General features: G+C 41.8%; 1 protein-coding gene across 1 annotated transcript; it reads right to left on the minus strand.

Annotated features, from left to right (window-relative positions):
* Nucleotides 1-8,967: 8,967 nt before the first annotated feature.
* Nucleotides 8,968-42,175, minus strand: KDR (kinase insert domain receptor). Its single transcript, XM_032686548.1, has 30 exons — nucleotides 41,996-42,175; nucleotides 40,676-40,766; nucleotides 39,974-40,170; nucleotides 38,700-38,824; nucleotides 38,224-38,392; nucleotides 36,853-36,992; nucleotides 36,490-36,658; nucleotides 34,922-35,033; nucleotides 34,666-34,829; nucleotides 33,696-33,852; nucleotides 32,493-32,613; nucleotides 31,790-31,898; nucleotides 30,705-31,049; nucleotides 29,752-29,898; nucleotides 29,464-29,595; nucleotides 27,709-27,815; nucleotides 27,152-27,287; nucleotides 26,786-26,890; nucleotides 25,461-25,574; nucleotides 24,309-24,397; nucleotides 22,457-22,613; nucleotides 20,898-20,998; nucleotides 19,236-19,358; nucleotides 18,987-19,098; nucleotides 18,500-18,599; nucleotides 18,278-18,383; nucleotides 17,062-17,213; nucleotides 13,483-13,579; nucleotides 13,298-13,386; nucleotides 8,968-12,433 (listed from the first exon to the last, which is right to left on the minus strand). Exons 1-30 carry the CDS (start codon nucleotides 42,045-42,047, stop codon nucleotides 12,214-12,216), a joined length of 4,038 nt encoding a protein of 1,345 aa, XP_032542439.1. The 5' UTR covers nucleotides 42,048-42,175; the 3' UTR covers nucleotides 8,968-12,213.
* Between the last annotated feature and the right edge of the window lie 29,914 nt (nucleotides 42,176-72,089).

Raw genomic sequence — 72,089 nt, forward strand, 5'->3', positions numbered from 1 at the left:
GAATGGTATCAGTTAGCATGGACTTACGAATGGTAAGTCATGCCTGATCCACTTGACTGTCTTCTGTGATAAAACAACTGGCTTTGCAGGTGAGGGGAGAGCAGTGCATTTGCCTTGAACTTTCAGTGAGGCTTTTGAGGCTGCTGCTCACAATGTTCTTGTATCCCTAGTTAGGACTTTGCAATCTGAATGGGTGGATAACTAGATAGCTGAAAAGCTGGTTGGACAATCAGGCTATGAGGGTTAATGGGTCATCTTCCACCTAGAAGCTGGTAACAAGTGGAGTACCACAGGTGTCTGTCCTGGAAACTCTTGTGTTTAACATCAATGACTCGAAGAGGGTGGTAAAATGCACTTTCTTCTATTCTCAGAGCTGGCCCTGCTTCAGCAGAAGCCTGGAGCAAAGACCTTCTGCAGTCCCTTCCAAACTGAATTACCCCATGATCCTGTATGAAGGCACTGAACACAGTCCATGCTGTTCTTTCAGAGGGTATTAACATTTGAAATGCAGCGTGCATCAGCGTTCTTTGCACTTCATCACATTGTCTGCTGCAGGCAATTTCCCTTTCTGTTTTTCCATGATGTGGGTTTGTTCATCACAGAAGACCATGATGGGTCAAATGGCTTTGTTGCTTACAGTTCACATGCTAAAGCTGTGGTTTGGGGTTTTTTTCTGTTTTTATTCATGAAATGAATTTCAGTGCTCAGCTCTCACTTCATGTATTCTAGCTGCTGATATGGTTTCAAATTAGTACAAGGTTTTTCACTTAAAGAGTTAAAAAAAAGAGGAGAAATATTACAGCGCTAAGGAGTCAAATACTGTAGCGGAAAAGGGGCTGTGTGTCCTGAAATAGTTTGGAGAGGATCACTGCTGTTACAGAGTTTCCGTGTGAACCTCTGACTTTTATAAATACCAGAGACTCTTTCCTTTGAGATTCCAAGTTTACCTTCCTCATCTGCCTTGTTGCTTCCTTTAGCTGCATTGGGAGGGGACTGCTGTTTTGTAGGGAGAAGCCTGGGTTATTATTGTCTAATTGGCCTTGGTTTTTTCCACCGATACTGTCCCATGGGCTTCAGAAACTGTGAGACCAGTAAAAGATGATTTTTCTTTGCACAGTTTTTGAGATCTTGCAGAGACAGCAACTTGCAAAATATTGGCTGGATTAAAATCAAAGGTGCAATACTCCTGGGTTTAATGAGGACAGTTTCACATAGTTCCTTTTGCAGGATTATGGTCTTCATAGGGAGGAGGTCTATATGAGGGCAAAAATCCAGTGAACTTCAGAGAAAACTCTCAAGTTTTCCCTGGACTCTCTGAAGAAAAAAAAAAAAGTATTCAATGGTTGTAGCATGATATTTATGGCATTTAACATTTTCCCTAACATCACCCTGGTGTTTCTTGCAGATCCTGGGCACGAAATCATTCTAATGTAATCACACTGTCTGCCTGTCCTCCCTTTCTGCCCCCTGCAGTAACTTTTTAGTTAACTAACCATTTGAGTCCACTAGATTTCCATTTTTTTGTTTTGTATATTGTCCAGTTCTGGGAAAAGACTTCAAATGGAGTTTGTGACTTATTAGGCATTAAGCAATCTGACCACAAGAGCAGGAGCCATGGCAAGTTCAGCTTTGCTGATTCCAGGCTCAGAGGGCAGACCTGTCTGCTTTCTTCTTCTACTTCAACCTCAGGTAATGTTAGCATATGCTTCCTCTAATGAGTTTTATTTTAAAATGCCCTTGTCTGCAGAGGGCTGAGTTGAGAGAAATTCAGCTGTAACTTGAGTTTTCCCTACTGCTTTGCTATCAGAACAGTAAAAATTTGTTCCCAGGGGCTGATTAGCTCCTGCTTTGACAATGCCAATCACAGCCTTACTTGCATCTCTGTCTATCCCCAGCAAAAATTAAGAAAAGCTAGACCAGGTTTATACATTCTTGCTCTGAAGATGGTGGGGAGGACTGAAATGTTAAGGTGTCAGTGTGTATGTGAAGCAAGGGAATAAGGAAGAAAAAAACCTATCTGAATAGTTAACACCTAAAGTCTAATCTGAAACTTTTAAGGTAGAATATTTCAAAAGGGGGAGTAAAGTAAGTTTTTTCTGAAATTTCCTGGGGCCCTAGGACTTACAGCAATATTTGTGGATGTTTACAAGCTCATATCATACCTCTCATGGGAGAAGACTTATAGTGAGACAGTGGCTTGTTGGAAAAGGATACAGATAGTGAGGTGTAAGCTGAAGCAGGGAGCTGGATTTCCCAGAGGACAGCTTTAACAGGCTGTCTATTCTGTTTCTTCAGTCTTACTGGAAAGGTTTGGAAGAAGCCAGACAGGTTAAGTGCTGTTATGATCCTGTGAAAGTCTCTTACCTGTATGCATCACATATGGTTTGTACAACCCTTGTATTCAGATCCCTCACCTATATGCTTTGCACAGATTGACAGAGCTGTAGCAGCACTCTCAGGTATTTGGTGCTCGTGTGCACCAAATACCAAGCTTCAAATCTGATGGGGCTTTTCTGCCCAGGCTCATATTCAGGACACTTATTTATTTGTCTGCAGAGAACTGTGGATGTAGAAGTCCCACCAGCTGCAGGAATGAGCTCACTGTATCTAGCTATCTTTTATCAGAATATCTGACTATCTCTTAAAGGTTGATACCACGAGGCAACATACAAAGACACCAAAGTAAACAGCATTTTTAGCAGTTATGTGACATTTCCACGCTTTAGTCTCCAGGAAGTTTTTCCTTGTAAAATTGCTAACTACACAGGCACCCCAGTGGTGTCGATGAGCTTTCCCTCTCTGTGCATTGCTGAGCACAGTCTGATGTTGTGGTCAGTGAACTTTGAGCTAGAAGCATGGAGTCATAAGAAAAATGTGATTTAGTTTTTCCTTTATGAATTAGTGCTTTACATTCACCCTATGTTTTTTTCCACCTTTAAAAAAAAGAGTAAACTGGTTGCCTTCTTCACCAAGATTGTGTGGAAATACAGGATATATATATTTAGCACCAGTCAATTTGTCAAGAATGAGTAGGAAACCCATCAGTTCCTGAGGCTGTAGTAGATTTCCTCTGCAGAACTTGTCAGCAGCCTGATGGAGCTGAGGATATTCTGCTTGTGTACTTGAAATGTCAGGAATGCATTGTTTATTTGCAGTGAAAAGGCCAAAAATCAGGGCCTAAAATCTCTCACCCAGAGGCTACATGACTCTTCAACAACTGCTGGATGAGCTATAAGGTGTGCAGCTGGTACACAGTGGCACTGAAGCATCACTGAAATCAAACTGTAGGCTGCAGCCATTCATGCAAGGTATGGTGTCTGATCCACTGCCCTTTCACCCTCTCTTTGGTGAAACACTCGTTTTCTGAGGGCTCAGGACTACTTAGAGCAATGTACCAGAATTCATTTTACCAATCTATATAGTGCTCAGTACAGAACACTCTAGGTGTACGTTGAAAAACACACATTTATGTGCAGCCTGAAAACTGTAACTCTTATAGAGAATTAACGAGTCAACACAATAACTATAAGAGCTTACAAGTTCACTTTTAAAAACATCAGGAGGGTCATATCACAGTATACCAAAGCACCCTTCCAGGAGCTTTAGCAGTCAATAGTGGAAGCCAAACGAACACTACAAGAGCAGGATAAGCACATAGAAATCTTCTCACAAACACCTTGTCTTAGTTTCCCACAATTTGGAGCTCAGAGATTTCCTGAACTTGCGATGGTGTCTTATATTTTTAATATGTCTGAATGCTTTCTTCTTCCATTAATTTGCTCAACAGTTTTCTGAACCGATGTAAATATTAACAATCTGTAGAAAAGAATTTCCCAGGTTTACTGAACATGGACGAAAACTATATTAATGTATTTGCAGCTCACTCTCACTAGTTCTTATGCTGGAAGAGATAGAAAACAGTTTTTCCCTACAACTCTTCTTTTTCTGAGAGACACAAATTATGTGAGTAGCTAGCAAAGTATTAGCTATTCTCTGTATTATCTTATTATCTGTAACATAGCCAAAAGAAATGGAAAGAGCTCTTTTGATGAGGAGTTTTACACATCTGAAAGAATACCTCCAAGTTTGCTTGAAATCCTTTCAGCTAGTGAAGAAGAAACCAATATATAGTGAACAGGAAAAGATGCCTTACCATTTCAAGAAATGCTCCCAGGATGGGAGCAGTGGGTGACTCTCCCACATTTGCAGCTCACAGCCACACAGACACACTGTGCTACCTCAGGAAAGGGCTGCAATGGTTTTAGTTTCACAAGCAGTGTTAGCAGGAGGAAGGAATGAAGCTGTGCCTCTCCACCACTGCCAGAACCCACAGCTTTCCCTCTTACAGCTGCCATGTAGCTGTGGTGCTGCATCCTGGGAGTTGTTTGAGTTCAAAGTAACCTGAGAAAACCAACCAACCAACCAAATAACCCCGGTTCAGTTTGTTTTCAGTTAGCTTTGTCCTTTGCTAGCACAAAAACCCCACACAACCTGGGGTAAGGATTAAGCCTGAGAGTCCTAAGCCAAGGTAGGGCAGTTTCTTCTGGTGACATTTCCACCTAGTGTCAGAGTAAGTGTCAGAGAAATGCTGGGCTGAGCTTCACTGAAAGTATGTATACTGCAAATACAGCCCATGAAATGAAAGCTGCCTTGATGTACCTTGCATTTTTTACCATGATATTTAAGCTCTGATTGACTGTCATATGCCCAAACCTATCTAAGGAAATGCTCTTAGAAAAGAAAAAGCATCATATAATGAAAAATGAAAAGCACTTCATCGATTCAGATGAGGAATCTGTCACAGAAACTTATGCGGCAAACTGTTCTTCACCTTAGATCAGTGAATTTTTGCAGTAAGAGACAATTATGTTTATGGCATAGTGGTTTGAATATACATATTTATAGGAATATTTTAATTTGCTTGAAAGCCAGGTAGTGGTCAGGAATTTTAATGAAGTTTCAGAGTTCCAATGGGGGGGGAGGGGAAAGATTTTTAAACATACAGCAATGATTTTCTTCAATTTACTTGTAAAACTCTCAATTGAATGCAAAGATTTAAGACTGAGGACAGATTTTGCAACCTTTTCTTCAGTGTCTAAGACACCTATCTCATCATGCAAAGCCCAATTTCAGCAGAATTAAAAAGACTCTCCTTAACTGATTTCAAAGCTGGCCCTGTAACAGGCTCAACAAACAGTATAGCTATTAAGGGACTCTACATAACACAATATTGATTTCTCTAATAGCCTTATAATTATACTGAGATGCAAATTGCTAATAAAACTTAATAATTCTCCTGAAAAATTAGGAACATTAGCCCAAGAGTAGGCTTGAAATGGCTGAAGCCATTGTTCTGATATCATTACATATATTAATAATTGTATCGCTTTAGCTGCATGTTCCCTGCTGTTTTAGTACTTAACGAAACTGTAATGCTAAATAGTTGTTGCCAGTTTAAGAACTTTATCAGGCAATATAAAGATGTCTTTCTGATTGTAATATAAAACTACACATAAGTGCACCAAAAAAATTCTGCTGGTGAAGTTATCTCCTAAAAGCTCTGTTTATGGGTATTACCCAGAGTTTAAAGAGAGTTTTTATACCCCCGAGTCTTAACTCAGCAAGTAACTGATAAGATAGGCCCTGCGTTCCCTCTGTTCCGCTGGTTCATGGTGGTAAATAGTGCTCCTGTTTGTGCCGTGTTTCAGCCATACAACCTCTGCCTTCTGCTTCTTATCCTTCCCAGCAGCCAGCCAGGAGCCAGAGCAAGTAGCCTGGGAACAGGACAACGCTGCATACAGGAGACAAGCCCAGCCCAACCCCTGGAAACTTTTCACCGGCCAAAAATAGCAACACTAAGAAGATGCCGGCAAAGTCGGATCTTGACATTGACTGATGTTCGCCAATGCTGTGGTACATCCGTCACGCAAATTGGTTGACAAAACATGGTCCTCTGCTGACTGTCCCACACACTCCTTCCTCCCAAAGGAAGCCGGGTATCTTGTGGAGACCTGCTTGGGAACCACGCCAGACATGTCACCTCAGCAAGGGGCCCTGTTTACAGGTTTGGGGAGATGCAAACAGATTTTACTATGGGCTAGGAATACTCTGACTTGAAAGGAAGCAACTGGGGGTATAGCTGTCCATAAAGTCCTAAGTAACATGGAGATGGAGAAAATGAGTAGGGAAAACTTGGTCAGTGTACTGGAAAATAACTTGGGTCATCAAGTCAAAATCTGCACGCAAAAAGTCCTTGCTGCGCGATGTTGCAGATGTTAAGGGTTATACATGAGTTCAAAAAGTAAGAGGAAAAGCCATCAATGGATATTAAACATAAGGGTCCATTGCTGGTTCAGATGCCTTGCCCAATTGATCAGCTCTTAAACCATAACCTGAACATGGTGAACAGAGTAATAAATGGAGCACTCTGCAAGTCTGAAAGTGAAACCCCAGAAAACTTTAGTTATTATCCTTCCTAGGAATAAAGGAGCCCTATTTCTGCATTAAATATGCAATATAAAGCAGCCTCTACGTAACTAGCAGTAAGCAGCGCTGGTCTTCTCATCCCACGGTGCAACTCGAAGGTCTCTAATGAGCAAAATCCCTTTGCTCTTCCTTGGTTCCTGATGCTAAAGTAAAACTCTTCAGTATAAGGACCTATGTATATTTGAAAAGGACAAACATAATCATTAAAACTTTCTTTTAGCCTTTTGCTCCTCTCTGCTCCAGGCAACACAGCATTGCTAAGCCCAGGCAAAGTGCCAGTCCCAAAAGCAAAGCCACCACTGCCTGCTGGTTCCCGTCAGCTGCAGAGTTAACCATGGTCCATAGACCTGGGGTCTGCAACCTTCAGCTTCAGCCAAGTCTGGGAAGAGATTGTAGGAATGACATTCTGGGACCAAAGAGATGAAACATGACAAATAGTCTTTGTTGCTGCAGTGCATGACACAGGTATAACCATGGGTTAGTGGGGTCCACTCAGAAGTGCAAGAAATTCCAGTAATCAGATACGACATACATCCCTATGGTTACTCCCAAATGTGGAGATGCTGCAGTCGAAAGTGTGACTTCAGCACATATAGAGATTATCCTGATGCTGCATTTCTGCTGGTGAGCTCAGTGCCAGCAGCATGGACTTTGCTGTGTGCCCCACTATCAATGGGCAATGCTGTGCCAAGCAGAGGTCCAGGTTGCCAAACCCTCACTGGTACTGCTGCTTAGCTTGGCGGGATGAAAACTACATTATGCCTATCTACAATGTGTTGCAATCATGCCTCTGACTGTAGTGTAAAAACAGACCAAGAGAAATAAAAGCAGTTACATTTCCACTTGCTTTTGTGAAACCGTGGCTAATAACAACACTTAGCATGACTATATTGAAAGAGGGAGCGGCATGGAGCCCAGGGAAACAGCTCTGCAGGGTGCTGAACAGCTTCAGCTCTCCCTGAAAGAGAGAATTAAATTTAATTGCATATATTCCACCTTTTAAGAAAGTCTTTTATTTGACCAGGACTTAGGAAACCCCATGGCACTGCCATTTTACCTGGCACCCCAGGCTGTGTGGGTGGGTCCGGAAATCAAATTCATTCACTTCCGCCACCCTCATCCCAAAACTTCCAGAGCAGCAATCATTCACCATAACACATTATCCTAACAAGCTGCAAGGCAGAGATACTTCACATTTTAACCAACCGATGGCAGTCAGTGAATAACATCGGGGTAAGCAGAACACCCTTCATCATGAATCTGATATGTTTACCAGCTAATTAAAGCTGTGTAGGGATTAGGCTTTACAATGTATAGTTTTATGGCAACAAAACCTGAGCTTCCTAAGATTACATTGACCAGCTCCTTATCTCTGATGCTGAGATGTTTATCAGCACCATATGTTACAAGCTCCTGCTATGTTTCCCAATGACCTTCTAGGACTTAATCAGCCCAAATGTCAGGGGTTGAGAAGATGAGGACATATATTACAACAGAGAATGCAACACTCAGCCAGACAGAATAAAAATCCAGGGCTGAAGTCCAAAGAAAAGGTCTTTGTTGGTTAACTTCTGTCCCTAATAAATTTGTCGATTAGAAAGAACAAACATTAACTTTGTTTTTCTTGCCCTTGCTCTTGTTTTGTGAGGTCCCATACTGCGAGGTAACACAGGGTGTGTACTCAAGTATCAGTGATGAGGGGAAATCTCAGATGATTCATGGTTTGGGAATGTTTTGCATAAAAATGGTGAATTTCAGCTTTATATCTGGAGCATGTTTTGCACCCCTAGAACCATCAAAAAGAGATGCCATTAGGAGGAAATTTTTGTCCCCAATGTCAACAGCTCTACGATTGTAGTCGTTTTAGTCACATACTGCTTTTAGAATTAACAAGCCCACTGTCCCAAAAATCCCAACATGATCTTTGGGGACTACCACATCAGAAGACATGGAGTATCATCATAATACTTTTATTTTTGTGTGAAATGTGCTTGCTTGCAATTCGAGATGCATTAAAAAGAAAAACTTAGGCAAGGACTGGATTTGCCAAGACATTTCCATGCAAAGAATGAGATACCTTTTAAGTATCTTTTGCAGGGAGAAGAACCTACCTACCATACTTGAACGCCCCTACATTCTTCAGGTGGGCTGTGTTTACATCGATAAGAGCTGGCATGAGTCATCTTCAAGCCCTGAAACTGCCTATTTCTGGCATGGCTCTGCTTGTTTCCATGTCCAAACACACCAGCAATCACCATTCATTCTGTCAGTTCTTCTGAACAAGAGGAGTCAATCCCATCACTGCTTCTCCCCAGTCCTACACAGCTACTCGGAGTGATATGTTTGGATCCATAATCTCACAAGTGTCCCTTCTATTTATAGCTCATTAGGCTCAGAGCCAGGCTGGATTTCACAGGTAAGGATGCTGATCCAAATGTTGGCACTTGACTGCATGGCTGGAGAATGGAGATAAAGCTAGGACTGGTTTGCAAGGCATTTGCAAATCTGTGCACTATACGTCTGTTGTTTCCTTAAAAATATCCTTTTTGGAATTTAAAGCATCTAAAAGACAGATGTGTCATGACTAGGGTTTAGCTGAACATGCTATATTCAGAATACAACAAAAAGTCCAGGTGTTTTAAAGGATGTAATGACCGTGATCTAAGAAAAGAATTGTGTTACTGGATGCCAAATATATGAACACACTTATAGAACCTTTGCTAGCTCCTGACACTGAATATATGGTGTGGGTTGTTTTTAGTTTTTTTTTTTAAAGAAGCTAATTTCCTTTCCTAAAGCAGGTTTACGTTAGTTCCCACATTTTCCAGGCATATTTAAAATTATTTGGACCCACAAGAGAGTTTCACTGGCTGACAAGGATTATAAGTGAGAACTCACTATCTGAAATGGCTATCTTGCAACTTCGTCGGCTTGCATTACAGTGGACAGTTGTTCTGGAAGTACTGTAAACACACAGAGAAGCATGACTCCACGTATGTGGCATGTATCCTGTATTACACCAAGCTGGAGAGGAACTAAAACTAGAAAATGAGATGTTTAAATTGAACATCCCAAACCTTGGGGAGTCCAGGTTTAGGGCAGATAGATATCAATGACAGATCTCCATCTCCACCTCACTGTCAGGATTCTCTAATAGGTGGCTCATCAAGGTTCTGCCAGTGTCAGTATTTTATGTCCATTGTATAATAATAATACATAGAGGAACAGTTTCATTAAAGGTATTGAAGACTACTGCAGAGGGGGGATGTTAAAGAATGTAGCATTGTCTGTTGAGCATACTCTACTGGCTAGACCTTTGCCTGGGAAGCAAGAAAAATGTCAAATATATACATGAAAACACAAGTCCTTCCTAGAAGCCCTTACAGAAGTCCTAGGAAGCCTCTCCCGCTTTTTTCTACCTGACCTCCCAGCTCCTGATTACCTGGCTGTAAAATGCTTTAGATTTAGAAGAAGGAATGGAGAAACATCGGAAGCTTGATATCCCACAGCCTTGTATTTGGGGGATGCATGTTGTGTGTAGAAGGTATTAATTGCATATTCAGCCTGAGAAGAGTTTAGCAGTGAGATCTCTCACTTCCTAGATAACTGTTCTCACTATGCAGTAGCCTACAAAGACCTCATTTCAAACTGCAATAAAGAGAAGCTGAATTAAAGTCTGCAGTTGGTGGCTTAACTTCACTTGCACTTTAACATAAGATAATTCTTTGAGTCCTGATACCCCGACAGCGAACAACCTTGCACTGAGAACAAAGACCTACACAGTGCAGAAGAGAAAGTCAAAAAGTGGGCAACAGAGGGAAAGGGTGAGAGCTTTACGTACAGATTTTAAATAAAGGAGGATTCACTGCACAAGAGCAGGGACAATATTTAAGCTGTGAGAAGTGAGCTAGAAGAAATACAAGTGGGAAAAGATGAATAAGGCTTTAAGGGAAACTGCCACTACCCGGGCAAAATCCACAATACAATTAGATCAAGCATTTCCTAACTGAACACAATAAACTCTTTCGGAGGAGATTCATCCTGTACAAGCAATCTATTCCTCTGATCATTTCTCTAAAGGTATTCTCAATTGCTAAAAGTCACAGAAGTTTCTTTACTACACATATCCACTGAAATATTCATAGACCTGGACGATGGTATAAAAAACTAGATTCATTAAATGACACTTGAAATAAGTAGTCCTTTGTAATATTCCCTGTCAATAGAAAGTATATAAGAAAAGCAAACAGATCTACTGCAGCCCCCAACTCTAAATTTCCAGTCCCTTTTAATAAAGTGAAAATTTTAGGTATTTTGTGACCTTTGCAATGCTACAGAACACTGATACAAAGTGTGAATAGTACAATATCCATTATATAATATATATTTATATTTTAATATATTACATTTATTTCTACATAAAGAGGCTATAAATACTGTATATGCCTTATATTTATAGTTCCCAGCATTTGACATTTTAGTAAGTACAAACAAAAAAATACTTATAAAAATACAAAAAAACTTCAGTAGAAATAGCTTTACATTTTAAAATCCTGTAGTCTGCATTGTGTCTATCAATAAAGTTCTGGGACTACAAGAGCACAGGTAAGAAGTTGTCCAACAATTAGGCACAATTTCACCACTCATAGAAGATCAGAGCTGCCATGAAACCAGTCATGAATTCCCAAGGCTACATAAACCGATATCTCTGCCATTGCAAACAGAGTTTGCAAAGAGAATGAGTCAGACCTAAATCTGAGGGAGGGGGGATGAGACAAGAAGGTAGGGTGCCCTTAGGATCCCCTACCAGAATGACAGAGCTTCCTGTGGTCCTAAGGTAGATTACATTTGCTTTTCTACCTGTTGCAGAGGCTGCCCAACTGGTGATTTGGGGGGAGGAGAGTATTTTCTGCAGCAATTTCAGGCTAGCTCAGAAGCAGGTAGGCATCTGGTATGTGACAAGGGCGCCGGGGATGATGGGGGGCAGGCCCATCCTCAGAGATGAGGCATGGCCCTGCCACACATGGCCCTGTGTTCCATCACTTGGCTCAATGCTCTGCCTTGTCCCTACTAACCAACTTCACCATGCAAGTCTTGCAAGCAAATGCAGCTCATGAGGTCTTGTACAGCAACCCTTTTTCCTCTGCCAAGGACAGAGACCATCATCCTGACCTATATTTAGCCGAGCCTATGTTTAGTCTCAGGCCGTCAGTGAGTGCCAGAACCTTGAGCTAGATGTTCCTTTTTTTGTTTGTGAAGGTACAAGCAAGGAATAACTCTGAGAAACAAGAAGCCAGTGCCGCACTGTTTCCTTCCTGGAGTCCAGCCACGAAAGAGAAAAACAAACAAAAAAACCCCAACCAAAACTAAAAGCAGGGCTGTGCCATTATTTCGTACAAGTAGAAACAGTTAAGTTGAATGCTGTGATGCTGCCTGCATTAGGCAGATGCTTGACATATCACCAGGGTCTGCCTCTGCCACAGGGTTGGCACAGCACACACATTGTGGCTGGGGCTTTGCACCCTCAGCCATCAGCATCTCTTTAGAAAAGAACCCCCAGCCCGGCACGGCACAGTTTTGCTGCCAGCTGCTTCTGCATCCTCTTCAGGAAAAATGAATGTCTTTTCTTAGTCCCATGGATGCCGTCTTTCTATACATCAAACCTGAATGCTACCAGCCAGGCAGTGAAGGCACGTCCCAGGGGGATCTGGAGCTGCCAGGTTGACCCTAGAGCGGCGGGGGGGTGAGAGGCGCAGGGCCATCGTAGGCGAGGCCATGAGCGCGGCAGAGTGGGGGCGAGGCCTCCCGCACACACAAGAGTTCAGTCTCCTCGCTGGAGTACACAGTGGTGTCCATGTCATCCGAGTGGTATCCTGACTGGTATCCGCTTGTCTGGTTGGAGGCTTCGGACATAACGGATTCATTACTCTTGCTGGGCACCAGGGTGCTGCAAAAAGACAAGCAGAAACAGGACTGAGAGCTGTGGAGACTGTCTTCTGAAGGGTAGGTGGGAGATTCCAGATGGCAGCTGCTTTCCACCACGGCAACAACCAAAGCAAAATGCTGTACTTAGCAAGCCTGGCTTCAAGCCTTTTTAAGAATGCATTTGATTGTAAGGAGAGACCTTTTCATATGTCCTAATTTCACTAACACATGAAAAAGATGTTTAATTTTATGATGATACAAGGAGTTAGATTGCGACGACAGATGAAATGGAGAGAAAACTTTTAGAGGCTTTATTTTAGACAGTGGTGCAATTGTAACTGCAATATATCTTTGTCCACAGTGAAGTTATCCTGGGAAAAAAAAATTCCTGAGAAGCTCTCCAAGAGCATACGTGAGGTTTCAGCTTCATGAACACCATTGTGCTTCCTGTGAACTGCACAATGCAACCCCTGTACAATCCTCTGAAAACACACCCAAGTACATCCTGCAAACTCAAGAGTCAGCTATTGAAAAAAAAAAAAAAGTAAGAAAGCAAAAGCAAGCAAAAAAAAAGAGCTCTTTATCAGTTCAGACAGGCCCTCATAAATATGGCTCAGTTGTGTGCACGAATTCCGTACCTCCAAGGGGTGGTTGATGCTATTGCAGCAAGTCCTTTCTGGGTGCTGACTGATGCTCCCAACAGCTACATTACCTCTCCTCTCCTGGTACCAAATGTAGATGACCAGGCATACAGTGCACAGTTTTGCTTTCTTTGTTTTGAAAAGTACATTAAGAAAAGATTTGGTCTTCTAAACAAACCAATCAGTCTTCTAACATACTGGAGGTAAAAGATCATATTCAATCCTATGTGTAGCCTGAGCCTTACCTAAAGGGTATTTTCACTTGTTTATCATTCTCTTCCAAAGTCTTCAGCTCTTCAGATGCAAGAACCATCCCGCTATCTGTCTGGTTTTCCTGCAAAGATATTAGAAATGCATTAAACAGAAAAGGACTAAACACATGAAAAAAGATATCAATAGAAGGAAAATATGTACAAACAGATAAACTCACCTCCTGAACAACTTTTACAGTAGTTACCAATGGGACATCTTCAAATGTTTTCACACTCACAGGGCGGCTTTTTCTCTTGCTACCTTGTCGGTACTGACTACAAAGAAAACAAAACAAAAAAGTTTTGTGTCCACTATCCATGACTTGGCTGCAAACAGCACAATGATATCAGAATCCTTTTATCTCTCTTCAGAAAAGTTAATCCTTTTGTCAAAACATATTATGCAAACCTTCAAATATCCATTTATTGAAAAGGATGAACAGTCTAGAAAATGGCATGTTTCTGACCTTTTGCTCCTGACAATCTTGATCTCTGAGCAAATTCTAAGAAATGGCTTTGAGAAAACAGCTTCTTTCCTCAGTTACACTGGAGGGCTTCACTTCCTGCAAGGTTTGCTTAGAAGTACAATAAACAGAGGAGCCTGGAGCACAGACATGTGTCTTTTCCTTTGGACTGCACTTCTAAGACCCCTGGCTGGACCTAGGACAACAACAGCAGACTCAGCAGACTGCTGCCCTTAAACTGTGGGGATCAGAACAGGGAGTGCTACATCTCTCTTGAAAGCTCTTCTCCTAAAGAAGCCCTCTGGTCAGGATGACATCCATAAAAATTACTGGACAAAAAAAATAAAATTGACTTTAATGGAGGTACTAATACAGCAAACAAAATGGCTACCCTCAGCTTTCTGCCTAAGTGAATATGGAATAAAATGGATGTTGTCTCTGTTAAACAGGACAGTTAAACAGGACAGTTAAACAGGACAAATTTATGTTCTTAACAGCTAATGAAGGAAAAGCCATAGAGTTAGAAGAGAACCCTGCATCCACTTGAAGGGCAAAGCTGAAGGAACTTAAGAGCATCATTCACCATATTTCCCAGCTTTGAGTCTAGCTATGCTGAGTCCTGCCTATCTCCAACAGACATTCATTTAAACTAGTGGGGATTTTACAAGTTCCATTTGGAGCCTGCTCAGGTGCTCAATCACACTTCAGAATGTTTTTCAAATATTAAATCCAAGTACTTGCTGCAAATAAAATTTATCCTAATGCTGGTGACACAGAAAGATTAATTAGCACCCTCTTTGGTGCAAATTTTCATATTCTGAAAACTGTTACTATGTTCCCTCTCCATTTTCTCTTCCTAAACTTAACAAAACCAGTTATTTCAAACTCTCTGCTCTGGCCATGTCTTCTGCTCCTGTTACTCAGCAGTAGTATCTAATCTACTTTCCATCCAATGCTACCAAGACCAAACACATCTAATGGACAATCTACCTTCTTGGACAGCCTGACCTTGAATGATTCCACAACTTGCCTTCTAAGTTTATAAGCTATCTGTGTGCTTGCATTTAAATGTCCACACAGGCACAGAATGGCATAGCCAGAAATACAGTTACCAGGGTGGTGAGGACTGAGAATCCCAGCCTCTTGATCTGAATAACCTCCCAGGTATGGGAGTCCTGCCTCTGCTCAGCCCAGACAAAAGTCAGCCCACAAGACTACAATGAATGAGATCTCCCTGCTTAAGCCAAACACTGTGCAAACAAGACCAGAAACAGTGTGCAGACAGAAAGAGGCCACGCGTGGAGTCTGACTTCTGTCCGGTGGCAGTAAGAGCTTGGCTGATGTCCTGACAGTATTTCCCGACATGCGTTTCCATTTTGTAATAGATTGTCCCATTAAAAAAAGGCCAAAAATGTCCTACATGAAATCAAAATCCACCTTCTCTGCTATCCTCCAGACCAATTATTCTTATTAAAAATGAAACAGATTGGTTTGACTTGATTTGTTCTTCACAAATCCATGCTGGCCATTTTTAGTTAATTCATTTTCCTGTAGGCATTTACCATTATTTATATGATCGCTTATTCCAGGATTGTTGCTAGAATTCAAATCAAACAATTTAAGAACTACACATTTTCTGTTCTTGGTAAAAGCAGGCATTATCTTTACACTTTACACTAAATCTTCTATACCTCACCTACTTTTTAATCACAATATTTCAAGGTTTAGAAATTGCATATCTATTTTCTAAGCCAAATACGGCAGATGTTAGGAGGTCCTGCTGATTTTAATTTACATCAGCAACCTAAATATTCTTTTATATTCTCCATGTTTCCCCTGTGCTTGCTTTCCTCCTTAGCTTTGATTTAAAGACTGTATTAAATCAGCCTTTCCTCATAGTTTGTACTTCTGTGAAGATTGAAAAAGACATTTCTGAACAGATCAATCTGTTTCACCATCTGTATACTAAGATCCATGCCTATAAAATCATTTTCAGCTATCAGAATGGAAGAATAAAGCCCCTAGACATGTTTCAACCTTTCCACTTTGCCTCTCCTAGCATGGTTTCCCCTAGTGCTTTCACAACCCTGTCACACTGCAAGACAAGAGAAAAGAGATTCAATCTCCTTAAAAGGTTGGCAGAGGGATTTTATTTCTGTTCATAACAGGAAATGGAGACCAGGAAAAGCCATATAGGAAGTATTAGAAGTGGAAAATAAGTGTGATATTTTCAGTGTTAAATCATGGTTTCTTGTCTTCTAAATATTTATAGTTTGAACTGTCCCATTACTAAAACACAGGGTTGAGAGTTCAGCTGTAGGACCACAAGTTCAACTGAAGTGTGAAATGCAAGTGTGCCCTACCTAGTCTTTTCTGGGACCACATAAAAATGTCACCCTGCAGTGACATTTCGTTGGGAAAAAATCTTTGGGAACCTTGGTGGGTATAATACAAGCACTGAGAGAGAGGGCTCCACTTCACGTAAACCACATGAAACCTGCCAACAGAGTCCATCTCTGCCCTGATGGTTGTATCCATCTCTTTCTGTTCTCCTTCTTCTGAGATTGTATTAAGCGACCCAGGGCTCCCAGTATCTAAATGGCTGAATTTGATCTTAGGTAGCACTGGATGAGAAAATACTTTTCTTCTTTACATCCCATGCCTGAGGCCCTTAAAGGGTCCAACATAAGCCCCTTCAGTGCATTAGTACAAACTCCTTACTGGGGAATCACTTCTGCCATGATACCCAACAGCATCCACCACTATTGCTCCATTGTGGATGCCTCAGCAGCCCACCAGAAGCAAGCAGTGGACAAAACCCAGTGACAATACTATTTATGTTATGTTCTCCTTGGCTATCATTTCATGACCTATTTTCCAACATTTCACTTTAGGAGGAGAAATGCCAGAGAGGTTATTAATGATAGATCTATCACCATTAATATTCTAGGAAGCTGCAACACAAGAGTGTGAACACAACTGAATTGGACCAGTAAAACCTTTTATGTGTTCTGATTCTTAAAAAACAAACAACAAATATTCTTGTGTTTTTTGCTTTTTCTTTTTTAAATGAGAATACAATATCTTAAAAGGGTAGTGACATTAAAAATAAATAAAAAAGCCACTAGCATTTGGGGGGGTAAGAAACTAGTTTTTGCCTAGAAAATCTCTAATTATCTGTATGGAGAAGGTTAAATACGAACCAGGCAGCTGAAGTCTCTTCCTTTCATTTTCCCTGCCCCCCATATGAACAAAACCCAGAGGCCCCAGTAGGATGTCCACCGTATAAAATACCTAATTCCTGCTGTGTTGTCATAATGGAATTTGGGATCACAGACTTCCTCTTCCTCCCTACAGGAAGCAGGTGAAGTTGGGAGAGAGAAACCTGAATCCTCTTCCATATTCAGCGATACTGACAAAGGAAGGACAACGTAGTCTTTACCATCCTGTAGAATGCAGTGAAAAAATACAAAAATTAAATAGGTTACAGAGACACACAAACAAAAACAGCTACATGCACGTATGTGGAGAATGCATCAGATCAACAGTGGTTGTTTTATTAAACTATGAACATTATAACACTTTCGCAGGAGCAGCTACATTAAAAGAAGGAAACTTAATAAGAACAACTTCCAAGCACTTTTAAATTTAAAAAAAGTAGATTTTTATATAATATACTGTAGCATAATGTATAAACTGAACTTTTTATTGATGTCTTTGAAAAAAAATACAGATTATAGTAATGTTTGACTCCCAATGCCACAAAGTACATGATAGTTTGGAAGGGCAGGTAATTACCATCATCATCAATAGAAAGGGAGAACTTAGCTAATAGGGAATCCTATGGCCAAATCCAGTGTCCTTCATCCAGTGGGTTCATATCTATTGCCCTGGCCTTGTCCACTTCCATAGTGAATAAAAAGGAAGCTACAAGGTAGAGAATCTGGTAGAGAGACCCATGTACCCCACCTGGTCACAGTGAGCTCTCTTACTGCAATGCCTGCACCCAGGACAAGTCTTAATACATTAATTTGCATGAAGTTGCTCACAGGCAGTGAAATTCCTGCATCCTTGTTTTCCAGGATAGTCATTAAAAGTGTTGTAGCCCACACCCCCACATACACTAAGATATCCATCTTTGGCACAGTAAGATCAACGGGAGCTACCTGCTGAAATGCGTCTGCAGCATGCAGAGAAATCATCAGCGGAGCAGGGAATTGAGCCTGTGCCAGCAACTCTCTGGCAAAACGGCAGTGGTGTCATGGGAAGCCATTGCTGGCAGGACAGATGGCTTTTGGTTATCACAACACAGCTTCTGGGACCTTTACGCCACAAGTATTCTCTGCAAGTCAGCGACCCAACTGCTGGTCAGTAATGGGAGTGGTAGAAGAAGCCCAGGCTCCCTATCAGTTCCAGCAGACAGTACCCAACTGTGGGATGATGTGGTGGCCGGTAGCACAGGAGGTGTTGAGCTGGTGGTTTTCGAAACCAGAGAATACAATTCATTTACCTGACGGACATTGGCTTGCAGTAAATTTCCCAGGTGCTCTACCAGCTCTGAAAATGTGGGTCTCTGTTTAGGATCTCCATGCCAGCAATCCAGCATTGTTTGGTACCTAGAAGGACAAAACCAATTAAAATATCAGCATAAAGAAAACATCACCTACTGCTTGCTCCAGCACCTGCTATTATTGTAGGGTAAATATGGGTAGCTGGAAGAACAGTTCCTTACATTTCTGGTGTTGTATAATCTGGTGCTCTCATTCTTGTTCCTTCTTTCAGTCTTCTGCAGAATTCCTCATCAATTTTCACTCCAGGGTATGGTGATGCACCTAAAATGAAAACAATGCTAATTTTAATGCATTAGACTCTTAAATTTTGAGATTAATTTTCAAACAAATAACTTGCCATGGTCTGTGTTAATAAGACAATTCAGTATATTTGAATGTGAAAACAATTTTTATTTATGATGGAAACAGCAACTGATTGAGTAAATAAGGCACATCATCACATATTGAAATTGTATGAAGAAATATTGCAAGTCCATGTTCCTACATTTGCAATTTAAAAAAATCTGAGTATTATACTTCGATAGAGAAAAACATACAGGATTTTTTCAAGAAGTAAAAGAAAATGCTACAGAGGATCCAAGAACACTATGGCTATTTTCTTCAGACTCTATTGTTTAAAGATGGCTCAGTAAAATTAAAGTGACTCACCTAATGAAAATATTTCCCACAGCAGAACTCCAAAGGACCATACATCACTCTGAATGGTATATACTCTATCAAAAATGGTTTCTGGTGCCATCCATTTTAGTGGTAGTCTGGCCTGAAAGAATTTTATAAACAAAAATGTATCACAGTTTAGCAAAACACTGAGTTTCCACAAATCCGTTTGAGGGAAACACAGAAAAAAAGTCCTGACTTCATATTAATTCTCTATTGAACAGAGAATCTGAAACTTACATCTCCTTTCCTGACGTAATCTGGGTCTTTGTAGATGTCTCGAGCCAAGCCAAAATCACAGATTTTGACCACATTATTGTCTGACAAGAGGATATTACGAGCAGCCAGGTCCCTGTGGATGCACTGCAAAGAGAAGTAAACAACTTCATATGCTGCTTGTTGTCACAGCTCTGTTGACAAGGCTGATCTCTTTCACATATGTGCTCTTCTACCCTCAAAGGCCAGCTAATTCTTAAAACCTTTTAAGAAAAAGAAACCTCGGCATCAACACTTGCTGATTTTAAGTGTTTTTTTGATGGTCACAACTGATTTGGCTCAGGGAGACTTGTATTCCCAAGTCCAAACATACATCTGTTTATCCACTGTGCAGAGAAGGCCTTTGAAGCTGTCTAATTAATTATCCTAAGCAGCTGACACAAAACAGGTTCAGATCTGATTACCTTTAGATTTACTTAGGTTCACTCAAATCTGTGTACTCCACTATTTTTCTGAAAAACACCACACTAAAATGCAGACTTGATTCCAACACAAACTAATCTTGACTACAGAGAAAGAAGTCTACATCCCTACCTATGCATAACAACAGCTTAGTCAACAACCCAAAGACTTCAAAGTCAAACCTCAGGAGCTTGAAGTAAAAGAATCAGGCTCTGAAAGCGGCTGTAGATTTGCTTCTAATATGGACAAAAACTGCAGATTCTGGAAAGAGGCATTTTTACATATGCACACCAATCAGGATGTATGAAAGACAGACAAAAGCATGTTTTTAGAAAAAGACTCTGAAGTCTACTCTTGAATACCTAGCCTGAACTCTAGAGCAGTGTTGTATTCCCCATTTTGATTTTCTTTTCCCATTTAGGTTAGATATTAGAAAAAGGTTCTTCACCCAGAGGGTGGTTGGGCGCTGGAACAGGCTCCCCAGGGAAGTGGTCACAGCACCGAGCCTGACAGAGTTCAAGAACTGTTTGGATGAGACTCTCAGGCACATGATGTGACTCTTGGGGTAATCCTGTGCTGGGCCAGGAGCTGAACTTAATGATCCTTGTGGGTCCCTTCCAACTCAGCATATTCTGTGATTTTTAAGTACTTTTTTTCTATACAACTGCAGGCAACTCCTCACTCTTGCTGGAACTGACATCCTTTGAAATGTGGGCTCTATGTACATGGAAAAGCTCAAACCACAGAAAAGCACTTCTAGAAGGCCAAAATTCAGGTGAAGTGTTGTTGATTGCCAGGTTGTCTTTGGCAAGAGATTCTCCAAGGAGGCATCGTCTCTCCTCACATTGCCCTTCCAATCCCACTGCACAAGGTACAGGCAACCTCTCAGAGCAAACTTCTTTACTCTTGTTTAGCTTCAGTTACCAGAGATTTGTCCCTAATTCTTTTAATAAAATCCATATAAGTCAGCTCCCCTCCTCCAACTACTTAACCATTCTTCTGTGAACTGGTGGCCTTATATAGTTCACTAAAATTTGTGTCAATAAACGCTCAGGCTGTTTCACTCTGTAGTATTAATGATTTGAGTATGTCTTACAGCAAAAAGAAAATGCTGTGGATGACTGCTAGTCCAAAGATGAACATGCTGTTTCCTTCTACAGACCTACAGCCCTACTTCCTACAGTCAAATAAATAACACGCCACCCTTCCTGAGAAGTTCCTTACTTTGCGTGAAGCCAAGAACTCCATTCCCCTCGCCACTTGGAAGCTATAACAGATGAGGTCCTCCATGGTCAAGGGGTTCTTGCAAAGGTCTTCAGGACCAGCTGCAAAGAATCAGATGACAGTCAAACATGCCCTTTGTCACTGATTTCACCTATAACTGCTTGTCAGGCAAAAGTTCATCTTAACCTTACACCACATTGAACCAGAAGAGCAAACCGAGCCCTTTTTTTGCTGTATAGTTAACACGAAACCCATTTTTCACCAAACTGGTCTTGTGTAAAATGAACTTTGAGACGATGGGTTATACCCTAGGCCTCCTTGCTTATTTTCAGAGTTCCCATGAGTGGAAAGATTTGCAAAATAATCCCAAAAGAGAAACAACCAAAACTCAGCTCACAAGTTCCTAGGACAGTAAAGCTTGCTGTGGTTTCAACAGACAAATTTGGAAACGAATGAGAGGGTTTTCTTAGTTGTTAAAGGAAAGAAAATGCCACAGGGAGAAAGACTTGAATTTGGCAAAAGCCCCAACTAATTTAGGGTAGAGGAACCCTAACCTCATCCTCTAGTGACCTGGAGGAATAATGTACTCAAATATCTAAATATATCTAGACATTTAGCTCCCGCTGAAATAAACAACTCTGTGACTTTGCTCAGCTCTTGATTTTAAGTAGAAATCTACCAAGAACCAGAACACAGGTGGCTACACTCCTCATCCCAAGGGCTGCTTCAGGTCTACATACTTCTTACAATATCCCATCTTAGAGGGTCAATGTTTACACCAGAGAGTACTAAAAAGGACCAAAATGGTGTGGAAATGCATAAAGTGCATGCTTGACATTACCTATTAGATCACATTGAAATTGCAAGATCATCCTCCCCATTCACATACTGATGTTTTAATTTGCATTAAATGATATTTAGTAGTAGTTGAGGTACAGTCAGTAGAGCTACAGCCTTTCTTTCTCCTGACTAGTCTGATCCCTCCCCTAGATGTCTCTGAGATGGCAGCACTGAGCACTTTGTGCTGCCTCTGCTAAAGAAGGACATGGCAAATGCATCAGTGAAACCACTGCAGAGGGTATGTATATCCCAGGGAGACTTTGAATGAGTGAATAATTCTGGTTTCCTGTTCCAGACAGACCACATGTGCCCAGGGAAGGCAAAGCAACCTCTCTGCTAATAAGCAGTAAAGCAGATAGCATTCCACAGCATTTAACTTCTGCGTAAACACTGAGGAAATTCAGCTAGCATCCTGGTGCATCCCCTTCTGCACTGCCTTCAGAGTTTGTGCTCTGCAATTTTCCCTGAAGACACTGGGACATTAAATAGACATATCTCCAAAAGGCAGTGCATTAACAATGCACCCTTTCAGATGGGACAATATCCAGGATTGGGCTGAGAGGTTTGGGATGCTGAACTGAAAGTTCAGGAACTTTGGTCATCCAAATAATACCACACACACAGCTTTGAGGGAACTTCAGAAATCACACAGTCCCAAATGTCCCTCATCAGCCCCACCAATGCCACCTGTTCCAACACCAGGAGAAGACATATCCTACCATCCTCCTCTTCCACGTCACTCAGGGACCGCTCCTCCACAAAGCCAGAGCTTGCTGAGCTCTGGCTGCTCGTGATGCTGTCCAACCGTCGCTTCAGGTCTGCAGAGACATCACCAACGTAGTTCTCTTTCCCCTGCCGAAACCTGGCACATTTGGTCTAGAAAAATGAGGGGAGGGTGAGAAAAATCAAAAGCTGAAAGTGTGCCAGAAGCTTGGTCTGTGCCAAGGTTGCCACTGAAGGCAGGGAGGGCAACCCAGTGCTGGTGTGATCAGCTGCTCTGCTCCAAGCCAGCTCTGGTTGGGGCACCTAGCTGGTGCAGTGACAGTACCAGCAAAACCCAACCCGTGGCCACACGAGTTCACCAGCTGGAGCACCTTCTGCCACTCCACAGCTCAACTTTCACCTCCTCCTTTTCCATCCTCCCAGACAAACTCCAGCAACATCTCCACATGCCAGGGAATAAATGCACACTGAGGACCTGGCCTCCTCAGCCTTGTGAAGCACTCATGGATGAATGCTCCTGAGCCCCTCTCATATGATCCAGCCTCTCCGTACTGCTACAGCTCTACTTCCCACTGCTGCAAAGGCCCTTCTACTAAACCTGTACCTTGGCCAAAACCCAGCAGCCATCACAATCTGAGTTATTTCCTTCTTCCCCTAAGCCACTGAATGTCTCCAGGGAGAAATCCAACCCCACAGGCTTCCTCCACCACATATCCATTTTCTCCTGCTTTGGTTTGGTGATTTTTTTTTCCCTGGCAGGGCTGGTTTTATCATTGCCAATTCCCATTCCCACTGCTTGTGTAAGCAAGGGTCAGCACCCTCGTGAAACCCTGTCTCTTCCTTCAAGGTCTCTCAGATATTTGTTTATCTTTTTACCTCACAAGAAGATACAGAAAGTTGCCTTTGCCAACATAAAATAGTAAACAATATCTCCAAGGATCAAGAAAAATAACCCCCTGGAGAACCAACAAGCAGCAGGAAGAAGCTCTGATTTAAACACAGCAGCTGCAGAGAGACTCAGGTCTACCAGTGTGTCAGAGCACAGCCCAGGGACCACCCTCTTGGTTGTGCATGGAAAAGGGGAGGGTCCTGAGTGTGATGCTCAGCATTGGGTTCATGCAGTCATATTCTTCATCCAGCAATCTCACCCTTGGGGAGGATGGATCCTCTCAACCCTCTCTAGAAATCAGACCCCTCTTAGAGGTGCCCAGAAATGAGTTTGAAAATGCCAGTCTCCATCCTTCCACTTCTTTCAAATCAAGGTGCAAAGAGGGGGTGCAGTGATGGAGCTCCCTTTTGCAAAGGACTTGGGAGGTTAAAAGCTGAATGTAAACTCATGAGATACATCAATTGTACCAAACCATTAATAACACCAAAGAAACATATAGCCTGGTTCAACAATGAGATAAGGAGACAGTGGAAAGGATAATCACATGATAGCAGATACCTATGGATATCTGATGGATATATACAGTAAACAGAGAGTGCAATTATTTAAGGTGGTCTGGATCTTAACTAAGAAAGGAAAAAATTCAGGCTGATAATCAGAAAAAACTTCCTGAAAGATATGGCCAAGTGTAAAATAATCTGCCAAGGGAAATAGTGGAAGCCCAGTTCCTTTGCACATTTTTAAGCTAACAATAACAAAACCGCTACATTGCAGGGGCCAGGGGAAAGACTGGATGACCTGTGATGTCTTTGCCATCTCTCATTCCCATGAGAAATACTAAGACATTCAGCATCCCCAAGGACTGCCACTTTAGTCTGCACTAGAAAAAGAAACATTGTGCATGGAAAAATCCCACCAAATCAAACACTTTACTGTTTTTTTTAACCTTGACTCCTTACCTTGTATGGGACAAATTCACTCCTCTTGCTCCGTAGGTAAGCTGACAGATTTCCGAACTTGCAATATTCCACAATCACCATGAGTGGACCTGTACAACATACAAAGCAATTCCTTAGAAACACCATTTATATCTCACCTTATTTCACAGCATAATTTGTGACTTAGAAATACATACATTTCAAAAAGCATTCTGTTACCTAGAGATTTTTAAAAATACCAGTAATAATAAAAAAATAAAATCTAATCAAAGCAGGGAAATTATTCATTTTTCTGCTCTATACAGAAGGAAAACAAAGCAGATACTTTTGAAAATCATAGGTTTAATTTCATATGTGAAAGAACTAAAAATTTAAAACAGGAGTCTTGGTTTTGGACATATATGCCTTACTATACAGTATAAATGTGATATTTCATGCTCAGATTTACCTCATATAGACATATGCTACAATGATAAAATTCCATCCTAGGTTCCACATGCTGGCCACCTCTATTTTATTATGGAATAAACAAGGAAAAAAATCTTTATGGATTATGTTTCCCTCAACAACTGACTTCTGTCATGGAACGTTACAAATTAAATTCTGATCCCACAATAAGCCAACGAGTCAGCTTCCCTGAAAAATTATTACTTAGTTACTGTACACTGAATCTATTCCAAATTAGTCTGTAGTACTGGATTTGCTAAACAAAACATCTGTCCTGGATTATAAAGTTAAATAGGTTCATCCACACAGAGCTGGACTCCAAAATGCAATCTCCCCTCCTACACACACACAGAGGCACCAACAGTACATCCAGAGAGGGGAAGTCACAACTTGCAGTAACAGTGTAGCTGGTGACAAGAGTAAGAGCATTGTCAAATGTGTTATTAGACTCAGCTCCAAAGTCTGTTACATGTGGGGTGTCCAATGTAAAGGTGGATCTGAAGTATAGAAAAGCAAAGTGATAGAAAAACTAAGGAATGGAACTGCATGTTGAACTCAGGGCTTCTGAGCCCTTATTCCACCTCTCGACCTGCTCACTCTTACCAGATTTTTTTTAAAAGGACTATGTCTTCCACCCTTGATTTTGAAACTCAATTTTCTATGTAGCAGAAATGGTAGAAATAGGGTTTTCTTTAACACCTTCTTACCCACTGAGAAGTTACTCACCTCCTGGCTTTGTGCAGGCTCCAAGTAAATTGACAACGTTGAGATGATGGCCAATATGAATGAGTATCTTCAGCTCTGACATAAGTGCTCTGTGCTCACTATGGGTTGCCCCTTCTGCAGAGGTAAAACAACACAGATCAGGAGCAGCACAAACAGGAAGGTTCTGCCCTCCTCCCCATTCTCTTCTCTTCTTTATCTGGCCCATCTAGTGAGAAGCCTTGTTGGCTGCTAGCCAGGGCCATCTCTGCTGCAGGACACTGATGAAAACTAGGCACGTGCCTGATAGGGTTGAGTTTACTCTGCTTTTAAACATTTCCCAAAGCTTGCCAAGGGCAGTACATGAGAACAGGGACACAAACAATTCAGGGTAGCAAACACCTTTTTTCCTACAGATCTTTCGAGCAGTTTGTGCTCTGCTGTTTGACCCTCACAGAAACATTGTCCCATAGTCATTGCTGGGGTCCATGCTAAGGTTCCAATGGGTCCATAGGCTGGGGGAGATAGAGCCAGGGCCAAACATGCCTGCAGCCTCACCAAAAGCCTGGAGATATGGTTGGTGTTCTCATCACCCAGATATAGAAGGGGAAGAAGAAAGAGCTGAAGCAGTGGGAAGAGAGGGGCAGAGGAGGCAGCTCTCTGCTGATTGCCTGAGCACTGGGAAGCTGGAGGGACAGGGCTTTCCAATTTTCACTGACAGTATGGCATGTTCATCCCACTGCAGTGAGTCTGCAACAGCTCTTGTCTGCGGTTCTGACTGCTCACACCATACCATCAGAAATCCCTTGTCTTTTTCATCCTTCTTCCAGTACAGCACAGGGTGGAATACAGCCCCCAGCTGCTGGCAGACCCATTTTGATGTCCCACTTATGTCTTTTTTAGGAATAATGTGTGTGGAAACCGCACATTTCAACATTTCTATGGCAAATGTGAGGCAGTATAATATGATTTAAAGTGAAGAGAAAGCTATTCCAAACTACAGCTCATTTTGGAGTGTGCCTAAGCCATTGTCTTGAGACTTGCAGAAAGCTCCCTGCCAAGATGCATAAGGCAAAAATGGACACAAAATTGATTGCAGGAGCAACTTTATCTTCTGAACCTGAGTAGAACTATAAAGCAATGGCTATGAAACCACAGCCACAGTGCTCCAGTTATTTATGAGGAAAAGGCATGTACTTCCCCTCATCATTGCTTCATGGTAACAACTGTTAAACTAAACTTGTATAACCACTGGTACAAACATTTTTTTTTTTTTATCTACTGGTTATAGTGCTGACAATTATCCCTATATTGTGTATTCAAGGTAAAGTTTTAGTCATTATTTTTACCTTTAAGCATTTTGACGGCCACTGTTTTGCAGGTAGCAGTTTTGTCAATCCCAAATGCATCTGCTTCTATGACCTGGCCAAAAGCTCCACGCCCAAGAGGTTTACCTTGAAGTGAGAACACAAACACATTTGCTTGGCACAGCGGGCAAAAGATGTAGAATAAAAAGCAACTCCAAACTGAGTTCATGTATCAGAAATTAACAGAGATCTTATAAGGCAGAAAGGATGCATGATATTCTATGGGTACACAGAGTTCACCTGGGGATCCTGCAGCAGGGCAGCCCCATGGCAAGCCAGCATTTGAAACAGCTCCCAGCGTAGGGCTGGCTGCAGTATCACTAAATGGTTCATGCAATGCAGACACACCTAGCTTCAGCCGGTCTCTGGGAAACTCCCACTTGCTGGCATCATATGGGAGCCGTTCGCAGTGCTCGTCTATAGGGACTTCATCAGGATCCATGATGATTGACAAGTAGCCAGTCTTCAAGTCCCCTCCGTTGGCCTGGAAAATGGTATTAGTTGCAGTTGCACAGATTTTTTGCTGGCAATGTACAGGCAAAGTGCCCTTTAATCGCTTTGCAGTGTTTCACTATTTCCCAGAAATGCCAGGCTACCATTTCCCTACACCATGTCATCATGAGTGTGATCACTGTTAATTACTTGTACTTTTCTTTTTCTTTTTTCTTTTTTTTTTTTTAATAAACAAAATCAAATGAAACATTTTTTCTCTTGCAAGGGCCTGTTCAATTAAAAACAAATTTCTGTGCCCTGGGTTCCAGGCAAGAATGTTATGGCATGGAGTGAAAAAATGTGTCTGTTGATTTTAGAACAATGGAAAGAAGCAACACAAAAGGCCTCAAGTCAGCTCTCATTTGTCATGCAAGACCAGTGCTGATAGGACAGTATGAGAATTTTTTCATTACCCGCTTAACGGTTCGGAGGATGATTACAAGAAGCAACCAGAAGAACATGGCAATCACTGCAGTGCCAACGAGGATAATGAGCTCCAGATTTGTTTTCTCTTCAGCGCCTGGGAAGAAATAAATGAATATTTGAGTGATAGTTGGAAGCATATTTGCTTTGTTCATTCATTAAAGTAAAGAATGGAGCTCCTTGTTCAGAAGGTTCGTTTTAAAAGTGCAACATGGAGCAAGGAAACGAAAGCAAAACAAAATAAAAAAGCTTGGCGGGTTATGTTGGAATATTACGGTTTCATGCTGTTTTGCACATCACCCAATTTCTCAGCATCAACTTTGTTTCAAGGACAGTGTCTGGACCCTTGGCAATTATAAAAAAGTAAAATCTCACATTTTGAAAAGAAATAATTGTTTTAAAATACCCAAAATTAATTACTCTTTCTCCAGAAACCAAAAAGCACCCCCACCATATAGTAAATAAAGTGCTGTGAGAATGACCCAGAGAACAATCTCTCCCTTGTCTCTTGACATGATTCAGCTGGGGCATGAAAAAATGTGGTTCTACAAGAACACATGATAATAAGGTCTTATTTACAATGTCTCTTTTCCAGTAAAATAGTTGCCAGCAGACACCACTTGAACATCTATTAGTGCAAAGAGGTAGCTCTCTTCGTCAGCTCTTGTTTGCCACATCATGCTCCTGTACTTCATCCTTTGCACCATACAGATTTTTCTACACAGTAGCACACTACATTGCACAACCTCAATGAGCTGCACTATAAATTTCTTGGAGTGAAACAGTATGTCCTACACAGATTTGACTTTTACAGATGCACCTCAGCCATATTTACCATGTCAGCTGTAGATATTTTCCACCCCATCTAAACATTTTTCTAACATCTTAGTATCCTAAAGGGACCTACAAGAATAACAGGACACTGCTTTAATTACCTTAACAGAATAGATCAATCACCCTGACTTGTAAGACAGAGGTTTGTGAAGGGTTCAGTGACTAAGTTATGCAAATGTACTAATATCAAGGCCAAGGAGCTTTTTGTTTGAGGCTTCTCATTGCACCTCTTAGTGGAAAGCCCACTGTGGTTCCAGCTACTCAGACTGCAGACTAACCTCTTGCTAAGAATTATTGCATATCATTGTAAATTGCACTGTGTTGTGCCACAATAGGACTGGACCAGGTAAGACATGGGTCTCGCAAATGCTGCTTTCAGAGCCTGGTGGACTAAGGCTGGAACCCCCTAAATCAAAAGCACTACCTGTTTCTATCACTGAAATGGGATAACAACCACAATAGACTGCACAAAGTCTTCACAGTTTTTCTTAGATGCTGTGAGAGCAATTATGTAGTTTGAAAAGGTACAACATACTGTGTTAAAAAACTTAGTATGACAATTATGTTACCAAGACAACAGATGTCCCAGCACATCTGCAGGTTTAAGTAGACTCTATTGTACAGTTTTGCATGTAATACAGATTGACAGAGTTTTCTTTGCAACCACAAGTCGAATGGATTCAGGTTTTGTTGAAAAGCACTAAACAATATGGTGTAGAAAAAAGCACCAGCCTCAACAGCTGGGTTTATGACAGCTACAACAGCACCCGATTTGAGCTCGATAGGAATGGTCAGGACTCTTCACAAATTTAATTGTGCATTTTCAGATCTCCCATCAGGATAGCCAGTAGATTTTCCTTTTACTGATTCGAAAGATTTCATGCACAGTCTAGAAAGAAGCTAACACTAACCTTCCACTGAGAAAAAAGCCACTGCTTTACTGCATCCAAGGATGTTGCATGCAAGGCAGGTATATAGCCCTCCATCTTCTTTCCTCACTCGACGTATGGTTAGTGTTTTGTTTCCATCTTTCAAAACAATACCTGGGGGAAAAAAAATCATGATTCTTAGTTCTTTTTATGCCATTTTTATGGCATTTTTTGTTAAAAATTCAAAATTAAACTTTCCGTGATGAAAATCAGCAGTGAGTCCCATGAAAGAAAGCCTTTAAATGATAATAGCAAAGGAGCAATCCTCACCTGAATCTTCCACAAGGGTCTCATTATTTTTAAACCACATGATAATTGGAGGAGGAATGCCATTCACTGTGCATGACACTTCTATAGTTTCACCAATGTTTGTTGTTTGATTTTCCAGATTTCCTACGAGTGTGGGTGCCGTGGGTTCTGTTGATTTACAAATACAGTAAAATTACAGACCATTAAAGAAAACATCCAGACCATAGTTAAACTTCCACATGACATGAAAAAAACATAATAGCCAAGAAAATTTCAACAGTGTTTGAAATTTGTTGAAATTTGCTCTAATGGGTTTGTAACTGCTTAGATTGCTGAAGGAAGAAGGAATAGTTGAGAAAGTGCTTCCTTCACATTTGTATTTCCAGGGCCATTACAAGAGGTCTGATCCTGTTGATCCATTAAATGTCCATTCAGGACAGGCCATGAACACGCATAATCAACCTAGACATTTAGGTCCCAAAGCAAAGTCATCACTATTCGTGTGAAGGCCGATTGATTATCAGCTCGCATTGCTTGCGCCTGAACACCAGTATCACTTCATGGTAGTTTTAAACCATAGACACTGCTTCAGACTCAAGAGTCAGTGACACAAAGCAGTAGCATTAATGATATGAATGCACACATGCACGTAGAGCTACTGACTAAAATGTGTTTGAAAAGTAAAGTTGAGGAGTTATTGAGTTAAACACGTGCCATTGTTTGCGCAGAAACCAAACTCACTGTGCACAGCACAGTGGCTCGGTCAGTGTTTCCTCACTGGTACTCATGAAATAGTCCCTGCTGCCTGGACAAGCCCCAGAAGTGCATGTTACAATAACAGTCTAAATCTATTTAACAAACTGAGTGCACCATGAAGCAAACACACGCAAAGCCTGAAGATACCAAAAACTAACACTACTGCAGTTATTTTCATACACAGTCGCTCATTTTGGTTCACAGTAAGAGATCCCTACCTTGAACAGTGAGATGCTTCACCAGGCAGTGCTGTGTTTTAGCCTTTTTGTCCTGAGCAATGCAAACGTAGTCCCCTCCATCTTGGAGGGAGATGTTACGAAGGATGAGCTCCAAGGTGACATTTTCACCATTGGTATTTGAAACTGTCTCATTCAACCTCTGGAGAGCATTGAGGTTTTTGCAAACAGGCATGGGCAGCCCTCCAAAAGGAGTCTGTGAAACGTGAGTGCTGAGTTTGTACCACGACAACTTCTCAAAGGTGAATTTATCTGCTGTGCATTGCAAGGACATGTTATCCTTCTCTGTGAGTTGACTCCGGGGCTGGAGACTAATTTCAAGACCCCCTGAAAGTTAAAAAAGTAAAAGAAATTCCTATTTGGTTGCACATTTTGTGGCTAACATTAACTTGAAAAAGTAATTTTGGAAATATATCCTTTTTGTCATGCTATCTAGTTGTAAATGAGGAAAAGAAACACTGAAAAAATCAATCAATCAGTCAACTAATCAATTATCTAAGGAGTACAATCTCATTAAAAGCAATACATTTCAAATAGATCAAAGAAAGGCCTGTGTAATGAATAAAGTTACTCTTCCCATAGAAATTTATAGCAACCAAAGACAATTAGCACTATCTTATGGTTCACTTTTAGACTGGGATTAAAATAAATTTTGGCATGTAAATATGGGGACTGATTTTTAAGGACAGAAGCTCTTTGCCACTGGTTTTGGAAATTTTAGTCTTAGCTCTTAGAGTCTTTCCTCATTTTGTGACACTACCGTGATTTCTCTGTAGCTCTTTTAAGTGACTGCAAAAGCCCAGCAGTAATCAGTCTTGGGAAAACACTGCCCATCTTGCATCATTTTCACAGGACCACCACTCTACTGATGCCAGTAGAACTAATCGCTTGGCTCAAATTAAGCAGTGACTTTAAAGGCTGCCTAAAGAAAACCTTAGGAAAACCTAAAATCCTACAGAACTAAAGGATTTTATAAAGGACAAGAAAAAACAGCATTGAAGCACCTTTCATTAATAAAATAGATGAACATTAATTTAACATGGCTGTCCTCAACAGGGTACACTTACTGGTCACATGGAAGGAGATCACTCTCTCACTTGACCCAGCCTTGTTTGTAGCCATACATCTGTACAAAGCAGATACATTCGCTGCTTGAATCACAAGGGTGCTCACAGTCTGAAAAAGAACAATCAAGCAATTTCATACTATATCCATGCTCAAGTATGCCTGATCACCTCAACAGCTCAGCAAAGGGCTCTGCAGGTATCTGCACAACCAAAAATCCTTCCAAAGCACAAATCCAAGACATGGCAGGAGCACAATCCCCTCCTGAAGTTCACATTTTTGTCCTTAAGTGTGTAACAATCAGGCAAAAGAAAATAGGAAAAAGCAGCCTGCCAGAAGACGGACTTTGGTACATGTGTTAACAGATGCTGCACTCACAACTTTTTCTGCTCTTCAGTCTCTCTGGTTTCTCTCTATTAAAGTTAATTGGCAAGATTAGCTCATCTAACTTCAGATCACTAAAAGGTAAGCACTGAAATCTAAGTAAGTTATGTTCCTCAATGGAGACTCACTTCAGGTCAGTGTCCAAAGGATTTGAAAGAGTGTATCTCTGCCTCTTGGCTTTAGTAGTTTGCAGGACTAGCTGAGAGTAGATCCCCAAGTTTAACAATAGGTGAAAAGAGTCTCTAGTGATATATTTCCAGACACGTGGACTGCTGAACAGGGTTAATCATCCCCAACCAACAGAAAATAAAATATGCTAACCTTTGTTTTCCCAGCAATAGTAACAACTCGGTGCTTAATTTCAATCTGATTCCCACCCTTTCTCTCTGAGATCACTTTCCATTTCTTGCATGCATATGGATTGGCTCCCGAGCGACCTTTCCTGAAATACAAGTAGACATATGCATTAGATAAGACAAATGTTTGCCCTTCAATAGAGTGATTTTGTGTGATCCTTATAATATGCAGATTTTTGTAAGTCAGATGCATCACTGGCCATACCCTGCATCTGGGAATGTTTCTGGAAACATTTCTATTAAATTGCACCCTATATTCTGAGACCTTCATGCTTTGTAAAATAAGGAGCCCCCAAGCCTAAAGATGAATTTCCTAACTAATCTGCCTGTGTTAGCTTAATCGTGATGCTTGGAGGAAAGCAGCTATTCTGGGAACAAACCTCCATTCATAAATGGATGACTCAAATTGATTTAGTTCAAAGGAAGACAGAGAGACATAGAAATCGCTGAACTCCCTACAAGAATTTCTTGAGGACGGTAGCTGTTGTGTAGGAAGCAACCAGGCACCAAAGGAAGAAACTAGTGGAATCATTTTGAAAACAACAACAGGAAAGAAGAATGCTTTTTTTTTCCCTGGGCTTTTTTTTTTTTTTTTAAAGGAAATCTGGGCTTATGGCAGGCCCAGATAAGAGAAGCTGCGTGAATCTCAGTCAGGCACTCTCTCTATCATTCCACAACATCAATCAGTGCACTTCCTCTGAGATACACTTTCACACAGATAAAGAGCACCATCACACTCAGCACTTGAGTGTAAGAAAAAAACCACCACAAGGACCTGTAATTAGCATAAACAGCAAATTTCCTCTGTTTGGGATGGAGTTTTGGGCCTGCAGCTCACAGTAATATCTGAGGGGAGGGCACACAAACAGCTGGATTTGAAACCCCATGGAAGTCGAGATGCCCTTCAAGAGAGCATGACAGCAACATTGCAGGCACTGCCCTATCCTCGCTGCGGGTGGCCCTTGCCTCTGCCAACAATGATGATCTTGGCAGAGCCTGCCTGCAACAATCTGCAGATTAAGTACAACAATCTTTTCTTCATTGGCCATTGGGTTTGCTCTGAGTGACAAACCTGGATAAAGGAGGTACCCAAAAAAACCCCAACCCAACAAAACCATCCCTCAAGACCTACATACGCTGCAGAAGATAGCAAGGACTTAGCACTCACTGGGGGCTGAATGTGCACTCCTCCTCCAGCTGCCAGTGCCAGAGGATGGCGGTGGGCGGTGGGACAGCGTAGACAGTGCAGGTGAGTGCCTGCGTCGAGCCGTACTTGTAGGAGTCAACAGAAGCCATCAGCGCGTTCTCACCAATCTGGGGGGGGACTGGAGGAGAGAGCAGCAGGTTACACCTCCTGCTAATTACTCCCCAATGTGCATGCATTAGACCCATGGTGAATAATTCACACTATGACCCACATCCAAGAGCAACACAGAGCATCTCAAGGACATGTTGGGAAGCAGTAAACCTGCCCAACACTTTGAAGATCAGGACCTCAACATGGAATACTTAGGATCTCCTATAAAATCTCCCTTCATTACCCCATGGTTAAAAATGCAGTCCCTGGACTCCCACCACCATGCTCAACCATTAAATACATATTATTCCCCAGCCCCCATCCCACTGCACATAGCCTCACTGCCTTTTTCAAGACCTGCTGTCTTCAAAGCATAGGCTGCTTCCTGGGGAGCAGAAAGGAGGAGGTAGAGGAGGAGGAGGAAGGTTGTACAGGGCAGGATAGAAAAGGAGCGATAGCCTGTGTGAGGCAGGAAGGATGGGTGAGGCAGGACTGAGCCAGGATGGAGCGGGGTGGAAGAGGACTCCACCAGCACAACCAGCAAGAAGGGCAGGAAAAGAGCAGGACACAGAGGCAAAGAATAATATACAGAAAAAAACCTCAAACCAAAACAAAACATACAAAGTATCATCCCAACACCAATACCAGGAATCTGCAGCCCCTTGCCTGGCACATCCTTGAGCCGGGAGAGATGGGCCACCTCTGCCCTCCCAGGGCTGAGGTTCAAGTGCTGCTCTTTGGCACTTAAATCTTCACAGCTATAGGATGAATTTAAGCCTAGGGATGGTAGTATACCACATCCACATGTGAGAGAGAGTCGCCTCTTTGGTATTCCACTTACCATTCACTAGCAGGGCAAACGTGTGTCTTTTCTGCATCTTGTTAACAGGGTTTGTAAGGATGACTGTGTAATTCCCAGCATCCCTTTCAGTTGCTGCAGTGATCACTAATGTGTATCCAAGTTTAACTGTATGATTTGTATTGATGGCTTTTCCATTTTTATACCTGAAGAAAATACAGAGTGCTTTGAATATTTAAAGACTTACTTTAACTTAGAATAGCTCAGTTTCTCAAACACATTATATGCCAGTTCTTACCATTTAGCCTCTGGTGAAGGATATCCTTTAAACTTTACAGGAATTTTGACTGTGTCACCTAGCCTTGTCTCAATCACATTCTCCATTCTCTCCAGATGAATAAAAGGACTTTCTGGAGAGAAAAAAAAAAAAAAGAATTAAACTAAATGGTCTTTCCACATGGACAAAAGTGTAAGTGCTCTCCATTTGGGTTAGTACTTAACAGGAGATGACAAATAGAAGCTAGTGACAAGATGTCACTGGTAAAGCACAGTTGGCTCCAAACTGGGCTCTTAAAAGATGCCACTGTGAAAACCTAGTCCTTTCCTTCACACAGAGGAACAGACCAGTTCCCCCACCAAGAAGCTCTGAAAGCAGAGACAAGACTCAGCTTTCAGGTATGTCAGCTCTCAGACCTAGTGTCAGACCTGTGTACACATATACAGATATATCATAAAACTCTCTCAATATACTCATCCCAGGAGATCAGAGTATTCAAAACTACAGTGTGATAAAGTTAAATACTTTCAGCCTCTTTTCAAGTATGTGTTTGAACCACTGCAGTCACAGACAATTTTGAAATTATTTACATTACTTGGCATAAGTTATAAACTTTGTGGGTCCCTTCCAACTCAGAATATTCTGTGAGTATCTGTGAACTTCCATTCGGACTAAGACAGTGATTAGCCTTTCAACTCAATTACCCTTTTGACTATGATTTAGGATGGTACAGACTTAGTATCTGTTACACTCAGTATAACACACAATGTCATTTTGGCTCCTGAAGAGAAGTAAAGAACTCAGGAGAAAATTCAGTATATCTTGAATCACTGTGTCCATAATAATTTTGGAAGTTTGTTTTTTTTTTTAAAAGGGCCATTAATATTCTGGCCCCTGAAATCAGAACCTCCAGAAAACCAGTCTCCTCCAAAATATAAACCTCTTTGTCCGAGTCAGTGATTAAATATGAGCCATTCTCTTGTTAGCAATTTTTTTTTCTAGAAGAAAGCCAATGGAGCTGCTGGTGCCATGCCCAACAGGGGCTTGAGAAAAGGCTGTAGGATGTGGCCTCGTACTTATCTATGCACTTAGCCAAAGTTGTTTCCTTTGCATCATTTCCGTATGACCAAAACTCCATTCGATTCATCTATTCATAATGTAAAAGCTGTAAGTTTTATTTTCCTAGCTTCATTCATGCTGACCCAGACTCTTGTCTTGCAGAGCCACCAAAATCTAGCTTAAGGTCACCGACAGCGAGAACAGGCAGCCCTTATACAAAGCCACCTACACAAATTCAGCTTTACAGGACCTTAAGAAGGTCAACACTGAGAAGGATCAGGGTCTTACATCAGTTTATTTTACTGCCCACTTTCCAATGGGATTCTACAGCTTTCAGTAACATACAGCATCCTTTAAAATCTTATTAGTTAAGCTCGTGGTATAAAAATAATCCCATAGCAGTTGCCAGAGAAAATACTGTAGCTGTAGTTTGGTTCATTTCGATCATTAGATTCATCATCAAAATGCCTTCTGCATCCCAGTAATTAATCCTGAATCTGAAACAACAAACAAAACTGAAGATGTCATACCATGGATAATGAAGTCACTGCTGTTTTTCATGTTCATACGACCACTGGATGCTGCGCAAGTGTATCGACCTTTGTCGCTTAAGGACACGCTGTCAATGGTAAGGGTGCTTACAAACTTCTTTATTTCTCCTGCAGTGGTTTTTACATCCCTAATAGTGGCACGTTTTTCCTGTAATAGATAAAAGACAGAGGTGTTTGGAAATGTCATTGTTATTCCTTCTGCCACCTTTTGCACACTTGTATACACCAGCAATTTCTTTGTGTATTATCATCTGCTTTGTCAACATTTTAAAGGGGAAGAGACATTATATCTAAATCAAATTTCATTGTGATGTGGGCACCTCTAAGTTATTATGACTTTACCTTGATGGAAGGGTAGTCCCATTTAAAATCAATTCCTACATTCAGCTCTGTCCTTACAGTGCAATTGAGAACAAGTTTTTCTCCCACTGCCAGCTCTACTTGGGAGTGGGGGTTCATCGTCAGGTCATAAATTCGGTATCCTAGAGGCAGAAAAAGGCACACAAAAAACACAGGGGTAAGAAGAGGTTTCTTTTTGGCACTCAGCACCAAAATTCCCAGATGAATTCATCAAAACTCCCACTGAAACTCCAGCTACAAAAAAGCCCCTCAATGCCCCAGTGCACCATGGTGTAAATAAGAGCCTGAAGAGAAGGGATGCGCCCACCCTGAGCATTTCTCAGCTGAGAGCCTGTCAGACAGCGACACAACAGGATGTATACACTTGGCCAGAGCCCCAGCAGTGGTGGGAGCAGGCGAGGAACTGTGGCACACACAATTCCTCTGCTTTAGACACATTCTTCTTATCCTTGTGAGACCTAAAACTAAGGGAGATATAAACCCATCCCCCGCAGTAAGCAGGAACTTTATATAAAATAACAGTTGGGCATTCACAAAATTATCTAAAATTTACTTTGTGCAACAAAATATTTTAAATATTTCAAAACAGAATATTCTGAACGCAGAAATTCTACAGATATTCTGAATTTGCTCCAATTTAGAGTGGGGACTTGTGAATTTGTTAGAGAAGTAAGCACCTGCCGCACAGAGTAAAGAGGGGTGGGCTGCTATGCCTTCCTGACAAGGCAGGCAAGACTGCCTTGGTGCCGTCTGGACACTTGAAATGGTCACTGTGTCCTCAGCTAAAAGAGAAATAGCTGTTGAGTTTCAGCTCGGGCTTAAGCCTCCACAGAATCATCGTGTTATTTCTAGGTTTTGATGAGCAACTGACAAAATATATCAGGAGAACACAAACCCCTGTGAGAGTAGGGACACAGGTCTTTAAGGAGACAAGACAACCTAGCCCTTAGTGCGACCTTCAGATCCCCCCTTCCCTTGGTACCCCCTCAGAGCAATTTCTTTCCATCTGTTGCTGATGGATGCTTGCCCCCAGTTCCCTTCAGCTATGACTTACATCCTGGATAACTGATTTTAGGAAACAGGCTTGCATTGTCAGAAAAAAAAAAACCAAACCATTAAAATCCCTGACATCTCTGTAAAACACTAAAAATAGAAGCACTTTTCCCAACAATCAACCAGAAAGAACACAATACATTGCATTTAAAAGAAAAGTAATATACATCTCAACATCCATTTCGCATTAGTTGCATTGTCAGTATTGAATAATCTAGTGTCCAAGTGGATGTAATTGGTTCAGCATGGTGTAGCAAGAAAAAGAACATTGGCTACAGAGAAATAAAAACTTTGGCTTACCTACAACTGCGACTATGTATATCACAGACTGGTAGCTTTCATCATCTATTTTAGCTTCACAGAAGACCATGCCCGCATAGTTGATTAAATGACTGGGTATAGTGAAGCCTTTTTTATTATTCCACGAAATGGATTTACCATCAGGAACAAATATCTTTTCTGGATATTTCTGTTTGAAATGTTGATAAAATACATAGTCAGATTTCACAAATTGAACAACCCTGAATTTTCACCTCCAATATTTTCCATAACGGCAAGGTCCCCCTTTTAACATCCTAGCTCAGGCAATCGGTACGCACTTTGAGAGCACAGGACCATACACAACTGCAGTTACAGTGCTCATCTTGTAACCATAGACTGTGAAATTCCCAAGGATGGAAAGAAGTTTTTATGAAATGTATTTATACTTCAAGCAATGTATTTATGCCACAGTGATTTCAACTAACTTTTGAAAAAATAACAAGCTTTTTCCTTACCGCATGTAGAGATACATTGAGATTTGATACAGTTCCAAGGCAGGGCACTACCACAGTTTTATTCTTAGTGATGTACACAATGCCAAGCTGATCACTAACTGAAGTCACAAATGGTGATCTGTAATCTAGAAGAATATTCAATTGATAAATGGATTTATTTGTCACATGATTATGGAGGAAACTTTTCCAGTTTTGTTCTTTCCCTGTGCATTTTTTCTCAAATCAGTTTATGTGATGAAACACTGAAGTAATGAGACTAAATGAGGAGTACATATTTTGATAGATACGCCACCCCCCAGATTTAGAATATCGTTATTCTCAAAATGGTTATCAGCAGCAGTGCACACTTTGGAAAATGGCTTCCTGCCACTGCAGTCCTTTTGCCAACAAAAAACTGATTTACCCTAGCATGACTTTCCTTGCATAAGTATTACAGGAAATATCAGTTAAAAGTAGTGACATGTTATATTGGCTCCCCTGATGGCAGCATCCTTTTCAAAGTCAGACAAAAAAAAATTACCTTCATGATATAAAACAAGGCAACTCATGTACATAATAACATCTCATTTCTCAAAATGGTAATTTTAAGTAAGCAATAAAAAGAAAACAGGACAGATATGGAAATGAGGGTGAAGCCATCAGTGCAAAAAAGGCAGATGCCTCAGTGAACGCATGTACTGAAGCTGACTGTATAACTGGAGGCTTTTCAGTGTCTGTGACACTCAGCTGCGTTGCCGCCAACAAAACTGAGTTTGAAAACTGAGCTCTTACAGCCCAAATAGATTTTTACCACCACAGTCAGCAAATGTATGGAAGTTTATGTTTTGGGGTTTGGGTGATTTTTTGAAGCTTTTTAATGGCATCAGTACAAATTGTAAATGGGATCGGATCTGCCATTTTTAACAAAAGTAGAATCTCCGTAATCCTCTCTCATATGAAACTCCTGCTCAGGTCAGTAATAGCTCTGCATTCATGAGGACAGGCTCAGAGCTCACTGGAGATATGTATGCTAAATTCTGGGTGAGGGAGTATAGCAGACCACGTACTGCATAAGGCAGGTCAGTTCAAAATTATAGGTACAAAGGCTTTTGTGTTGAGGGCAACTAGCATACTGACATTTAATTACTCAACATGAAAACAAGGAAAAAGTTTCACAGAATCAAAAATTCTAGGATTAATAAATTCTAGCATCGAAACTGTTTTGAGACACTTGATATCCATTTTTTCTCTTGAAGCTAGGGAAAGAGACACCTGAGAGCTGTGTAAGCACGTACCTTGAACATAAACATAAATGGTTGTAGCAGCCTGATGGTCCCTGTAAAGGCATCTGTAGTCCCCTGTGTCATTGCCAATGACTTTGAGAAGAGTAAGTGTCTTGCAGTAGGGGCCATCACTGCAGTCTGTCACAGAGATACGCTTCTCAGCACTGCTCTGGTTGTTTGGCCAGGACCACTCCAGTGGTCTCTGACCGCTGGGAAAGCAAATGTTAGAGGAGCATACGTATGTGATAAGTGCCAGTACTGATGTCTGGGTGGTGAACTCCAGCCCCACTAGTCTCTATGGAGAGGAACAGACTTCACCCCGTCACACAGAGCATCAAGCCACGTAGAACACATTCACATACTTGACCTATTGTTAATAGTTATAAGTAAGCTTCTGAAAATTTGCATTCTGATGAATCTAAGTGACAAAGCACCCAAAAGAGAGCATGGAGAGTATGGCCCACCAGCGGGCTCCACAAGGACCCAGCTGATGCTTCCTCCTCCCAGATACCCTGCACTCCCCAGCTCTCTCTTGCTGCAACCCTCTCAGACAACTTCTAAATCCTGTCAGGGAAAAGTGAGGCAGGGGCACAAAGGGAATGGGGAGAAACAGGAGTAATGACAGGGAAGAGATCACATCATCTGTGATTCTGCACAAAAACTCTCTACATAAATTACCAGTCATCAAAATCATGTTAAATAGATTGTCCTTACCTGCAAGTAATATTTAGTGTGTCATTTGCCGTTACTGTGAGGACATCTTTTTGGATGCTAAGGGTTGGCTGATCCAGAGAAATAAATAAACCTGCAAAAACATTTATGAAACCCATTAAATAAACCCAATAAACAAAGTAAATGGTACTCAATCAGAAAAGTATTATATCTAGGAATATGCTGCATGTTTTAAGTGGACACTTTCACATCAGCTACTTAGCAGTGAAGGGTAAATAATGACTTTTCACACATCCCAAAAAGTTCAAAAACTCTGTCATAACAGGAAGCAAAGGCAGATGGTCAGGAGTTAGCTGGAGAGCACTACAATTCAGCCAGCCAGGGTGGAGTTCCTGTTTTCTTGTGTTGCCAACTTCAAGGTCTAGCAGGAGGATGTGGGACATTGAAACGAAGTGAACCTTCATCTGGTGATCTCACTCCCCTGGGGATTACCAACTTTTCTTATAAGTTGAATATACTTTAGTCCTTTGAGACTGTTGATCAATGAATTATGTGAAGAAACTATTTTAAAGTTTGTCACAAATTCGAGATCCCATGATCTTCTAAGGTTATTCCTTTCCTCCTAAGCAGTTAGGCAAAAATCTATTATTACCAGACTATTAGCACAAGGGCTTACATCGCACACACCCGGAGGGAGGCACAGGCGCTTGTGAGAGCTGTGAGCTGGGTGGCAGTGCTTGCACTGAGGCACCAGTCCAGCCTCTGGAACATCTGGGAGTACCACAAGGAGAGACTTTCAGTCCGCCCTGGCTGCTCCCATCACCCTCAGGAATCCCAACTCACCAGGGCAAGCCGGCAGCCCCAGCTGGGACGGCTCGACCGGCTACAACGGGCAGAGAACGCGCGGCCAGACCGCGACCTTGCCTACTTCGCTAGAATTTCCCCGTGCTTTAATCACTTGCATTCCGAGCAGGTTCTTCGCTGATGACGGGTTTCCCGCGTTTGGCTTCAGGGACATTTCGCTCTCGGAAACGACAGCCGATGCTGAAGCCAAGCGAGTAGGACACTATGCCGTGACAGGCAGTCCTCTCCGGCGAGCCAGTACCAGCCGGCCGGACAGGAGAGACCAAGAGGACAGGACAGGAGAGATCGGCAAGCCCGCAGCCAGGGACGTCCCGTCCCACCCGGGGCTCGCACTGGCTCATCCGCTAAACCAGCCCTGACAACCCCATGGGAAACCCGCACCCGCGCCGCTCTCGGCACCCGCTCGTCTCCGCGATCCCACTCCTCGGGGTCCCGTGGGGCTGCCGGACCCCGGCGGCTGCCCGACACACGGGACCGCGGGGCTCCCCGAGGGCTTACCGGGAGCCAGGCACAGCAGGACCGCCAGCAGCCGCGCTACACCGAGCTCCATCCCGCGGCCACCGGGGCTGCGAGGCGCAAAGCGAACCCTCTGCCCGACGGCAGCCGAGCCGACCGAACCGAGCCAAACTACTCCGCTCCGTTCGCCCCGCACGGCTCGGGGGATGCGGGACCCCGGGGAGCGGCACCGCCCCTCTTGTGCCCGGGGTGGGGCCCGGGGCGAGGCCCCGCCCACCCCACCGTGACCCCGCCCCCTCGGTCCTCGCGGTGCATCCCGCCGGGGATGCCCTGGTTTCGAGGGGACTCGGGAGCTTTCCCTCCTCCCTGCTCGGCGGCAGGAGAGCCTCAACACTGAAATTCAGGGTCGCCTGGTGCTTCGTCGTGGGTTTTGGAGTTTCTTAAAATCCCCTTAATAGAAAAGATCCCCAATGCCAGCCCCATGGGGCACTGTCGGTCGGACACAGTCATCTTCCTACTGGCAGCGACTTCATCCCACCGGGTTTGTCAGACGGTGTCAGTGCTGAGTCCGCAAAATGGGAGTCTCCTAATCATGTAGCATGTACCCATCACCCTAACTGGCCACATCTCAGTTGATGGGATCCAACAATTGCCTGCAAAAGTCATCCTTCCCACCCCCCAGCACATTCTGCTTTCTGTGGGATGCTCCCCATGTCAGTATCCATTCCCATCTCACACCAAATGTTGGCTTTGTTTTACTAAAATGAGCCCCCCCAACTGGAACTATACCTTTTAATCAAAATTACTAACCAGTGACTATTAACAGAAGTTTGTGGGATTGTCCTTCAGGAAAAATAAACACATGGTTATTAATTCATTGTCCATACACATAACTGTAAAGCCTCTGGGAGAAATAAATACATCTGCAAAGAGAGATGCATAGCTAAACAGGTAGACAATCAGGTAAATAGAAACACACAGCTGTATACATAACTATGCACACATACACATATATGTATTTTTATATGCTACCTTTTCCTCTTTCCCTGCAAATCTGCATGGGAGCTTGTCCCCAGATGACTAAGTTAATGAAGCAGTGATTTTATTTTGCATGCAATGCAATTCCAGCTGTTTTACTGTACTGGGGGTTGAGTGTAATTTCCTTTGAAATTACACCCTTGTTACTCACAGAAAGATATAGGGAGTGGGAGAAGCCAAGTTTTTCCCAGGGATCCAATAAAATCCATGGAAAGTCAAAGAAGACTCGTGATTCAAGAGGCAAGTCAACACTATGCAAATAAAATGTGTACTTGTTATTCTTATGAGCTCCTAAACCAGAATATTGGTAGCCTTCATTAATATCCCCATATCCATTGTACTGCAGGTCAGGTCATTGGTATTTCTAAGTGATTTTGGGAACTCTGGCAGTGAGTTCAACAACTGACCTTTGCTGAGACTAGGCTGCACGTAGGGTTTCTGTGCTAATGACAAATACCTAGTGAGAACCAAGGGTACCTACTTCTAAAAAAGCCAGTTTTGGTAACTATTTGTGATAATGCTGGTTTCGTTGGGTTTGACTACAAAGAGAAAAAAATTTGATAGGGGATGGATTATCTACAAGAACCATTTGCCTCAAATGCAGTTGAGCTAGTCAATAACGAAAATGAAATTATAGGGGTAAGTTGGAAACTATTTACATGAAATTATTAAGGATCTATAGAACACAGTAAAATCACCTGTAGATCACTTTAGTGTTTTCTGCATTCCTATGTGAGTTTCCAAAATGCAACTGCAGAAAATATGCCACTATATTGGTTTTAACAAGTGTCTTCTGAAATTTAGACAGATGATGTGCTGCTAGAACTTGCTGCAATACCACTTGGGCTCTGTTTTCATGCACAGTCATTGCTATTAACTGAGTGTTTTGAAGGGAGGTGGCTGGTTTCATGGTTGAAAATTATTTTGGTGCCTGAGCGTTATGGGAACAAATACCCACTGTTTGCCCTAAGCATATCTAAGCCAAGACAGATGAATGCTAGCCTTCCCCAGGCCCTTTGGCACTTACCATGTACCCTGCCTCCTTCTGCCCTGCAGTGTCCTGAGGAAGGGAAGTAAAGGAGGGAGGCTGACCCCTCAAACACACAAACCTCTTGACTGGTCAGTGCACACACTGAACTGAGCAGCAGGCAGCAAGGAGTTTTGATGTTGTGACTGTTGGGCATCCACGGGGAACTGCATATTTCAGAAGCACAAAGTGTTTTTAACTCACTGAGTGATCCCAGTGAGATTTCAGAATTTACACCATGTTTCCTAAGTGGGACACAATGCTCCAGTGCTTTGCCTGGCTGTCAGTAAATCTTGTTAACTAGAATAATGCTGCAGGAACTGCTGCTTCACTGTAGTACCAGGGACATGGCCAATAAGAAAAAAACCTTCTTTACACTCCAGATACTTGAATGGGGCCCTGACCCTGTAAACATTTAAGCACAAGAATAACTTTACTCTGGAGTGTCATGCAACAGATGTAGGGCTTTTCATCTGATTCAAATTACTTATATATGTGGTGTTGGTGAGATTAATCCTCTCATTAGATCAAATAAAAACTAGAACCAAGAATCACGGAAAATGGTAGGTGTCTGCGTAAATGAGAGCTAGAAAAGATGTGAGGTGACTACGCCAACACAGGATTTACGATGTCATATGTACTTTGCTACACTGATTTTCCTATTTTGAACTTCGATGAGTCTTTCTCAAGTGGATTGTCACTGGAAGATGATGTGGGAAACCTCTGAGAAAAAAATCAACATGAGCACAGAAGAAAGACAGTTACCTAAAATCCAAGTGAAAGATTCATGTTAATTTACGGCTACTGTGATAGCTACGAGATACACATGTCTGGTTACAAAACCAAACTCCAGTGATTCTAGGGATGACAGCTTTCTTATCCAGCCTTTTAGGCTGTGATCTCCACCTGGGCATTTGTGTTATCCTTTAGACTTATAGAATATCTAGTATAGCCCATTTTGCATCAGAGACTATCAGTGCTGAACCATGAGGAGCTAATGAGAGAAGCCAATCATATTAATGTAATTCAGTTAGTACAGGATGGGATTTCCTCCCTCCCCAGAGACAGTTTAAATCTGAAAACAGTATGAAATGGCTTCTAAAGCTACCCTAGCCTCTGTCTCAGCATCCTCACCTGTCTTGAATAACAGGAAAACCCGTCAAGACTTTTAAAATCTGGTTTACTTAAGAAAAGTGTTCCTGCCTCAGCCAGACAGTGCCAGTGAAAAAATGGAAGGAGCTCCACAAAAGTTCAGTCCTCCTGCCACACTGAGCAGATCTCAGCCCGGAATGAGACTGGACATGGAGACTTGCAGGAGAGCTAGTAGCCAACAGACGGAATGAAATCAGACCCTATGCATCACTCCATGTTTTGTCAGATTGACTCCCTGTTCACACAGCATCTCCCAGATCCCCTCAGAGAGCAGCTTCCATTCTGAAACAAGTGTGTTCCCAGTCCCTGGGCTTATCCTCCTCCTTCCCTGCAGCCTCTTTCTGCTGCAGCCTGCATGCAGGGGAAGCTCTGTGTCCATGAAGGGTCCCTGGGAATGGTCTGTACAATGGGAGGGAGCATGAAGCCTTGGCCAAACAGGGCCAGTGAGATTTTGTTTGTGTACCTGCTCCTCTGGTCACCAAAAGCTCATTAAAAATAAGACACCAAGAAGCAGCAGAGAAAATGGACAAGCCCCCTCCCCTCTCCTCCCTGATCTCTCATGACTCTCTAAGGCTCTCTGGCCCCATCAGGGCCTCCCAGGCAGCCCAGCTGAGGAGTCCGGCTAGAGGCCAGAGCAACTGCAGCCACAGCAGTGGCCAAGATGCCTTTTGTTTGATAAATTGCTCAAATTAATTATTCAAATTATTCAAACCTGGGGGGAGATAAGGGCTGGCCCTGGGAACACTGATTATGTGCTTTCTTGCTCATGTAGCTTGATAAGTTTGCAAGTGGTCAACATGCCATGCAGAATACATATGGAATGTGGCACCCCGGAGCTGTACCTGCTCCTGGTCATACCTCTGTGCCATAGCTGGGACTACAAACACCTCAGCGTCTAAGGCAAAGGTGGATGCTACCTTCAGTTCTGTCTACATTGCAGATCACCCCATTGCAGCAGCCTGCACCCTTGGCCTTAATGTGGATTTCCTCAGGCACACATCACCAGCACACTGATAAACCTTGCCGAGGCAGACAAGGAAGCACATTCAAGATGCTGCTTCAAGAAAATGAGACGGCATGCATTTAACATTGCATGCCATCACTTTTCATGTAAATGAGATGCAAAATCAGAAATAAATTTACCATTACACATACTTCATGTATAGACCCCAGAAAACATGTTGGTTTGCAAGTGATACTACAAAGGACAAAATCTAATCTTCCAGCTAGAAATCAAATAATAACTATCTCAAGTGAGAAGAGGAATGGAAGTAGCAAGAAGGTGGCAGAAACTCACCCATTTTCAGACAGAGTTGCCTAAAGGTCAAGATCTGAATGACTCCATTTTAAGAATATGCCAATAATGTTGCGACCTTTGCTGGAATCTAGGGACACGTGCCTTGTATTTGGCTATGTCCATCTATAAACAGGAGGTATGAATTTGGCATGCATGGACATCCCAAAAGCAGCTTTATTGTGGCTTGGCTGGATGCTGATGGTAACAAAACCGGAGGAGTAGGTTCATTGCTGTCAAGCTCCAGACTAGTCTAATGTGCCTTGGATATGTCTCTCCACTCCTAGGCATGTAATTATAGTTGGAGGCATGTGGAATTTTAGGGGCATGCCTTTGAAAAATTCAACGTCTTTCACTGTTTGTTTGCTTGTCCCCATTATGACCTAAAACTGCATAACTGCTTATGCCAGGACAACAGGGTCCTACTCACCCTCCATTCAAGGAATTGTTCCTTTTTTTCCCTTCCAAGCTGGTTTTCCCCACCAAACCTTTGTGGGGCAAGGGCTTTGTGGAGAAGAGACAAATGCTTTAGTTGTTTATGTGGCTGAAGTCTCTGGAAATTTCTCTGCCACTTGCAGCAGGAAGCAGCTCTGAAGCATCACTTTCTGAGCAGGAAGCAGAGGGTAATTCAGTGTCTGGGCGTTGGATCAGTTAGGCTAATGGATGGGCAACTGGTGACAGGGAGAGGCCCCATAGTTTTGCACAGAAGTAAGTCACATGCCCTATTTTTTTTTCCTGTTTTTTTTTGTTTTACTTTGCTTTGCTTTGAGGTTTGTTTTTCTTTTTGCTCCTTGTTTTTTCTTTTTCTTTTATGGAGCTGAAAGTTGAAAGTCTGTGAAGAAAGTCTCCAAGCCCAGGTTGACAAAATTTACGGAGAAGGACAAAATCCTTTATTCTACAGTTCACTGGTGCAGCACGCTTTCACTGCATCCCCTCCCATGAAGCTACTTGCACCTCACAAGAGTACCCTCACCTCCATGCTGCAGGAGTGGAAAGCAGCATCCTTAGACACTTTGTCCAGATGGATGTGTTTTTATGCAAATTCCCTTAATATTTATTGAAGCTGAAAAAAGGCACAAGCATCACACTATTCACGAAGAGGGTCCTGGGGAACGACCTGGATTCTGGACCTTGCACCTGCAAATTCTGAAGGATTTTGTTCAATGTGGAACAGCACCATCAGGAAACCTGAAATTGCCATCTGCTACAGTGTGGTGTCTAAGGCTTTCTCCAGACCTGAAGCCAGGCCTCCCACAGCTGAATTTACGTGGTGGTGGAAGTCTAAATGCTTGGGAAACAGACTGTCAAAGATGTATGTTACTAGTTTGTCATGAAATAAAAAAAAAAATTATGAATGTTTCTTACAGGGAGCCAGCATATCCAACATATTCTTACAAGTCATTGTGTCAGGAGTAGAAGCAATGCAACACAGCTCCCAGAGGGTTTGTGTGTCCAATATTGCATAAGGAAAAATCTCCAGATGAAGGGTTTGTTGTTTGTCACACATTTCTGCAATGGAGGTGCCTCAGTGTCTGCTAAGGATTTTATCATGTTGAAGCCTTTCACTGGTGTGCAGTCTAATGAGACGTCTCTCCTACATCTTACCACTTCTTAAACAAAATATTGATGAACCTAATATCTTAGAGATATTTAAACACTGTCATGTTTGCTTGAAATTGGCAGAAGAGTTAAAAAATTATGAGTCAAGTAGATAGAAAAAATAAACAGACACACATGATTAGGTAAGTCCTATTTCCCTAGGGAACCAGGCTTAAAATTTACAGGTCACACCAACTGGAAAAAACTGCCAGCACTTCATGGGACAGGATTAGAAGTTGAAACTGGAGGCAACTCAAAGGAGAGCAAATTGCTGTCAGAAATTGTGAAAACCCAGCCTACAAGGAAAAGCTGAAAGATTTGAGACTCTTCAATCTAGAAGAAGAGACCAGACAGACAGGTGTGATAACAGCCTTCCAGCGGGGAAAGGCTGGAGGTCCCTGACCTGTTATCGTTACAGACACCAAGGGTAAGAGAGGAAATAGATTTCTGGACAAGAGATTTATCTCAGATAATGGGGAAGATTTTCTGACTTCCAGGGCAGTTAAGCACTGAATAATGTTGTCTGTGGAGTCTGGGACTGACATCAATTGCAGTGTTTAAGATCAGGTCTATCAGATCTTTGTCAGGGATGAAATTTAATTCTGGTTTACACTAGAAGTAGTATTAGAGAGTCTTCTCAGGTTTATTCAAGTCCCATGTATTCATAATTGATAGAAATACAGTTTGTGGTTCCCTGTTCTTTAATACGACAGCCCAAAAATGAAGCACTTCTTTACTGAGTCAAATGTAACATTTCATCCAGCCTACAATAACATTTCAATATTTCTTTTCAGCTAGAAGAACTAATATGATCAGAGGGAGCTGATACCTCTTCTGTATCTTTTTTTGGAAGGTTTGAAGTGACTGGATCTGTTGTCATTTTTTGTGTGTTCAGCAACAAAACTGAGAAAAAAAAACCCAAAAAAGTATCCAACCTTCAAACCATTAGCCACATCTCCCTAGTTTCATCTAGGAATTCCTGGGAGAGACCTCTTGGCACAACTTGATGAGGACTTCTAAAATATATCAGTAGTTGCCAAAGTACAAATAACATTTTATAATGATGGTTCAAAATTATATCAAGCAACTTTCCCAAATCAGTGCCAATGGCACACAGTGTGTGACTTCTTTCTTTCTCAATTAACTCTTACCAGTCCATTTAAACAGCATTTGGGGAAACTTCCAAACTGGTTCCTCCCAGGTAATTAATTTTCTTCACAAATATTTTCACAGCCAGGATAACTGAATGGTACCTGAATTGTCTTACGGGACACAGTGTAAGGGCATAAGAACATAAACAACTTTGAGATCCACAAAAGGCACAGCAAGGGCTCCCACAGACCCAGGAGAGATCTTTCTTCCATTCTTCTAAAGACTTCTAGTACAGTTGGCTCTCAGAGTCCCTCTGAAGAACTATTTTTATCTCAGCAGTGAGCAAGCTTTGTTTTAAGTATGATATGGTCAAAATTTATTTGCACAGCAGATATCTTAAGTGGGATTAAACCCTTTAAAGTTGTAATACAGGAGTTGATTTTTAACACCTATGTCCCAAAAGCCTTTTTTTTACAAACTGTAAAAGTTCATCACAACTAATAGTGGTTTTGCTTGTTAATATTTTCTTTGTTTTATTTTGTACCCATTTTTATGAGATATTTGCCATCATTTGTTCCAAAAAAAAAAAAGAACTGGTCCACTCAGGGCAAGTTCAGCTTCTGTTCAGACTTCCCTTTCAGGACACAAATTAATCAAGTTTGAAAAGGAACAGGGATAATATCACAGCTTCTTTGCTGATCAAATTCCTCTGTTTACAGGGGTACAAATCAACTTTCAACAGTCTGGAGAAGCAGACTACCTCAATCTTCACATCAGATTCTTCACCCCAAAGCCAGAAACCCTAACCCAAAACTCTGGTTTCTATATATTTTGCCTTTGTGAACAAGGTGACTGATTAATTACACCTTTTTTTTAATCACCTATTTTCTCACATATCTCAGTCAAGAAGAAACATCATAGCAAGTGTCAATCCACCTTCTCGTTGTTTTCTGCTGCAGCTGTTGCTAAATGAATCCTCTGAACATTTAATAGCTGATGTGTGGCAATGTGGGAACCAGAAGAAAAGTATCAACAGGAAAAACAAGGAAGTGACCAGCACTGACTGTATTCTTCACTGAGTTTGTCTCACCAAAGGTTGTCATCAAAGGTTAAAAAATACATTCCACATTGTTTTCTGGAGAGGGACGCCTGAACAAGCCATGCACAAATTTCACAGAATAATCACTAAGTCCAAAAGGAAATATTAGGACATATAGTCTGACCTTTGAAAACTGCAGGCAGCAAAAGGAGCCCACGGGGACATGATGCTTCATTACAGAAGGGCAAATTCTACTACAAGAGAAGAGGAATATTTACGAGCAGCTTGAGCCTCACTGAAGTTAGAACCAGACAGTTAATAGCAGATGAAGGGCTCAGAGACTGTACATTACCCAGGAAGATTTTAGGATCATACGTAGTAGCAACCTTAGCACTGTGTTGAGATTATTCTAAAAACACTAGCAGTAACTGTACACTCATATATATGGGGCTATAATATATACATTTATAAACACACAAATATATCTGTACTTCATGAGAGGTCAGGAACGTTCCTGGAATTCTACTAGTATAGCATTTATTAACTACACAGTAAATATAGCTGATAAGCATTTTGAAATTATTTCATTTCACTCAATTGCTGATTCGGTGCTTATAAGTGATACATTACCATTCCCATCCTTTCAGTTGTGGGAGTAACCAAGTAAGGTGACCCTTACTTGTTACACTCCTGTCCAGATTCAAAGGGAGCTGATTAAGTCTAACAATGCCAAAGAAACTATGAGGAAAGCACAGACCCTTGGGAGGGGCTGGAGGGTTTCCTAGAGAATCATCCAGCATGTGAGGAAGCAGTCCAGGAAAGAGTCCAACTCTGTTCCTTTCCATCACTGGCATCACATTTTCCAGGCAAGCCCTGGGTACAGAACACCACAGACCGGGAAAACTGATACACAGGAGACCACGTGGTGGATCACTGCCAGGCATTGCTTTCTCTGCAGAGGCTATAATTCGGTGGTAGCTTTTGCAGCTGATACTACCAGTGAAATGCTGGGCAATGGAAAAGGGGTAAGATGGGAATTGTGAGTCCAAGAATGACACGGTGCAAACTACATGGGTGCAGAAGTAGATAGGGATGCCAAGGCTCCAGGCTTAAATTAGTAGGAAGAACTTTCTCCTGAAGCCACAACTACTGCCATTGGAAATGAGTGGAGCAAGCAACCATTTAGGTGAAAAAGGTGAAAACTTTGTAGGATTGTCATGGACCCTAGATTATCTGGTTTTGGACTTTTGTCTATAAAATGCCACAGGATGTGAGTCAGCAGGAATTCTCCATAAGCCTGAAATTAGACCCTTTATTGCAGGAAGTACTGTGCCAGCACTGGAGTGTTAGCACCACACAACACACACCTCCTTATTCTTTGACATCTGCAGACTGCAGTGTGCCAAGAAAAAGGTAACTGAGCAGTTCAAGGAAGGAAGACATTGAGATCCGGATCACTGATATCTGCCAACAAGACTTATTTTATTTCGGTCTTAGAAATACAGGAATATTTGATTTGTAAAGGGTGAGAATCAAAGCATAAAATTGCAATTTCTGAATTCTTAAAAATCACAATTTTTTTTTTAACCTAGAAAATGTAGCAACTAGAGTCAGCAAAGAACAAATCTGTCTAACATCCACAGATGTGTGAACAGTCACTATGTAGAATAAGCCTCTGTCTCCTCAATCCTTTCTCTTCGACTCATTTATAAAGTCATTTACTCTATTCACTGTGAATTTGCCATCCTCTTGTCATCATTTCAGTCACTAGATTTTTTTTTTCATGTGAAGCTGTGAAAATATTTTGATTGAAATAGTGCACAAATATTTCAGGCAAATCCAAGGTATGGATGTCAAAACATGCTAGGAGAATAACACACCTACTGGTATATAATAACATTATCTAGTTATTAAAGGAAATGAGCGGGAAAATATGGGTATATGGTTTCTACCAAGTAGGGGGAAAAAAAGAAGGACAGCTCCTGATTAAAAACTGTTAAAGGACTTTGAATTCTGCTTCCCTTCCTTAATCCATTTGACCTATGAAGCATGGCCCCAGCTGGCCAGGAGAGCACAGATAAGTAGGCAGCTTTACCACACCCGCCTGGTGCAGTCAGCAAAAGTCACTTTCTGTAGCTTCCAGCCTTCCCCTTGGATATGCATGTCATCAGGAAAACTAAGCCCAGACTACCTACTTTCTCTTCCGCCCCTTTAGCTCCACATGTTTCCTGACCCTTGACTCTTCTGCTGAGAGGGCTTGCCACCTGCACACCGGCTCTGCTAGCACAACCACATCCTGTACCTTCCCCATGTCCAGGGTTCATTATTTTCATCGGCCCATATGATAGCTGTGTGATGGGAATGTATTTGGGTTCAAACTACCCTTGCGAATGGAAAACAAATCAGTGTTTCCACTGCAGTGTGCAGCAGGGATAGCTGAGCAGCAAAAAAAAGAGCCAAAGACCATATAGCATCGGGCACGTTGCCTCTTTGGGTAGGATGATGAATGCCTCATGGGGATAGGGACCTTGGCCTTGGCAAAATGGCACACAACGGTTGCAGTGTGTGTTGAAAAGCAGAGCTCTGTTTCTCCAAATGCATCTGTCCTGTTCTTTCAAGGGAGATGTTGCTGTGAGCACCAGAAAAAAAAGAAAAAAGCCATTTGCACAGTATTCCCAATCCCACTTTTTCCCCCTATTTTTTCCTCTGGTAATTTTTCCAGGATAAGCATCTCTCCTTCTGAGATGCTGTTTCTTAGAAAACAGAAGAGAATAGCCACATCTGGAGGGTGACCAGGAGACATCATCAAGAAAATAATTTAATGGAGAAATAAACAAGCCTAAAAAGGCAGAGTCAGGAGGAGAAATGTATCTGTTCCCAAATGTTCAGGCATGGAAGAAAAAAAGTCTCTTCAGTCCAATTACAGTTCAACATCATCTTTTTCTTACCTTAATTGATCCAGCTCTTGAGATGGCTGCTCTCCTGGTGCTACAGCAAGTGAAATTACTGCCCACTTGCTGTTGTTCAGGCTATATCATTGAAGGACAGTGACTGAGATGAGTGCCCCATGAATGCTGTGTTCCTCAAGAGAACAAGGCAGGCCAAGGGGCAGCACAACACTCTCTATTTGCACGGTGACTTCAGAAAGCCATGGAAGCCCAGAACATGTTAATGAGGGCTCCACCACAAAATCCTTCTTTGCCTAGAAATAGCTGCTAACTTCCATCCCTCTAACTCTATCACCACAGCACTTGGCTTAGGACTGCATCTCTCTTGATACTGACATTGTCTGCTGTGTACTTTTGGTTACACGTGGAAAAAATGAGTTTCATAAATGAAGCAACCAGACTCAGAAAGAATCCCAATTGAGCATCAAGAACATTTTCAAATCTAAGATCATTTGTGTGCCTTTTGGGTGAGTTGGGAATGGAGAACTTCTAACCAAACTTCACTGCTCTGAGAAATCCTACTGCTCCCAGTTGGAACTCTTCCGTAGGCAGGACTGCAAGTGGTCTAATATGTGCTGATTTGCAGTTTCCCCCACGCCCAGTTCAAACTGGGAAACAAACTAAACAGCTCAAATTCTTGGGAGAGATTTTTACACTTATGAGCTTTAGCCTGTTGTCATAAGGAAATTAACTATGCCATCACATTGTTTGTCCATCTCTAAGTCCCACTCTCCTGGGCTTTTGAATTCCTTGGCCAATTTTTTCTTAAAGTTAAAAGAGTGTTAGAAATATCACAGTTAATTATGTCTGTGGGAATGGGCACCTAGACACCTAGACAGAGAAGAGAGGCTCAGCTCACTATTCCCATAGGCAACAGGTAGTACTTCTGACAGCAGCCAGACAGCTAATGGGCATACACATATCAGCCTGCCAGTCAATCTCTTCCTAGCTCCTCACTGCTCACAGCACAGGTAAAGCTCCAGCTCAATGGGCATGGAAATATGCATGAGAGCTGGGGTCACACTGCAGGGACTGCTAAGAGGACAAAAGTCCATGGGAAAATAAGCTCTGCTAGTTCAGCTGCTCAGAAACTAGATGTGTTAATGTATTACTATGTTCAAATGTACTTCAGGTGCCAAATGTCAAAGCACCTTGGATTTATTTATTGCACATCATAGATAAATGAAAGGCCAGAGCCATCCAAAAAGAAACCACAGTGCTTCCAAAGGAAGTCTAGTTCTGATCTCTTGTGCATTGATGCAGATTGGAAAACTCTGCATGAACATCGGTCACTGGTTAATGCGAGTGTATCTAAAATGCCACTTGAAACTAACTCCCCCTGCGAGTGCCAAAAGACACAGAAAAAAATGCCCAACATTTCTGACAGGCTTATTCTGCTTTAAAATCCTTTTGACAGTAACCCAAATTCAGTAAACCAAATTCAGTAATCCTAATTTCTCTGAAGTCAATAATGACTTTGGCTCAGTGTGATGAAAGAAGAACTGCAAAGTAGTTCTTCATCTGAAATATGATCTTCTGGTTGCAGTGTATAGATCCTCACACAGACACTTCCACCACCTAGTAAAAAGAATTTCACCCTTGAGCTGATGTCAGATCTATTTTCTTAAAAGCAGCAGTCAGTGTTACATGTGAGAAAGAACCTACGGAAAGAAGGACACCGACTTCTATCTATCAGGAAGTGTTTGCACAGCCTATAGGAATCTGCTGGTTTTATAAAAAGAGACACAACTGCAAAAGTTGTGTACACAGGGCAGGAGCACATCTTTGGAACTCAGCTGCAATTGGTTTGAATGTATGGTAAGGTTATTTCCACTGGTAAATTTAATCAAGATTTCTTCAGTATGAACAGATTATATTTCAGTCTTAATGATTGAATTTCATCTAGTATCTACCTGAAGTCATTACTTTTATAAACTGTAGTAGAGAAAGATATAATCCTCCACTGTAAGTGTGGTGGAGTTTTTTATGCAGTAGGAACAGAGACATCATTTTCTTCTAAGTGAACATTAACACTCTGTGCTAGACAGTGAAGTTCTGATACATGGAAAAGCTTGTGTCAAATCTGGGAGGTGATATTTGGGGACGCCCTTAACCTGGAAGAGATTTACTTTGAGAGATTACACGATACAACAGCAAATCAGGCTGCTCCACACTCTATCCATCACACTGAAGGGTTTGTACATTCCAGGGGTAAATGAAACTGCCCCTATGTTTAGCTCAGTGATCAACGTTAGTAATATCCACATGGTACTTTGGAAATGCAGTCATTATGACTTGGAGGACTTGTAATGGACTGCATGAGGAAGAGCTTTCATTTGATGTCAGACTCCAGGACAGGCTCTGCAAAACGAACTTTTATGAAGGCTGTAAACGTCTAGGTTTGGTGAGTTTAGTGGTAGAAAAATGCTCTAGTTGTGAGAGAGGAGGTTATAGTGGGGAATAACAGAGTATCTGAAGAGTTAGACAACCTTCAGATTAGCTCTCACCTAATTGATATAGGTCTTACAGGCACAGAAATTTTTCCTGCTATGAAACACTTCTCAAAATGACAATTGTCAATCCAGAAGTCACAGTCTCTAAGTACGTAGGTTTTTCATAGGTTGTATTAGAGCCTGATAGTCCAGTGTTAGCAACTACAGTTTTGAGCTACCACTAACCAAAAAGAGCATAAACCCCAAACCACCCATTTCTTGAATATGTGAGTTGATTACTGCGTTGTATAATAGACTACCATGGTGGACCAGAGGCCACTTTGTCTAATTTCTGAAGCACAGTGGAGGAGAGAGATACAGAGCTGCGGAAGCAGCGTCACTCTGGCTATAGAGGAAGCACAACATGCAGATAGAGTTTCCACGTCCAACAGGGACCTCCAGACAAGCTCAGATGCTAGACTGAAGTGGTGGATCAATGGAAGTTCTTTTAAATCTTTGGATGGAGAGCCCACATAAATCCTGTTTGAGGTGAATATTTTCTTTTTGTGCTTCTGGTCCTTTGATGCACAAAGGATTTAAACAGCAGTGGTGTATTTATTTTACAACACATTCAACATGTATACTTCTGAATGATAAGATGGTTTATCTGTAGTTTGCTTAATCTTTTCCTGTCATTCATGGAGATTAAGCACCATTTTCATTGTAAACATTCCCTCTGCTCCCCTCATGATTCCCTAAGGATACACCAGTTCAGATATCCCTTCAAATAATGAACAGGCAAGGACTAATAAATTTTTCACACATAAAAGGAATCTTGTAGGAAAAGGCTCTGATAGCCCCCTTTATTATGGGGGATATTTCCACTTGATTTTTACTTCTTGAATCCTTTCTTAAAACTCAGAGATAAACATGGATTTCCAGTGAAAGTGGCAAGCACATCCAGACCTAGATAAAATAAAATAATGGAAAATAAACTGTCAGAAGCAGAGCTCTTATTTTGTATGCCCACTCCACTTCCTATAGTGCATTTTAAAGCAGGCACTGCTCTATATAGTAAGCTCGGTGAAACTTACCATACATTTGCCCATAAACATCTGAAGCACATTGGGTTTTCAAGACTCAAGATTAAGTAAGGGGAAAGTGATAACATAATATATGGCAAAATTTCCATACTTATTAACTCTGAGTAAAAGTAAAAAGACTAAATACAGGAAGCCTCATACAGTTTTCCCTCAGATGGTTTTTCAGTAAAAGTTGCCAGTCTATTTGAAATGTCTAGTCATCAGAGAATAATTAATGTACATTAAGACATAATAATGCAAATTAAAGAATCTCAAGGCTCAAAAGTGAAACTAGACTTACAGAAGGCATCAGGCTCTTCACAGACAATCCAGTCCAGCACACTGTTTCATATAACAGTTACATCCATTTGGGGCTCAATTCTTTTGATGGTGAAACAAACTGAAATCTTGCCTTTCATTTCAATGGTTCAGATAAATTCCTAATGCTCATTCTAGGCAGGAATCATGCAAGCTTTGGTATTTTTTCACACATTTTCAAGTTATTGTTTCCTTAATTTTGTCTACTGTCCAAGTACTTGCTTGGGCATAAATAAGTCCACAGATACCCAAAATTTTATGCGTAGTCTCTTGTTTTAAAAGAAATGTAAATGGTTAAGAAAACAGAGTAATGCTGTTTTTTCTTTGGAAAAAAAAGTCTGATTTATGGGCTGGAGAAACTTATGGTGATTTCTGTCACCCATTTTTCAGAAGCTGCTGCTTTTGCTGTAGGACATCTTATCAACCTCTGTGACAGCTTTTGAATCCATGCGATTTACAATACAGCAAAATAAAATATCTCAGAATAAGTGCCTAGTTTGTGAAAAGATTATAAACTGCAAGGGTTCATTAAGGGCAATATCCTTTGGGACGGAAGAAGACTGAAGAGATAGGGAACTGGACACCTAAATCCATCAGATCTCCCCAGGTATGTATCCCGCTTCTGAGATTTTCCACAACACAGACGTAGCTAGAGACCTTCCAGTCATGTGATATGTACATCCAGACAAACACCTCTAAAGGAAGACGACAATGAACACTGAACACAGAAGTGGTTTTGAAGCTCCCTCTTCCACTTTCTTATATGTTGCCAGCATGGGCACAAAATCTCTGTGCTCGCTCAGAGGTGTGCTGTTGATGCCATGGCTTGATTTCTCATCTTCCTTTTATGTATTGAGTGCCACTGTGCTCCCTGCCATGGTAAACGTACCTGCACATGACTACGAAGTTATGTTTTCTGGCAGCTAAACAAATTTTTGACCACATAGCTGTAGCAATAGCCAAATCTGCTGGATGGTCAGCTTTCAAAATCTTGAATCATTCACCATGACATACATGTACTGACATTAATGGAAACCTTTGATTTAGGACTTGTGTTTTACTAGTAGTATTCATCCTAACCACAGTAACTCACCTACATTGCCCACAAACAGTAGGAGGTTCAGGCCCTCATGTTGTGCTTCACATGTGGGATAGCTGAAATTGCTTCTGAGAAAGATGGTCCCAGACTCTCCCCCAGCCTCAGCCATATATCCTTGTGGCTTTCTTAGGGCCAGCATTAGTGCTACGGTCCTAGAGGAAACACAGATCCCTCCCACTCTCAACACCGGTATCCCTAGTCCTGGTTTTAGGGCTAATCTGAATACTGCTGTCCTGCCAATGCTGCACATGTGGCCTCTGAAAATGAAGCTGAATATTTCACCTTTTCCAGCATAATCCAGGCCACACTGGAAGGGAACAATCCCATGCTACACCCATAGGCATAAGTTGTTACTTCCCTTTACAGTCATAATTATACAGTTACAGTGAGTTAGTCCATCGAGCTCATCTGGCAGAACACAGACCCACCTCCAAGAAACAGTATTCCATCAGATCAACAGACCAACACAACCCATAATCATGCAATTACTAGAGAGCAGGGAATGTATGATAAAAGCTGGGAAGCAGCGATTGATCCCTTGTTGACAGAAAGCAGTTAGGTCTGATTTGGTAAATCACGTAATTGCACCGTAATGCTGCTGTGTCAACTGAGTCTAGTGGATCATGCTCCCTGCAAAGCTTCCTGTTTTCCAAAAAAATCATCTCCAGAACTGGCAAAAGCAACAGTGTCACTTGCCTTTGCAGACTGAATCATATTCACGATTCCCTCTTTGTACTCTCTTGTTCCTTCTGAGGGCACAGAGTCTGGAGGACAGCTCTGCAAACAGCTTTCACCAACCTTGACTTCATACAAGTTTTGCTTTTCTTTCTCCCTTTTGCAAGCTGATGATTAAAAAAGCTTATACCTGCTAAAAACCAAAATCTTATCTGATACAATCACATTTCAAGACTGTGTCAAGTTTTGACCGCTTGTGAACACCTCACTACAGTAACCTGGTTCAGAGTGCCAGCAGGCTTTGAAACAGAGAGGAAACCTTTCCAGCGAGCTCTCAGTGAGGTGTGCAGGCAGGGCAAGAGCAGATGGGGAAAGAGACAGCTCTGGGGCTCCTGGTCTGCTTGATGGAAATGAAATAACATCAGCAAATTTTTAAGAGCTGACTGAGGCCTTTTTCAAAGAAGCACAACAGCTGCAGGGCTGACTTTGAGGCTGTCATCCTGTGCTGTGCGGTGCACTTTGACCACGGTCTCACAAACACCGTCTTCCAGTTACAGGCAGGCTCAGTCAGTTTGCTGGAGCAAATGTGGGGTAAAATGATACACCAGCACTGCAAAACATACAGCAGTGAGCAACAAGCAGATCCATGGTAAGAGTAATAATTAATAAAAATAGCAGCATCACAGTGCAGGAAGAAGAAGTGGGAGAGGTCAGAAAATTTAATAGGGTTCGGTGACAAAATCCTTTGTTTTTCAATAAGCAACTTTCTTCTCTAAAGAAGGGAATTGAGTTTGGACATCACCTCTAATGCATCATGCTTTTGACCCCACATAGGTCCAGTTACAATGGTTTGGTTTAGCTCAGTCTTACAAGGTCCTGCCCTTGATATTCTTAGAGATGTTTGAGCATGTCTCCTCAGTTTTAAGCATATATGTGTCTCCCATGCCTTTCACAAAAAAGGGAGAGTGTTTTGAGGCTGACATGTATTATATTGACATGTACCATGGAACTGCATCTTGGGCACTCAGTTGCAGTACCTCATGAGAGCAAGCCTTGCATGATATAAAGCTGTGACTCAACATGTTGTCCTTTAATATGGTCTCATTGGACTCAGGGAGCTGACCCTAGGCTGTGTGTTATTTGAAGCAAAAGCAACTTTTGCACTGAGAGCAGAAATATGCCTTAAGGAGTGAGGAATTTTGCTGCATGTGGCAGTTTCCATTACAGTGCTTTACTTCAAGTGCTGCTTCTTGCCTCAGGGAATATTTTCCCACTCTCCAGTGTTTATAATAATGAAAAGGCTGGTCTTGATTTGGAAAGAGCAATGTGTGTAGATAAGATAAAATTGCTGCTGAGGAAGTAAGAGCAGTCCTTTCTTTGCATTACCACTTGCTGAAGGCCAGCACTCTCATACCCAGCCTCCCTCTATCTCAGGAGCAAGCAGCAGAGCCCAGCACTGTATATGCTGCTCAGCCAGTTTCCCAGACATCAGGAAATGAACGTTTTGACAACTTAGCCAAAATAACAAAATAGCTAAAGTTAACAGGATAGCAGCTGTGAGGACTTATTTCTCACATGGGGCTTACCCACAACTGTTATTGCATACTGAGGTGGAATGATGGGACCCCAAGCTCTCCCTTAATTTTATGTATTTATTAACAGAAATAGCTTTTGTAGCAGAGGAAAGGCTTACACATTTGAAGTTTGAGCTCTGAAGCCCTCTGATTGCTTACAGAGAAAAGACACAGGCAGCCTTTCTCTGTTGCAATACCAGAATTTTCTCTCATCATCCAGGGGAACACGTTTGGAAAGGGTTCTGCTTTCAGTGTTAAGTCAGTCCTAAGTCTACAGGTCTTAGCAAGAGGTTTTTTATTTGCTGTTGGCTTACATTTCTTTTAAAAAGAGGACAAACAGGAAACAGGATCTCTCCTACACTAAGCTGTGCCCCTGCTGAGTCCTTCCACCCCACTGCCCCAGGCAGGAGCTGGGCAGTCCTCGCTCTCTACCTCTCTGTGGCAGTGTGTTGAATGATGCATTCCCAAGGCTGCAGCTCAAAAGGCAGAGACCAGGAAAATCCTGCATCCCTGTGAATCGTGAAGACAAGATAGGAGTGTAAAGCCTTTTGTTAGAGGGCTGGGAAAGTTCCTGCACATCAGGACTATGTACACCAACACAGGACTGGTCTCCCAGACTCAGACAAAATGGGCCAACATGGTCTCTTACTACAGCAGCCATCGTAGCAGGATTTCTGGCCATCTGTCCTGCTATAATGAGAAGCAGATCAATGAACACATGGAATTACCAGGAGTGACTGTAATTCCCACACAAAACAGCTGTAGGATGATTCACTGAAGCAATGAATTTTGCCCAGGAGTAGAAATTTAAGTTGCTGGAAAACTGTGCAAGTGTTTAGCCTGCAGCTCTAGAATTAGGAGCCACAGCTGGCAGTCAGGGAGGATGCGGCATCTTGAGGCTGCGCGATGGATGAAGTAGAATGCAAAATGTTCCAGATTTTCCAGATTACATTCTGATGAGTAGGTCTGTGTGCACTGCCACAGGAGAGGGCTTCTAGCTGGATTCCACAAGCATCCTCATTCCCAGATTGGTCACACCTACTCTGGGTATTTCTGTTCTGGGCTCCAGAGCACAGCATGCTCCTATCTGATTTTATGATGTCAATCTGCCAGATAGATGCCTTCCTGAGCTAAGCAGTTTTAGAAAGGGACAAGTCTGCACTTATAATGGAGGAAGAGAAGTGTCATGGGACAAAGCTGGGGCTAACATAAACTGATGTAATTTAAAGTCAATGAAGCCATCTCCATTTATACCAACCAATTTGGCCTTCAAGGTATGAGAGAAGAATTTACCCAGTGGGCAGCTCAGTTAGAAGAGCTGAGAAGTGGAAGCAGAAGCTGTTTATAGGATGGCCTTTCTTTATGAAATTCTCCCAACAATTCTCAAACATTAATGAGAAACCTGTCATGAGGTGACAGTGTTGAAAAGAGTTACCTTTGGCCCTAGCTATGCTATAATTCAGAGAGGAGAAGCAAAGGCAGTGTGTGTGATGCCAAGCTCTGCCTGGAAAGCTCTGCCTGGTCTACACAGGCTTCTTTCTGCTACAGGACTTTTGTAAAGTAAGAAGTATATTTGAAAGGTATGGCTTGTTCATTCTAGAAAGTTGCAGAAGCTCTCATTGAGGTTTTGTAAATATTTGGCATTGATAACCCTGGCTCTTTGAGTGCCTTGGACTTTAGGCTTTCATAATGCCACTGTCCTTAAGACAAATAACAGCCCCCTCCAGAACAGATTGTTGCTCTGGTAATTTTTTCTACCAGCTCCAGAAAATGAATTTATATTTCAATCTATGAAAAAATAATTGCTGTGTGGTGTGATCCCAAACCAAGAGAGGAAAAATCTTTGGAAAAAGTTTTACAAATAGGGGGCTTTTATCATGATGGTGTACCCTTTCCTTTAACTTGGTATAAGAATGAAGTTGTGTCTCAAACATCTCAGAACTACCCTGCTTGAACCCAACCAGGAGGATGCTTGTCCCACAATGACTGGTGGTGGAGTTGGGGTGCAGTGTTTTACAAGTGATGGAGAAGGTAAAGAGACCTCAGGGATCAGGGAATACAGACCCTCCAGAGCCACTAGGGTTTTGATGCAGAGCAGAAAAGTGGGGCAGGGGGTGGCCAAGCAGGGGTAGAGGTGCCATGAGCATGGTCATCATTTTCAGGACAAAGAAGGGACACTCATTTTTTCTTGATCATATAATCTTAAACCAACTTTACTCCTTTATCTCTTACACATGCTCAGATTGATTTTGACTTGACTAATCTTGTCCTTAAAGTTAAGCACAAGTATAAGTGTTTTATTCTGGAGCAGAGACAGTGTGCTAGCCCTTGGCAGGATCACCCATTCACTACGAAGAATCTGCAGAAAGAAAATATGCCTTTCATACAAACAAGATTCTGCAGACAGAAAATATGCCTTTTATACACAAGAATTTCTACAATAAATCTGATTCTAGGAGTTATATTCATTAAGCTAAGAGAGAAGAAATTTCTTATGTAGCCTAAAGCAAATAATCTGAAATGTCCAATATTAATTACAAACTATTTGCAAATGGTCTGCAGCCAAAAGTTAGCTGCAGAAATTGCACAGCTAAAAATTTAGGACAAATAAATCTGTTTACCAGTCATTTCTGTGGGAAATAATGGGACAAGTTCAACAAGTCTTTGAAATGATTTCATATAACTTTATTTCTAAACAAAAGCTGCTTGCTGTCATGCTGAGAAATCAGACCAATGCCCAAACTAGGCATGCACGTGTGCACACAGGATTATAAACAAAAGCATGGGCTGGGCCAGAAGAAGATCTTCCAAATGTGAGGAAAGATTTAATCATCACTAAAATCATCAAAAACTGAGAAAAGTCACGATGAGAAGGCAAGACTCAGAGGGGTGAAATAAATTTGGATTTTCTTATTTTACTACTCCATTCTTTGTGGTATCAAAAGAGTATTTTGTTCAATCAATCTTGACTGATCTAACTATATTTATTCTAATTAGGTTCTAATTCTAACACATATTCTACTAATATCCTCCACAGCAATGTACAAACAGAGGTTTGCCCAAATTCACCTCCTGTTGTCCCTGAGAAACAACATCCACACACAGCCCACAGGTCCTTTCCTTCTTGTGCTAGCTGGATCCCTGCTGAGAAGCTCCTGTGGCCTTCAGACTTGCCTTATGCACTACAGACAGGATGGTGCTGTCTCTGACCCATGGTAACAGCCCATATCTGCTCCTGCCTGGAATGGCCTTCAAGAGTCAGCATGGGCCCATTAAGAATTTAGCAGGATAACACTCTCTAGCTGTAGTCCCTGAGAAACTTATATTCATTTTACTAGTGAAAGCAACTGATGCTTTTACATTCATGGCGCAGGTCACCTCTGTTAGGGTGACCATCATTGGGTCCCTGAAGCCTGGGATGATAGTATGGCTGACAGAATGATATGAGGAGGTGAACTGATGGCCAAGGAAGGGTCTGGGTGAACCAGAAAAGCAGTGTCTCCAGCAGTCCATTATACCCTGCAGAAGGCAACAATTGTTTTTCCGGACCGTAATTTTGAAATATAGGTGTGATACAGCTGCATGAGAGGCTTGGACCATACAGAGGTATATTTTATTACCAAATAATCTTGAAGTACTTTACCAGCACTTACTGTCTGGTTTTGGCTTATTAGTCACTTTTCCCTTCTTGGAATATGGCAAGAAATGTTAATAAATAGGGTCTAATTTCACCATCTTTCTCAGCAGCCATCCTTAACTCCAGTGCATGTCCACTGGAGGTAGCTTTGCTTACTTGCTGGCTATTGAGTGCCTGTTTAGTCATCACTTTACTGATACTTACAGGAAAGAGCCATTGTTCCTGGGCTTCCTCGTCGATAGCAGAAGTTCCTGAATTTCGACTTGTGTAAGTTAAAGAAAACACCTCTGAAGAAAGCATTTGGTTCTGATTCATAACTGTCCACATTTTCTGACTACCATCTGAATGGATTGGTTTGATTTTTTAATTCATAGCCTCTGAAGCAGCAAGAAGAATCTAAGCAAACTTCTTTAGACAAGATTATGGTGCAGCTTGCAAGAATTAAAATGCTAAAATGATAGAAACCAGCAAACTCAGGCAACTGGCTGGAGGACCCTTCAGGATTGAAAGATGCTCAGCCCTGCATTGGTATTTGGAAGAGGAAACCAAGGTCCTTCTCAAGGTGTATGTTCAAAGCTGCCAACATATCTATCAGGTTAGTTCACAGGAAAGGAACATGACCAAAAATGGATCATTTTAATTAATCAAATTGATATGCACAATTGTTGTCTGGTTCAACACAATAAGGGGTGCAAATCATTCAGTCATTTGCCAATACCCATCTGATGCATTTGACTGGTTTATAATGTTAATATTGCTGTTCAGCTAGGAAGGAAAAGAAGTTACATCTTCCGGAAATTAGTCAGGAAGAAGAGAAACAAAGCATAGATATCACTCCATAACTCAAAAAAAAATCACTAGGTTAGATGGGAATCTGAAAAAGCTGGGTAAGAACAAGACATTTTTAATAAAGCTGAGACCCATATGGGTATTTTGCTAAGAATTTTTCTGCAGGCTGTGTCCTAAATATGCAGTAGCCTTCTTTATCTGGCTGACATTGGAGATATGGAATTTAACTAGTTAAACGTGCTCAGATAACAAGAGTTTTTCATGTAAGTGCTGCTCTGTAATAGACATGCCCTCTGCTTAGATGAGTGATTTGGATAAAAGACGGGCATACTGTGTTGACTTTGAAGATATAATCTTCATTAGGAAATTCTGGAAACTGAAACTAAATTAGTCTCCTAATAATTGTACATCTTCAGGAACATTTCAATAGATAAGTGCAACAATAGCAGCTGAAAACTGTTAAACTCTTTGGCTGCTAAAAATGTGATCTACCTGACATCTAAATAAAATTACAGACTCATGTCAGCCATACCAAGAAAAAAAAAATGAAAGCAATAATATTGTAAAATGTTTTGATGTTGCCTTGCATGTTTTCACTGGTAAAGGTTAGGAGTTCCCCAAAAAGTGATGTTCATTATATTAACACTCTTAAAGACTCAGGTCTTGGTTCTGACTGTATTTTCCTCTCAGACACACTTGCATGTGTACAATGCTGTCCAGATGAATAGCACAGCATGGGCACAGTAAGTCTGTACATGGAGTGTGATTTATCTGTAGGTATGCAATAGCCATTTTTCCTGACAGCTGCCATCCTGCACTCCCAAGCATCTGAAACAGTGGTTAGTTATTGCAAAAATACAGGAAAAGGCATATCCCGTGTGCTTGTCACACAGTGCATGGGATCTGACCACACAGTACAGGAAATCCTATGCAATGTGAGCAGTGCAGCAACCCTGGCACTAGCTAACAGGCCTTGGGAGCGTGTGTATAGGGAAGGGGGTGGCTGAGCCTGGGTTGCAAACCTGTGAGCTCATACTTTGTGGTGGTACTGTCCCTGCCTCCTCAGGGTCCAGCTGCACCAGTCCCTAAGCATCCTTCTCAGGGAGCCAGCAGCTCACTCTGCTACTCTCACCAACTTGAAAGAAGCTACTCATATGCTTAAAATAAGCCCTGGAGCAGCGCCAGACTTCTCAGCACATTATGGGACAGAGCTGTTGACAGACGATCTTAACTCTCTCGCTAGTGAGAAGTTTGTACACACGCTCGGCGGAGTTGCAGGGCCAAGGTCTTGGCCTCGCATTTTTGCTGAAAAGTCCGTGGTGCTTTTCGTGAGAATTAAGATGTCAGGATCATCAGTCAGATCAGATCAGATGCTGATGCCAGTAAAACTCTCCTGCCCTATCCTGCCTGGATACCTATAAACAGCTGCTGTGAACCAGTCTGCCCTAAGAAGCCCTAAGCAGAAAGACTTTTTAAAAAGTCTGGCATTAACTTGACATTAATACTGAAAAGTATTAATGAAGAAAGAAAATACTCAAAAATTGATATTCCTGACTGCTATTTGAGTTTGATGTTCTGTGTTTGTAGTATATGGAGGTAAACTGGAAAGTACAGCTGAGGCATTCACAAAAAGCAAGGTGCTTCTCTGGTGTGATTATGCCAGCAAGAAAACAGTTCAGTAGAAAAGTTAAACTGGAGTAATATTTCATTGGATTGATTGTCAGATTTTTCTTTCTGCTATTAATTTGGGCAGAATAATCTTTAGAGACAAGAAAAGGAAAGGAGGGGAGAGGAGAGACATTCTAGACTTTGCAGTATGAGTACAAGTCTGTTGTGTCTGTTGTCCCCATAGTGTTTTGCTGCATCCATAGAGTTACAATCTGGTTAAGAAAGAAGACCAAAGGAAGGAAGACAAAATGCTTGGCCTCAACAGGACAGCAGCCTTTTGTCTTGTTACCCTTTATAATACTGATGATACAATGAGGTGCCTAGGCAGAAGTGCCACGAGGCAGGCTCTGACTGCAGCAAAAAATAAGGCTGTCTGAATTAGCAGTATGGAGCATGTTTCACTTCCTGGGCATTTTCTTATCTGTATCTTACTCAGGTTTTTGATCTATGGATGAGTGGATCAGGAAGTGACCTGAAAACACCCTTTTGCCTCATGCATGGAAATTTTCTAATTATAGGGCTACATCTACAGGCTCCCACTCCTGTCATGACACTTGGCATTGTTTATGTGGTTTAAACAAGAGAGGGAAAGAACTCACCTCCCAAAACCAGTGAAATAATGAGGAACAAAATGCACTCTTTTATCTTTTTGTCAAATGAGGCAAGTCTATTATCTGCCCCAGCCTGTGGCTGGATTGCCGTCTCCCCCAGAGCAACCTTTTACAGGCTGATTAGTGTATAGCTTCCTGCAGTAAAATGCCTACAGGGACCAGAGCACAGGAGAGGAAAGAGAAATTCAGGGACAAGATTTAAGCTCCAGCCTTAGTTTTTATTGCCTACACTGTATGCCAATACATATTCAAGTGATAATCCATGGATAGTATATGACATGCACACACAAACAAACACATGAGCACAAAATAGCCTACGTGGGCCCCAGGAGTCACTGATGACTTTGCATACAGAATAATGGTAAATCAGGAGGGATTGAACTAGCTCGTTCTAGAAAAAGTAGTTTGGTGGAAATGCCAGACAAGTTTGTTCAGCTGGAATTGGGTAGAGCCATGGATTTCAGACTTGAAAAGACCCAGAGTCAACGCACTTGAAAAGAGCTTCTGCTACACTAAAAAAACAAATAGCTTTTAGTATTTTATGCTCTTGGAGAGTAATTATGCCATGAATTGCCTTGAATTTGTAAAGGATTTCCTTTAATAATCTTGTTATTATTCAATTAGAGATGCCAGTTAAAAATGGCTAATTGTATAGATACAACCAGATAAATATATTTGTGGCAACTGGAAGAACCAACTGCTCACTATAAGCATCTAATTTGTATGACAGGGCAGTGATAGGACAGGAAATTTCTTACACCTCCAAATTGCTAATGCTTTATCATTAGACATGCTAATGGAGACTTGGGAAGGTAATATACAACTTTAATTCCGTCCAAATGAAAACATCACCTGTGGGTTTGGGTGGTAAAATATATGCCTTGCTGCTAAGTAAGATAATACCTCTGTCTGAATAAATGCCAGGCCTAAGTGGGTGAGGGAGTGCTCAGTAAAGGCACAAGGTGTTAGAATTATATCTTTTAGGGTTTTCTAACCCTGTCACTATAGCCAGGTGCATGGTTGAACAGTGTGAAGCAGGACAAAGCTTAAAATTTATCAGGATCTTTTGGCTTTAATGACTGCAAATCTTTGAAATACTTGAGAATAATATTTGCTGTCAGAGTATGGACTGTAAGCAGTCCATGAGCACTGTAACAAAAGGACTGACACAATTAAAGAGGAGCAAAAAAGTGGCATTATTACCCAAAAAAGCTTCCTGAAGGTGTCTCAACAATGGAAAGAAGTGACTTGAAGACTAACTGGGAGCAGCTTGCAGCAAATGTCTTTTTGTATGAGCTGAAGCACAGCACAAATCAGTTCTGGTTTTGTGGATACAGCTGCTGTTTAGCAGCTGGAGTTTTAGCAGAAAGAGTTTTTCTTACTTAAACCAGAAAGATAATCAGCTTTTAGATTCTGGATGTGATTTTGCTAGATTCATTGGTCTTGATTTGGAAATATACTTCAAATGACCCCTTGTAATAGAAGCTAAAGACCCCAGAACCCTGCCTCCTTTTATTTATTATTAGCATCATTATAGACTTTTTTTTGCTCAGATGTAAATGTTTATTCCAAGTAAATGGGACAACCTTAGAAAATAATGGTGATGCTACTGTATGTATTAACTCTGTGCATTGTGCAAATCTGATTTACTTCAAATGTTTCTACATCATCTTTGCTGAGATTGTCACAAAAATCAACTGCATTGGTTTCTCAGCTGAAGGTGAGTTAACGTTGCTCTCATCCAACTAAATCCAGTAGGCTACCAGGATTATAGAGGAGACAGCTTGGGTGCAGACCCTGGATCAGCTCCCTGAGCTCTCAGCTCCCTGGGAGGTGCTGAGAGGTGCTACCTCACAAAGCAGAGATAAATGAAAAAGGAGCAGCAAGATAATGGGAAAGATAGAATTGCATGAACCTGCTCCCTCACTCTCTCTATGAGCTTTAACATACACTGACCTTGAGCTAGTTAGGCATGCAAACCTTTCACACATCCAGAAAGGAATTATAGACCATACAATCAGCCATTGTGAGGAAGAGAAGCTGTCCTACATAAACTATTCCAGCTGTTTTCACAGAACTGTTGCAGCTATTGCAGCTCTGGCAGGTAGCTGGACTGGGCATTCCCTTCATGTTCAGTCTTTTGGCACCAGTCTTTACTAATTGCTCTGAGTATTTTTCGTAAAGAACAAGTCCAGTATTTTTTTAAGCGTATCATTTTCACCAGTAGATTTTCCTCATCCAGAACACTTTCTAGACATCCAGACTATTGCCAGAACCATACTGAGCCTATGTGTACACTCTCAAGCGAGGTGCGACACAGATAAAGCAAATTTAAATCTAAAAGGCTGCCAAGACAGGGTCTTGACCTGCCTCACCACAGGATCGTGTTCTCTCTCTGTATTGACTCCTAAACAGAGCAAGTTATTCCTGTTTATTGCAAAGGGACAGCATGTGCACCAGCAGTTTATGCAGAGGAGACAGTATGCTGCTGGCATTGAAATAACCTGTCTGTGGTTGACCCTCACTCATCTTGAACTAGAGAGAACAGGTACAAGGAGAACACTTTATTCAACTTCTTTTTTTCTTTTCATTTCCCCAGAAGCAGGGCAAGCTAGCTTGGGGCAGTCTGGGGCACCAGGAGTAGTCAGGGCATAGGACTGCAGGTCAGGGATCTCACCCCCACACATACTTGGACACACAAGTCACGGCCTCACGTTCCCTGGATGTAAAACAGGAGCTGTGGTGCACACGCAGCTCTGTGAAAAAGGACCTTCAGATCTATGCACCTGAATGGCAGCAGAAGAACTGTGAGCTATTCAATCATTTTAACATTTCTTACTTTGATATGAGATTTTTCAATAAAATAACTGCTAAACAAGTACAGATGCTGATGAGAGAAATCACAAAGACCCCTTCAATGCAGCTGACATGACAGCTGGATGCTACACTTGGCAGGGGAAAAGTTGGTGGCAGTACAAGAAGCACTCCAATGAATACTTAAAAGGTGTCAGCTCAGAAGAGGATAAAAGCCAAATTTTATCAGGGCAGAAGGGAAAGGAGGAACTATAGGGAATGGAACATGTATGGGGATCACGAGGTGAAGATGAAATCCAGCTCAACAAAAGACTTACAAATCCCAGCGAATGGAAAAGGGCAAACATTACTTTTTTATCCTCTCTCACATACAAAACAGAAGACGAAAAAGAAAAAAATAGACATCAGTTTTAAAACATAATTTCATTTACCAACTCAATACATGAACTCAGGTTAAACTGCATCTGTTGTTCCTTTTTTCCCCCTAGATTGAAGAAATTATTGATGGTTTGACTGCCAACAGCAATAGTGACTTTCAGAAAATGAGAAAAACCTATATCACTCATCAACACAGCACTTGCTAAGGTAAAGGAGTAGAAGAAAGATCTGGATGAAAGCTGGTCTGAAGCTACCAGAATATGTTCCTAAGAAACTGTTTTTAGCAAGCCCCTGTTTAATTGGTTCCTGATCAGTAATAAAGTTCCTTACTACCTCCTCATTCTGCACATGGCCAGTAAAGGATTAGGGATTTATGGTTTTTGGGATTCATTCTTTATTACCTGCCTTCTTCATAGAAAACATACGTGTATGCTAAATGCATAGTTTTTTCAGCCTTATAATACAGAATCAGATCCCTTTCCAACATAGTGAGTAGAAGAGACTGACTCATATGAAGTTATAATTGAAAAAGTGCCTTCACTTGCAAAGTATCTGGGACTGCAAAAAGACAACTCATGATGAGACTTTTCTTACCTAGCTCCTCCTAAGATGAGATGGGGTGGCAGCATAGCTAGAAAGCGTTCTTTCAATTCACAAAGTCTCTATATGTGTTAACTGTACCTCAGTTACACAAGGTAAGCATTTAAGCCACAGGATGTCACTGGATGTGAGAAGACAGAAGTAGCAGGAAGCCTTCCTCAGTTAGATTCATTTGCCATGGATCTGGCAAAGCAAGGAGTCCATAGAATATGTCAGTTTATTTTTGGCACATGAAATAGGTCAGTGCTCACTGTGATAAGCTGTAGTGGATGGTGAGCATCAGTTTCCAGGGCTGGGAGTTTAAGTTCTTAACTTGCATCTGAGTATAATGTCTCATTTTTTACCAGGTAATTCTGCAGAAAGCTATGATCTAAATGATGGGCTTACCCAGCAGAGATACAGACTTTTATCTTGGAAAATGCAAAGGAAACAGGCTTTTCTCACATGGCTTTGTACTTTCCTCAACTCCAGACACCAGCTGGACCCAAAACTCCAGTGCCACAGCACAACAGGGAATGAACTTCACTCTGGGAAATATTCATGTGCCTGAAGTTTGGCCAGCTACACTCCAAAATGAAGGTTTTTTGCCATTTTTCTTAGGGGAACAATTTACTTACATAACTGACAAGTTCAATATCTGCTGTAGAACTCAAAAGAATACCGTATTTTTTCTTTTGTGGCCACTAGGTGTCAGAGCCCTGTGATGTGGGGGTATCCCATGAGGGCCACTCAGCCCACTGCAGCAGCTGAGGCTGTACCAGACTCTGCAGCTCAGCACAGAGATTAGAAACATTGAGTTTCAGATAGTGCTATATGATAAATTAAAAAAAAAAAAGGCAAAAGCAAGGAGAGATCTTTCTTGTTTCTCCTGGTGTGCAGTTTTGATCACCACACAATATAAGACATTAAGCTCTTAGAGAGCATCTAAAGGTGGGCAATGAAGGTGCTGAAGGGTTTTGAGGAGAAGCTGTATGAGGAGCGGCTGAGAGCACTTGGTCTGTTCAGTCTGGAGAAGAAGAGACTGAGGGGAGACCTCACTGCAGTTACAACTTCCTCATGAGGGGAAGAGGAGGGGCAGGCACTGATCTCTTCTCTGGGTGACCAGTGACAGGGAACAGCCTGAAGTTGTGTCAAGAGAGGTTTAGGTTGGATATTAGAAAAAGGTTCTTCACCCACAGAGTGGTTGGGCACTGGAACAGGCTCCCCAGGGAAGTGGTCACAGCACCAAGCCTGACAGAGTTCAAGAAGCATTTGGATGACACTCTCAGGC

The sequence above is a fragment of the Chiroxiphia lanceolata genome, chromosome 4 (assembly GCF_009829145.1).
Source record: "Chiroxiphia lanceolata isolate bChiLan1 chromosome 4, bChiLan1.pri, whole genome shotgun sequence".
In the NCBI taxonomy this organism is placed as follows: Eukaryota; Metazoa; Chordata; class Aves; order Passeriformes; family Pipridae; genus Chiroxiphia; species Chiroxiphia lanceolata.

Bases quoted from the DNA above. Each gene is read 5' to 3' on its own strand.
- KDR (XM_032686548.1), bottom strand. From the start codon at position 42,047: ATGGAGCTCGGTGTAGCGCGGCTGCTGGCGGTCCTGCTGTGCCTGGCT. The intron at 22,614-24,308 runs GTAAGGAGTCAA...TCATTTTTCTAG, and splicing joins GTGAATTTGTCCCATACAAG to ACCAAATGTGCCAGGTTTCG. The intron at 12,434-13,297 runs GTAAGGCTCAGG...GTCTTTTTGCAG, and splicing joins CAAGTGAAAATACCCTTTAG to CACCCTGGTGCCCAGCAAGA.